Consider the following 72,089-nt stretch of genomic DNA (forward strand, 5'->3'; position numbering starts at 1 on the left):
TCGGCCCATTCGCATATCAAGTAGGTTGTGTGCTTGCTGCTGTGATACAAGATAAAGATGTAACTATGATGCATTCTTGTATCCATCATGAGGAGAAGGTGATTATGCTGCTTGTTATGATAATTCTCAACATTCACCAGTAATACGCCAAGTTTGGAAAAGGTAATTCAGAATAAGGAGGTTAAATTTGAACCTGTAATTGAGGACTACCAAACTAGCAAAGATGTGAACTGGAATTTTCCGGGTATTCTGATTTTTGGTAGAGAAGTGATAATATGCTGAAGAGAATGCAACTCGAAAAAGAAATTTTATTTACTTTTAATTTTTTAATTTTTTAAGATCATGTTAAACCTCAAAGCTGCTATCCCTTTGACTCAAAATAATAAACCCATATCATGAAAAATATCTAAAAAGACTCAACCCTGAGAAGAGAACAACTCTGGATCCTAAGAAGGGTTACTACTACTAAAAGAAAACATTCAAACCTTCACAAAGAAATTGGAATCCAACACCATCGACAATAAAATAAACCCAACACAATGTAGCAACACAGTCCAAAGACACAAGGCAAGTATATTACAACAACTCGAGACGGATACCACCAACAATACTAACACTTTGAGAAGGGGCTACACTGGTGGTTTGGAAATTTCCTAACCGAATGCCTTAACAAGAATTACTAGTTAACTAACCTAGTATTTGTCTTGTTTAAAAGTGAAAGGTCTAAGTTATTATTGAGAATAATTAGAGCCTGGCGAGAAAAATAAAGTTAATTCTGATCTTTATTTTGGTCTTATCAAACAAGCGATTGTATTTTTACAATCGGTTTAGCAAAAGAACTTAGGTGATTAGTAGATTTTTGAAGTACTAAACTATTAGGGAAAATTGCTTCGGGAAAGTGTTTACTAGATAATATGTTAAAACCAAATTACTTGTAGTTTCGGTTTTAATATTGGTTATCTAAAATGGTATGAAAAACCCTCGTGCTCAAATCTTATAGGATTGCAAATTCTCTTCGTGAGGTTTGTAAGATCCTATACTTACTGAAGCTATAAAAGCACATTGCAGTATCAGTGAGCCAAAGGAATATAGCTATAACTCAAGGTATGTACAATTACATCTTGTAATTTAATTTCCTAGATCCTATAACCTTTACATGAATTTGTGTTTGCTTCCATGATTAAATTTTCCAACATATATAGAGGAATAGACCACCGGGCACCGGGTATTCGTTACAGCCCTATTCTTGACCTTTTTCACTTACTCATTTAGGTTTAGGTCTAAGTTTTAACCATATATATAGCTCTCGTCTCCACCATTCTCTCGATTTTATTCAATTCATCCTCCACAGACGAATCAAAACCAAAATTAATACATCTAAATGGTAAACCTCAACTTCTTTGTGATTAAACCCCCAAAACTTCATTTACCCTTCACTGTATTTTTTTTTCACGTTTTAAAACCCTAGAACTAGGAATATACAAGTTGTCTCGTTCATAAGTAGCATTTTTAAGACCTCTAATCGGAGGTAAAACAATTACGTTTCTCTTAAACATGATGAAAGTTTTTTTTTTGTTATTATTTTATGTTGATGTAATACCATGTTATAGGTTTTGGTCTCTTGCGAATTCTTGTTTGTTCCATGAACTCTGAGCCATGAATTAATCAATAAGTACTGCAATATTAACTTGAGATGAACTTGCTTTTCCTTTGGATTATAGTTTGCTTTAGAGCCATATATCTGACTTTAGTTATTTCATTATCTGTTAGTGTTAGATAAATATGATTGTTACCGATTATCCAATAATATTACTCGTGTATTATCCACCGATCCATTACAACTCTTTGTAATACGGTTTTCACTTATGTATTACATCTCGTAATACCAACAACAAAACAAGAAAAGAATGATAAAAAAGAGATGATTAATCACAAAACTTAAAAACAATTACTTGGGTGTATTGAGGTGAGTAATCTCTTTGCTTAAGACATTTGATTCCCTGTATATAATGATGTTACAGGTTTAGAGGCATATGTCTACAACATATAACAATGCCTCGATGTTTTTCGCAGCACTTCGATAACACCGAACCGCGAACTCGAATAAATGTAACACAAACTCTTCTTTAACTCTTAAAGACACATGCAAACTCTTAAATTTCTAGTACTAGTTTTATGACTCTAAAAACACATATTTTTCAATGGAGAATTTGTCGGTTTATATAGGTTCATAAGTGACTCTTAGAGAAATATACTTTCATGAAGAGTCACAACCCTTAGTGGAGAGTCACATCCCTTGGGATAAGACACAACATATTGAAAAGGTTTAAGTGAGTGGACACATCCATCCACACTAACTAACTCATATTTCTATTCAAAATTCCAACAATCCCTCACATTGAATAGAAATCCATGCAAGTTTAATGCATACACTAGAAAGAGTTTGTGCGCGGAACATCACTGCATCGGGAGACATAACTTTTGGATTTGAATCTTCCGTAGTGAATACCTGCCGGGTTGACTAGTTGTTCAGTGAACACGATGAGTGCCAAACTTTATGATGTAAACTGATGCAATAGATATCACATAGTTTATTTCCTTACATATTCGGTTCTCGGTTGTGTTTATTTCGGGCCTGGACGATGTTGTTTTTTCATGAGTGCTCTAGATTAACTTAGTCTTATAGTTATCATAGACGCGGCCTCACTTCTCACTCATATAGGTGATCTCCTATTTGAAAGTATCCTTCCATAATTTTCCTAGTCAAACTAAGCCATAAGAATCATTAAGAGAAATTCTCAACCTCTCACTTGACAGGCAACACTGTTTCATCTTATAAATTGGAAAGAGAGTAAAGTCTCACAGTGTTTCCGGTGAGTATAAATTTATAACTTGGTTATCCCTTTTGAACCTAGTTATAAATACTACTCTATATAGGCTATCCCATTTCCCACGATGACACAATTATACGCTCTCTAGAATTCGTATCATTTTCCGGCTTGATAGAATTCACATACACTATTTCTTTTACATGCGCGCACTTGAGAGCGATTTCTTTATGGTGCTATGTCGTCAGTTAATTTATCGAGACGTACCATAATATCTCAAACTATGTGTTTCTTCCAAAATAATTTTTTGATCAGAACAATCTATTTCTAGCATACATACTTTGTCCATTAGTATGTACTTAAGGAATTTCCGAAGTTACTCTAACTTCTTCTCCGACTTTGCGTCCAAAGATCCGGTGTTCATAGTTGATTTCACTATCAACCTTTATTCGGATAATTCCTTGCTCGCAAACATATCTGTTTTACGACAAACACATAGTTTTTGTTTCATCATTGATAAATATATCTCAGAGTAAATTATATTATATAATTTACCTTCCTCTTTTACTTTTGGATGGGCCGGTTCAAATTTCAAATAGAAATTATCCTTTTTCAAGTGGTGATCAGATGCCTTGATCTGATTGTTCTACCCTTTCTGTTAAAATTGAAGCCCACTCGCATTTTAAAGAGTATAAATCCACCATCCAGTTCTGTTGTCTTAAACAACACATTCTATCTATCAACAGGAGATCAATCTGACATGGTTGGTTTTTCATTTACAGTCAGTTCTAATGCACTCACGTCCATTTCACTGGAGAACGTGAATTGTGCTTTCTCGTCCATTATCGACCCCCACACTTTGTTGAAATTATGGAAATGCATCATGTTTCCTTCAGGATTATTTTTCCTCGGCAGCACAACTTTATAGTTTTTTGTCCAAAACTAACGAAGTAGTGTGCACTTTTTGGATATCTTGTTATAGAGTTAGCCTGTTGGGTATGTCCGACAGTTTCCAATGTACACATTTTTGAAGCACCAAAATATCTCATCAAGACGGAAACCATTTGTCCCGATAAATCGTTTCTCTTGATGTCACATGTCACCGAAAATTCCATCTGTTGTTGGTACCTGACTCTCCAGATAACACTCTGTTAGTTAAACTTCAACATAGAAGTCACTAACAAGCTGGTTAGGACAAGATTAGGAAATTGATGTAATCCTAAGGGAATTAGAAGTCATCTAGTTCTAAGAAAAGGAAAGACATGTAATAAGGTAATAGGACTAGGAAAAGGAATTCATAGTTCTATATATATATATGATCACCAAAGTTGTGGTTGATCATATGAGCAAGATTAGAGCTTGTGTTTAGTTTTGAGAGATTTTCTAAACATCAATAAAGAGAGTTGTATTTATATAAGCTAAGTTTCATCTTGCAGTTGCCATTAATTGGTATCAGAGATTTTTTCTGAGCCATGGAAAACGAAACCACCATTGTGGGTGCAAAACAGTTCACGCCACCATCAATACAAGTTCCAATCTTCAACGCCACAAACTACACAGTATGGGCCATGAGAATGAAGGTACTGATGAAAATCTACAAAGTTTGGGAAACAATTGATCCTGGTACATTGGACCCAGACAAAAACAATGTTGCCATTGGATTACTCTTTCAAGCAATACAAGAATGTCTTGTTCTACAAGTTGGTGAACAGGAAACTTCAAAAAAAAATTGGGATGAAATAAAGGCACGTAATCTCGGAGCTGATCGAGTTAAAGAAGCCCGTCTGCAAACCTTAATGTCTGAATTTGAAAGAGTGAAGATGAAAGACACTGATACTATTGATAGCTTTGCAGGAAAGCTATCAGAGATAGCCTCAAAAGCTGCGTCACTTGGAAAATCCATTGATGAAGATAAACTGGTAAAGAAGTTTCTCAATAGTTTACCAAGATCCAAGTATATTCATATCATAGCTTCTCTCGAACAAGTCTTAGATTTAAAGAAGACTAGCTATGAAGATATAATTGGAAGATTGAAAGCATATGAAGAAAGAATCCTTGATGAAGAAAACAATGAAGAAACTCAAGGAAAACTCTTGTACACAAACTCTTACCAACAAAACTCTGCGACAAGAGGAAGAGGTCGTGGAAGAGGTGGTAGAGGAAACAGAGGCCGAGGAAGGGGAGGAAGGTTTAATTCACAAGACAGAACAACAAGTCAGAATGATCAAAACCAAGGGAAAGAAAAGAAGGATAGATCAAACATTATTTGTCACAGATGTGATAAACCAGGACACTTCTCCTCTGTATGCCCTGAAAGAATACAAAAGATGGAAGAAACAAACAAGAATGAAACAAGTGAAGCAGATACATCTCCTTTTATGCACGAAGTTGTATTCTTAAACGAAGGGAACCTAATACCAAAGAACTACGAATCAAAGTATGGAGAAGAAGGAATCTGGTATTTAGATAATGGAGCCAGCAATCACATGACTGGTAAGAGACACTACTTTTCTGAACTCAATGAGAAAATCAAAGGACAAGTGAAGTTTGGGGATGGATCTTCTGTAGAAATTGAAGGGAAAGGATCAATTCTATTTCAGAGCAAGACCGGAGAACAGAAGCTTGTCACAAACATCTACTTCATCCCAAACTTACAAAGCAAAATTCTAAGTTTAGGACAAGCTACAGAAGTTGGATGTGATGTTAGAATATGACAAGATTATCTAACAGTTCATGACCCAAGTGGAAGACTTTTAGTTAGAGTCTCACGCTCACAGAATAGACTCTACAAGATAAGTCTCATGATTGGAAGGCCATTATGTCTGAATATGAGACTGGAAGATCAGACATGGAAGTGGAACACAAGGTTAGGACACATAAGCTTTAGAACTTTAAAGACAATGTCTCAGAACAAGATGGTTCGAGGGATACCACAGATAAACGATGAATCAAGGATCTGTGAATCATGTTTAGTTGGGAAACAAACGCGTCAAGGTTTTCCAAAAGCAACAACATTCAGAGACTCAAAGCCATTAGGGCTTATTCATGCTGATTTATGTGGTCCTATTACACCACAAACCCTTGCAAATAACAAATACATATTTGTTATTATAGATGACTTCTCAAGATATATGTGGTCTATTCTTATGAAAGAAAAGAGTGAAGCATTTGACAGATTCAAAGCTTTTAGAAATCTGATAGAAAAAGAGCTAAAAGAGGAGGTCAAAATGCTTAGAACTGATAGAGGAGGAGAGTTCACTTCCGTAGAGTTCAACAAGTTCTGTGAGTCAAATGGAATCAAAAGGCAACTCACATCACCATATACACCACAACAAAACAGAGTGGTGGAGAGGATAAACAGGACTCTAATGGAGATGACAAGAAGTTCTTTAAAGGATATATGCAGGTACCTAATTATCTATGGGGAGAAGTTGTACGACACTCCACATACCTAATAAACATGATACCTACGAAATCTCTGAAAGACATGACTCCATATGAAAGCTTGCGAAAGAGAAAACCAAACATAGATCATTTAAGAGTGTTTGGATGCAAAGCATACGCAAAAGTTGATTCTGCAACTCTTAAGAAACTGGATGATCGATTTCAGACTCTTGTGCATCTAGGAATTAAGCCTGGATCCAAAGCTTACAGATTATTCAATCCAACAATGAAAAGAATAATAGTAAGTCGAGATGTGGTATTCGATGAAAAAGCAAACTGGAACTGGAAAGAAACTAATGATGGACCAAGTAGGGATCCAGGAATGTTTCACATGAGATGGGGTCAAGTAATTGATGAAGGAGAAGGACCCATAATCATCAATACCAATGGAAACAATGATGTTAATCAAGAAGAAGAAGAGAATAATGAAAACACTGAGAATAACGAAGAAGTATAAGAAGAAGAAGAAGAAGAAGATATCGATGAAATAACTCAACCCATTCCACTGCGAAAATCAACAAGACAGATACAAAAGCCACAGTATCTGGAGGATTATGTTCTTCAAGCTGCAGAAGAATGTGAGATTATGATACTTTCTGTTAAAAGATGATGGAAAAAGTACAACTGGTCATATATTTTATCTAGGATAAGCACCTATTACATGGTGTTCACAGAAGCAAGACACTGTAGCCCTCTCATCATGTGAAGCTGAGTTTATGGCTGCAACAGAAGCAGCTAAACAATCAATATGGCTTCAAGAACTGTTGGGTGAAATCAAAGGAAGAGAACCTGAAAAAGTTCTCATCAAGATTGATAATAAGTCTGCAATTGCTTAACACCATGGGAAGACGAAACACATTCACAAAAGGTATCATTTCATACGAGAATGTATCGAGAAGGAGATCATCAACGTTGAACACATACCAGGAACTGAGCAGAAAGCAGATATATTGACAAAGGTATTAGCTTAGATCAAGTTTGAAGAAATGAGACAACTGATTGGAGTACAAGATATGTCACGGGTAAGGTTGAAGCTTAACGGGGAGAATGTTGGTTAAACTTCATCATAGAAGTCATTAACAAGCTGGTTAGGACAAGATTAGGAAATTGATGTAATCCTAAGGGAATTAGAAGTCATCTAGTTCTAAGAAAAGGAAAGACATGTAATAAGGTAATAGGACTAGGAAAAGGAATTCATAGTTCTATATATATATGATCACCAAAGTTGTGGTTGATCATATGAGCAAGATTAGATCTTGTGTTTAGTTTTGAGAGATTTTCTAAACATCAATAAAAAGTGTTGTCTTTATATAAGCTAAGTTTCATCTCGCAGTTGCCATTACACTCTTTCAAATGAATTAGTTTTAATTGTATTGTCTACAGGCCATCACCTGTATTAATAACCAGTCCTTCCAAGTCAACTAATAAATGATTTATCATCATTCAAATTGGTACACTAACCAATTACTGGTTCGTTTTAATGTCTCTAATAAGACACTAATGATTTTGGATTCGAAATCATATATCCAATTTAAACTGCCATCAAGATTTCTTTTACAGTAATCTTAATCGTTTATGGATACTCCCATCAGTCATGATGAACCCGATTGACTTGGTGACAGTTTCAAACTAAATTAATTTTCCCGAAAGTAGTATCTCCCAATATTAATGGAAATTAGCCAACAGTTAAAAGATGGTGTTTGTTAAAACACCACATTTTGTATACTAATATGGTTACCATTACCAACCCAAATTAATGGTATCAATTCATACTCTGCTTTCCGTATGAAATGATTAGTTCATTGTATCAAGTCACCATGGATCATTAAAAGATCCTAATGGCTTTCTCCTGTTAGAGGCGTACCAAATACTTCATTTTATTAGAAGTTCATACCAATTAATGACATCAGGCCATCTCCTTCATTCCCCCACATTTCATGTTTATACACAATCATGAGAGCATTGTACAACACTGTGCTACCGTGATATGGGGAATGTAGAATGGTGTCAACCAAAATTAAGAGTTAACCAGCAGGCTATTAACATCTGATCTGTCTGGTTCTCCATTCGTACTCTTTTAATGCCACTTACTCATCATAATCACAAATTAGACTGAAAGGAAGACCATCATATACTTTCTAGAAATCAGTTCACGCTAAACCAAAAGTAGTAGTTCTGATTTAAAAAAAAAATGACAATAAGCCTTAAACGTCTAAGTTCACGAGGGCAGTTATCATGATCAGCCACATGAAAAGGTACATCATTTGTGTGCAATTGTTCAATCAAGTATAAATTTACGCCTTGGCAATCAAAGTCACAGAACTTTGCCTTTTCCTTTCCCACAAACAACAAAACTCTAACCATCAAATGAAGTCATTTCATGATACGTCTCTTTGACAGACAACCGCAACAATTTAGGATTTGTTTTATCTTTCTCATCTCGATTCCAAATGGAGATTAAAAAGTGTAATCAAGACAAAATCCTGGTCTACAACTTTCATTTCTTACCACAAAATCAAAAGAGCAACCAAAAATATTGGAAAATCATTCTGGGCTAGAATTGATTTCCTGCTTTATGGAAATTTGGCAGAAACGAGGCTCAGTTTTCCGAAATTTGTAAAAAAATACTTCTACTACTACAAAATTTCTAAAAATTTGGTGTGTACAATAATCAGAGTATCTTGCTTACACGGTTGAAAGGATCTATCCAAATTCCTCTCCAGTTCAGAGATCCACCAGAATCTCTAAAGCGTTGTCAAACACCAAATAAAGAAAATGGGATATTCAAAACTGGGTTTTGAGAAGAAATCCCGATACACAACTTCTGTCACAATTTTTCAAGAAAATTAGAACCGTCAATCAACACCATGACACTTAACCGTCATTCACCCTTTGATGTACAAGCCATCTCAAATCCGTATTTCCCATACTTTTGGAAATTATTCTGAAAGAGATGCCTATGCGGAGGGAATAAAGAGAGAACTTCCAGAAACATTAGGTAAGTTTATGTAGTCCTGCACAGCAGCCTCCCATGCCCTAATTCTTGCACTATGGTAAGAGTAAATGGTGGATTAACCCCGCTGACAAGCTAGGCCAACGCCCAAGCCATCCAAGCAACGTATGTCTCACACCTGATACATTTTTGAATGCATAAATTGAAATTTAACTAATTCAAAAATCAGGCACCATATCTCTAATGTCTTTCAACTAAAATCGAAATTCATGTCGTGGCTCAATGTATAAGAGATTAAACACACACATAATCAGTAACAAAGATAATCAAAAATACCTTAAGATTGTTGGATAAATATCTTTGTTACCGATTCTCCAATAATACAACTCTTGTATTATCCACCGATCCATTACAACTCTTTGTAACACGGTTTTCACTTATGTATTACATCTTGTAATACCAACAACAAAACAAGAAAAGAGATGATCAATCTGAAAACTTAAACAGACTTACTTGGGTGTATTGAGGCGAGTAATCTCTTTGCTTAAGACATTTGATTCCCTGTATATAATGTTGTTACAGGTTTAGCGGCATATGTCTACAACATTCAACAATGCCTCGATGTTTTTCGCAGCACTTCGATAACACCGAACAACGAAAACGAATAGATGTAGCACAAACTCTTCTTTAACTCTTAAAGACACATTCAAACTCTTAAATTTCTAGTAGTAGTTTTATGACTCTAAAAACTCATATTTTGCAACGGAGAATGTGTGGGTTTATATAGATTTAGAAGTGACTCTTGGAGAAATCCTTTCATGAAGAGTCACAACCTTTAGTGGAGAGTCACATCCCTTGGAATAAAACACAACATATTGAAAAGGTTTAAGTGAGTGGACACATCCATTCACACTAACTAACTAACTCATATTTCTATTCAAAATTCCAATAGTTAGTCATAGCCAACAGGAAATAACTACAAGTTCCCAGCTTTGGTACACATAGCTATGATATTGTCGTATTTTTAAAGTGTTAAATAATGGTGGTGAAAGTTGCATATATATCCCATTCCTTGAAAGATAAATGATGCCATCTAATACCTCTTACATTACATTGATGTTCTTGATATTCATACATTCAGATCTTGCAGATGTTGAAAGACCGGAATCATGCTGTAGGAGAAGCAGCTGTATCATGTATTGAGGTCAGTGTTCGTGGCAATTTTGTTTTCATTTATTATTAGTAATTGTTAGTATTCGAGGAGATGCACATACTATATATAGAGTAGTATGGAAAACCAAGATTTCAAATAACTTATTGCTTCTCTAAACTTTAAACCACAATTTTTTGGTTTTCTTGCTGTTCCATACTTTGGATCATATAAAATGACACCGCCCATTTCTCTGGATAGAGTCTCGCCAATTTTAAAACAACCCATAAGCTCCATAACAAAATATTAAATATAAATCATACATCGTGCTCTCAATTGCTATAATGATATAAAATTTAGGCAAAGACTCCAGAACTGAGAACTCATAATCTTGTAGTACTAATTAATATGCCTAAAATCTTTTTAGATATAGCGAGGAGTCAGAGGCACCCTTCCAATACTTGCATATCCATATAATATTGAGTTGGTGGTAGTGTCATTTGTATTTACAGTTCTCTCGGTTTGTTTATCTATTTAGAATATCCTTTTGGAAAACACTGTACATATTGTTCGTAGCCAATGGAGCGCTCCATTGAAATACACTCCAGCCTCCTTACAAAAATTCAACTCATAGTTGTCGGATAGAAAGCATTTCTGTGATTTTGTTTTTAGAGAGTAAACTTGGATCCAGGACTGACATGTAAGAATAGTTGCAAACTTGTAATCCCTGTCTTGCATTCATAACCAAAACCATATAAAGCACCATACAATTATTAATTACATTTGAATATGATTTGAGTAATCACTTGTATTCCCGTGTGAGTCCGTGAATGACATTCATCTAAATCATAACTATGGTACTTTATACTGTTTAGGTTTTGATTGCAAGAAAAGTGATTACAATTTTGAAATTATTCTAACTTATGATATGTCAGTCCAAGTGTACTCTTTAAAATCAAACTCATGAAAAGCTATCCACCCGACAAATATGAGTTGCATTTTTAGACGGAGGTTGAGGTGTCCCTCGGTGGATCTATTCATTAGTTACAGACAATAGGTACAATGTTCTCCAATAGGTTAGTCTCAAAGGATTTCGGCAAAAGAGATCTGAAAACCAAAAGGGAAAATTAGGCTAAGGCCCAACCCATGGATAACCCATAACATGAGGCCCTTAATTAAAAAAAGTTTAAATCTAGGCCCCGAATTATTAAAAGACACTCATACCCTTACATATATTGTCAAGCCCCAAATTAAATAAAATTTAAATTTAAGCCCAAAGTTATTAAATCTAGGCCCAAAATTATTAAAATATCGCGTGAATGTGTAAACAGAAGTTACACATGCATATGCCATGTGTATCCAGAAGTTACACATCATTATGACATGTGTAATGCAAAGTTACATATCAAAAAATAGACACCAAAAAGAATGCATACAAAAAGTACATGTATTATTTTAATATTCATTTATAATAATTTCTTAGCATGTGTAACTAGAAGTTACACACGCATCTGTCTAGTGTAATTGAGAGTTACATATGCATCTATCTTGTGTAATTGAGAGTTACATGCATCTGTCTAGGCCCAACAACCGCTGCTAGCCACCACCACTGCCTCCTCATCCTCCTCCAAAACCTGCACCTCCACCACCACAAATAAGCCACCAGCTTTTATGAAGTTATCTGCAACCTGAAGAATAACAAACAAACATATTTTATGAGATTAAAAGAAAGACATACAAAACAATGCATAATCACTTTCGAATGCATGTGACTAGTATAATTAGGAGTTAAACATACATATAAGGTTAAATGTACTTAGATTCAGAGATGCAAAAAAACAATTTTGTTATTCATTTTTAGCATGTGTAACTAGGACTTACACATGGATATGGGTAGTGTAACTGAAAGTTACACATGCCTGTTGTATGTGTAATTAGGAGTTACACATGCATAGTGGCATGTGTAACTAATAGTTACACATATATAGTGGCATGTAAACTTGAAATCTCTTTGTACATATAAAGCAAAAACACTAAATATTCAACTTACAGTGCAACAAGGAAAATTATTACATAGTAATTTACTGAATCATCTTGGTAACATCCAAAATCACCTAGCCTAATTATAGTTGAGTAATGTAAATAATAAAAATATTTTAAGATATAGGGAAAAATAGGATAGGAAAATGTAAGAAAAGAACCGAACCTGGCACAACTTCAACTGCGTGACGCATGTATTCCAGATCTTACACTAAGACTTTTCAAGGAAACTACCTTCGCATTGCGAGCACAAAAAGACACCAAATAATTCGAAAGAAATGATATTTCATCAATTACAAGTCATTACTCAAACAACATTTGGTTATAATGGAATCCCCTGATTGTTGATTCCAAAAGACCACTACAGCCATAATCTGAAAAACAAGCCAACACCTAACTTTTCTAAATGTTCTCAACTTTTATAACATAGTTTTGTAGTACAAAGTTCTAGTATAACACATCAATTCCTATTTATGCTTTTTTATAACGTCACTCCTAATAGAAAAAATATCTTGTAGGACTCTGTCAAAAAATAAAAGGTATTACATATCCAAAAAAGGTCAGTAAGGATACAAACCTGAAACTAGATACTGAAAGATGAAAGTCAAGTTATCAAGAACACTTACAAAACCCATGGATAATATCGAAGTTCATAAAAAAGAAAGTAGACAAATTGAGCTCTGAATTCCCCATTTTAGCACTGACACTGACCTGAAATGTATTGGTTTTCCATATAACCCAAAACATAAAAGTGCATCTTCAGTTTCGTCCAAGACAGTAAGCCCTCATCCTGCACTTCAAAAATAAATTACAATTAAGAGATCAGTTGCAATAAGAACTTAAGTAGATGTGTAATACGACTTGTGTAACCGGAAGTTACACATGCATATGGCATGTGTAATCGGAAGTTACACATCCAATTTGATTGTGTAACTAGTAGTTACACATTCAATTAGTATATCCTCGGACATATACTGATGATCACCAACAACAACAACATATGGCATGATTCAGTCTATTAAAAAGAGTAGTATCTTACTTCACTAATGCTAAATAAACTAGGGATACTCGAAACCCAAACCATGCATAATTCAAAATTCACAAATCTCAAAACGTTAACTCAAAATGTTAACTGCAAGATCTACTCATTGAATGAGTAGACCACATCAACTGCATGGTCTACTCAAAACGTTAACTGCAAGGTCTACTCATTGAATGATAAAACAAAGCATGTGTAATCAGCTGGTACACATGCATATGGAATGTGTAATCGAAAGTTACACATGCGTCTGACTTGTGTACCTAGGAGTTACACACGCATCTTACTTGTGTAACTTGGAGTTACACATACATATGACTTCTGTACTCACCAAAATATAGGTGATGTTGCCTTTGCTCAAGATGCAAATTATAAATTTCATTCAAATATGAATATCATGATTTAATAAGTTTCATTCAAATATGAATATCATGCATCAGTTTTTAGCTATCATTAAAGATTTGCGAGCGATAACAATTGAAACTAGCTTATATGAGTTCAATGCAAGCCTGCTAGAAATAGAAAAAAACTTGAGAATCCCTAAGAAGTGAAGCATATTAAAAAGAAACAGATCATAAGAAGAAAGAGATTGACATATATTACCTTGAGTTTCTCATTTTCATAAGTAAGCTTATTCGACATTTCAATATCGATCAAGAGGAGCTTTCTCTGCAACCATATAACAGCCTCTTTAGTAGCCTCCCATTTGCTGCGAGTCGAAAAACACAATCACCAATAACCGATGTTCTGTAGAATGAATTAACAATGAAATTAAAATTAAAATTTTGATTAGATACATAGTCTAGGTCTTAAAGTCAAATTATATATTGTGTTGTATTTTGAACAACTAAAACAAATTAGTTAACTTAATTTAACGTAATCTATCAGGAACAAATACAAGTTCACATCAGTTCAAATTAGGTCAGAAAATAAAAGCAGATCAAATTACAAACGAGTTGACAGGTAATGCATATTTAGGTACACAAATTTCAAATCCGAACCTAGAGTTCTGATTGAGATTAAAGGTAGAGAGATAGTTCAGATTTCAGAAAAGAACCCTAACATATAATTAGTATTAGATGAACCCAAAACTTGTTGTTTATAGCGATTAGATTATAACAGATCTGAACTCTAATCTTGATTTCGTCGAGAAAATTTAGTTGAAATCATAAGCAATTACAAATTAGGGTTGATTAAAAACCCTAAAAATATTTCGTAAACAAAAATCGAAACTAAACAGTTCAAATCAAAGAAAATGATACAAGGATTATAGATCGAAGCAACAATTCTAAAATTAGATCAAAATTCGAAGTAAAATCGAACTTATTAGGTATTTAAAGTTGTCACTGAACTTTCCAGAACTTGATTTTGGTAAAAAACATAATGAGAATTTAACAGGATTGCAAATATAGATGAGAAACTTATCTTTTTCTTTCGACATGATGATGAATCCTCAAGTTTTCTTCGAGCTTCATCAAGTGAATCTCCATTCATCGTTATTTGCAGAGCAGTGGAGAGAGCAGTGGAGAGAGAAAAGAAATTAGAAAATGAAACCGAAAATGAAACCTATGCCTAGTTTTATTGCATTTATATACTAAAGGGTATTCTTGGTATTATAAAAGTTATTTTAAATAAAACTTTTATTAACAGGCCCGGAATTCTAAAGTTTTGGGCCTAGAAATATCAAAATGTAAAAGAATGGAGTTGACAGTGTATGATCCATTTAATGGGGCTTCTCTATATTGAACCCATATAATAGGGGGTTCTAGTATTTTTCACAAACCAAAAACTACCAATAACACTATTACCAACTCTATATTATATGAATATGGAAATGCTGGAAGGGTACCTCCGTCTGCTTGCTAAATCTAAAGAGACTTTTACAGTTTGGGCATGGAGTTCCAATCTTGAACTAGATTAATACCATTACATTTGAAGAATTATTTGTGATTTCTATTGATGTGGAGCTTATGGTTACCTTTAAAGATGGGTGGTGACACTTTGAGTGACCTAAAGTATTGAACTAAAAGAATACCAAATATTTGTGGTTAAAAGGTTGGAAAAGCAATGAGTTACTTTGAAAACTTGGATTCATCAAAATTTACTTTTCACGTTGTTTTTGGTGAACAACTTGTTTTAGAGAATGAATGTGTCTCTTTTATACATAAACAACTTAGTTTCTAAGAAGCTATATAGTAGAAATTTGCTTGAATCGTTTTCTATGTTTTCTAAGAGCGTCCACAGTGGGCGACTAAACCCAAATATTTGGTCTTTTGAACAGACGTAGTGGAACGTACTATCGATCAAATTTTGATCGACGACTAAAACCCAGAGTATATTTGGTCTGGGACCAAGACTAAACCCAAATATAATCGAGCGTTGGTATAGTCCACTCCCCACCACCAGGCGGACGTATAGTCCATGTCCCACACCAGGCGGACGTATAGTCCACACCCCACATCAGGCGAACGTATAGTGCACGCCTGGTTTTTTTTTTTTTTTTTTTGTGTGGGGCGTGGTTTATACCTCCGCCCCACTGTTTAACTAATTGAAATTGTATGGGGCGGGCTTAATACCTTCGCCCCATTTTTTTTTTTTTTTTGAATCTCCCTACACCGGGCGAACATATAGTCCCCGTCCCACACCAGGCGTTGGTATAGTCCACGCCCCACACCAGCCGAACGTATAGTGTACGCCTGACCAAATTTAATCTTTCCACCGTAGCGTCACACACCAGACTAAACCCAAAATTTAATCTTTTTTTTTTTTTGGTCTTTGGTTATACTCGCACCACTCCGGTTGCTCTAAGGATCTATTACCCTGCATGAGCTTCAAGGTGTTGCAGCATGCCTGGAACTTGCTGTCATGAAGACGCCATTTTCATTCGGAAGTAAAGGAGTAGTATATGAACAACCTTTGTTTATCTTTTTTCCTTATCCACAATATATATATTGACTGAGGTCCATATTTTTGTGCAACCTTCGGCTTTCACATGTGAGTTCAATATATTTTGGTATAAACTTGAGATCATCTATTTTGTACTAGTCAAAGTCAATCCTAGTAGTAATTCTTTTTTTTTTAATCTGTCAAGTAAATTGATTTGTGACCTCTTGATTTATAAAGTATAGATAGACTGGTGGGACTTGGCAATAAAAATCAATCTCATCCACTTGTGAATAATTGAATACCCTGCAACTTTTCTTTTGCAATTGAAAGTTCCACCGACGAATTTTTCTTCTCCATCCAAATAAATGAAAACCAGTAGTGTGTTGAATCTAGTTTCAGTCGTCGGAATTCTCCTTGGAGTTTTATCACAAACGATTAAGTGTCAAAACTGCGGCTGTGGACCAAACGTCTGTTGTAGTCGTTTTGGTATTTGCGAAACCACAAACCAGTCGTGTGCTGTTGGATGTCAACAAGGTCCTTGCACTGCAACCCCTCCAGCTACAAATGTTTCCATTTCAGATATCGTAACACCAGTTTTTTTCAATGGGATCCTTAGTAAAGCCAGCAGTAGTTGCTCCGGGAAGGATTTCTATTCACGTGGGGGGTTTCTTGATGCTGTAAAATCATACTCTCAGTTTGGTAAAGGAGGAATCTATCAAAAACAAGAAATTGCCGCCTTCTTTGCTCATGAAACTGGCCGTAAGTTGTTCTAAGAAAACTTTTTAATGTATTTGTTTTGATTTAGAAATGATTCATGAGTTTAGTTGAATTAGGATTTTGCCAATTGTAAAGATTTGTCTTTCCTTCTGGCCACAGATTTTTGCTACATACAGGAAATAAATGGTGCAACCAGGAACTACTGTTATGACTCGAGCGTGGAATATCCATGTGCCTCCGGTAAAGGATACTACGGCCGGGGACCATTTATGTTGTCATGGAACTACAATTACGGGGCTGCTGGAAAAAGCATTGGTTTTGACGGTCTCAACAAACCTGAAACAGTTGCCAATGATCCAGTCATTTCATTCAAGACGGCCTTGTGGTTTTGGATGAATAATGTCCATTCAATAATAACTTCTGGCAAAGGTTTTGGTGAAACAATCCGTGCGATCAATGGCGCCATCGAATGTAATGGGGCTAATTCGACTACAGTTGAGGCTAGGGTCGGTTACTATATGGGTTATTGTAATCAACTTGGTGTGCCACCGGGGAGTAACCTAAGGTGCTAATGAAATTTACTAATTACTGTGACTAATTCAAAAATTTGAGCGATTTGCGGAATAAATGATGATATTTTTCCAAACAAAGATTGATAATTACAAGAATGTGCCAATGCACAAAAAGATTAAAGTTGTGCTGTGAAACACGAGTTATTGTCACCAAACCAATCAAGATGGATAAATCACAAAATCATCTAGGAATGTTCATTGAACCTGTTGTAACCGTACCGAAACTATATGTTTCAGGATCATCAGCAGCGGTGGAAGTGATAAGGCATTCATGTGTCTTTAGACTTTCTACCCCTCTCAAACTCTCAAGCTCCGTGGTTACTTGTCGCATTGTTGGCCTCTCTGCACCTTTCAACTTAAGGCATCTCCTTGCAACCTCGGCAACTGCAACAATTTGTTCTAGTGGCCCTTCATTTACTACTCGATCCTCAACAAGCTCGAACAGATTGTCTTCTTCCAGCAACAAAATGAAATGCGCAGCAAGATTTCTATGTGGTCCAGAGTCTCCAGACCCCTCTGAATAAATTGGCTTTTTTGCTGTCAGGAGTTCCACTAGAACCCCACCAAAGCTATATACATCGCTTTTCTCTGTCAGTTGGCTCGTGTTGAAGTATTCCGGATCCAAATATCCTTTTGTCCCCAGTACTACTGTGGCTAATTCTTTCTTGTCCGAAGGAATCAACCTTGATGCTCCAAAGTCGGCAATTTTTGCAGTGTAGTGTTCATCTAAAAGTATGTTGGCAGACTTGACATCTCTGTGAATGATGGGTATATCAGCTGCCGAGTGTAAATAAGCAAGTGCATTTGCAATTTCCACCGCAATCCTCAACCGGTTTCCCCAAGAAATGGAAGGCGCATCACTGTTGGAATGGATGTGTTGGAAGAGGGTGCCATTAGATATGTATTCATAACAAAGCAAGGGAACTTCAGTTTCTAAACAGCATCCTAAGAGCTTCACCACGTTTCGATGGTGAATCTTAGTGAGAATAGCAACCTCATTTATAAATTGCTTATTTTGATTAGGATCAGCTATTTTCGACTTCTTAATGGCGACTACACGGCCGTCAGATAAGGTTCCCTTGTAAACGGTTCCATAGCCACCTCGTCCAAGGACCAGACTCTCATCGTAATTGTTAGTGGCTACTCTTAGCTCTTTCTCTGTAAAGATCTTTGACGTTTCTACACCACCTTCATTTAACACTAATTGTTGTTTCAATAGCAAACCACCATTTTGCTGATAGAATTGTTCTCTTTGCCTGATTAATTTCTTTCTCTTCCAAAACAAGTAGTATAACCAACAGCTTGCAAATAAGACCAAGAGCCCCAAACTGATACCTGCAGGGATTTACAATTTGAGTGTAGGTATTATGTGCCTCATGTAGCTGTACATTTATAAAACTGGAGTTTAATTTGAAGCAAGAAACAAGGAGATTTAGCTAAGCATATAGATCGCTGATGGTATGTTGTCAAAGGCGAGTGAGGCGCCCACAAAGGCGTACTATTCATAGTGTGGTTTCCTCGCCTCGCGCCTAGGCGCCCAAGAAAAAACTAACAAAAATAATGACTCACGTTCTTGCGCCTTGGGCGTTTTATTTGGTTGGCTCCCCCAGCACGACTCGTGTGCCTTGGGCGCGCTCGCCTTTCACAACATAACATCACGCATCACAGAACATAACTCATGTCTGGTACTAATATTGTCATGCAACAAAAAGGTTTCAAATGTACCTAGAGCAACTGCTATTGTTGGAAATATTTGAGCACTAATTTTGGTGCAGCCTCCGCCTTCGATATGACTGAGATAAGGATTACCCATATAGCCATTATAGCAAATGCAGCGATACCCGACCTTATTGTTTAAATTGGTACACTTAGTGTTTACCTGGCACGCAAAATTTTCCACATCTTTTTTTGCTTCTTCGCATGTCTTATTCCCAATTGCCCAATCAAGAACAATAGGAATGTCGCTGCCTCTAGGCGTGGCCAAAAGATCCGATGAGTTGAATCTGAACTGCTCATAATCAGCCACAAAAGTGGAACTGCAAGGGTTATAGGATAAGAAGCTCGTATCACCCTTAGGATTAACATCCCATGAAAAACTAGTCTCAATCTCCTTTAACCCTTTCGCTATGCTAAATTGGCAACACCCAAGGCCGTCGCAAGACCCTTCTTTTACCTCTCCTATTTTGTTACAGATTGAATTACATGTACTGTTATATTCCTTTTTGAGCAGATCGTAACCAGAGTAAACCCCTGAATGTCCACACCCTATCCCAAACAATCTGTTCTTTGTGTCTGAGAACGTAAACGGAGTCCCAAACAAACTTGTGGAGACAGTCGGTACATTCTCTTCGAATTCACCAAGGCTATTGTAGCATATGCTAGCCGCTAGATTCTTTATGCGAATTTCTGTCTCTGATATGTCTAATACTTCAAGGTTACCTATGCCAATGAAGGGCTTTGGAGGGCTATAAGAAATATTGCAGTAAATGTTATAGCCATACCCGACTCCGTGAATCGAGCACCCTCCTGCACCTCGCCGATCATCTTTACCACCCGGAGTTATTCCGAATGGGTACGGAATGCTAACATTACCGCATTTGGCTTGGCAATCTTTCTTTGTCTGGCCGAAAGCAGTGCTGGACGACATTAATTGTAAAAAGCAGAAGAGATAAATTAGTAGTAGTAGTCTTTGCAGAACCATGATTTTAGCTAAGAAATGAATTTTCTGATTCAGTAGGAGGTGGATCAATAATCCTGTACTGTGCATCTCAGTTTTCCTCCACACATATTGAATACCTTATCTTGATTAGAACGGGCCAAGGAATAGTAATTTCAATCAACCACTCGGAAAACGACTAAACATTTTTCTTTCTTTTTTTTCCTTTCTTTCTAGTCAAACTAGGCTGCAAATCAACCACACAAGTTGAGCTTTGTGGTGGGCACTGGGCACAGCATGGTGCCATGCATACAAATGAAAAGGGTCTAAAGTAGATTGAATACAATGTTGAATTTCAATAATTCAATCAAGAGCCAATCTAGGCTTTATTAGTGAGACAAAGAAATTTACCTCCACTTGTTTTCTTCTTTAACAACTCAAGCAGTACAGTAAATGATATTTCTTTGTTTTCTACCTATTTCTGCAAATTTCTTACTATGAATCATAAAGAATATATGTTTTTAATTTTTTAGAGCTGTGGAGATTTTTTTTCTTTTTTGTTGGTTAGATTATAGTCAAGCCCAACCACTACGATTATAGTCAAGATTTAGCCAGGCTTAGCTTTATGAAACTGAGTTTTCGTAAAGTATCCTAGACGGACCTGTTTTTTACCGTCTTCAGTTTTTCATTTATTTGTCCATTATTTCCATTTATCCCTATTTTATAGAAAAACTAACTTGACATAAACTGACTTTACGATTGTTAATATTTGGACGAAAACTCAGTTTTTGTTCGTCATCGTTCCTAACCGCATAACTCCGTGGATTTTTTTCCCTTCTCTTGGCTTGGCTATAATCCAAGTTATAACCAAAAACCGCCGACTCGTCCCCTGAATCCGACTTGTCCCCTGAATCGTCTCCAGTCAGATGTCAGATTGTTTATTTTTGATTTTGATTCAGGGAATAAAATGTCCCTGATTCATGGAATCAAGTCACTGACTCACATATCTTTGAGTCAGATGAGTCGGATCTGATTAAAAGAACAAACAGATTGAGTCAGATCAAGATGAGTCAGGTGATATCAATCAGATCCAGACGAGTCAGATTCAGATAACTGAGATAACTCAGGAAAAAAAACAAGGTGTTACACTCCTTCTTTCCTGATTTATTAAGTTATTATACACTGATTCGTCATCCCATCCATTTACTCAACTTTTTTCCTACAATCCTTCTCACTAATAAACCTGGAGAAATTGTGGTATACCCATATTAATTGGGTATACCTAATGAGACAAAATTTGGATTATTTTGAATTAAAACAGGACATCTCTTAACCATGTATTTTCTAAATGGCTAATTTATCCTTGTTTAATTAACGCCAAAAAAATCTGATTAGGTTAATTAAGAACTCAAATTAGGGGATACATAAACTAATTGGGGGATATTTTACTGTAGCTGCCGACATGGTTTTTCAATGCCGACAATCCATCGACCATGCCGGCAGCATCAAAAAACCATTCCGGCATATATCACCCAATTATTCCATGTATCCCCCAATTTGTGTTCTTAATTAATTGAGTTTAGATTAATTACTAATTAGTAGATTAAAAACTTATGAATTTAAGGTATGAAATTTTGTTTTTGATTGAACTTATGTTGGAAGATTTTTGATGATTTTTTTTTGTTTTGAGAATATTTTTTTGCAACGGAAATAAAAACACACTACCCTAACACTTGTAAAAAGGGGACTGCAAAGATGTTATATGAAATCATACTCAAAATTAAAGAAGAAATCAACACTTTCAGTTCTGAAATTATGAAAAGTCGGCAAGGTCGACGAATGTAGAAGATGCCGACTAACTTTGGCTTGCATGCTTATTTCTAAAAAAAAATGCCGACTTTATTATTTTTGACACCTAGGAGACTGTTGTAAATGCTCCACTAGTCGGCATCTTATTGATTTCTTACCTTGCCGGCAAACTTATAGTCGGCAAGGTCGACAGAAAAATACCCTGCCGATTATAGGATTTTTGACATACAGAGAAAGGAGTTACAAATGCATGATTAGTTGGCAAGGTATTAATTTCATAACCTGCCGACTAAACTAAAGTTGGCAAGGCATAAGGATGAATACCGTGACGACCCTGTAACTGCTAATTTCAGAGACGAAAAGTCGTCACGATATTCAACTTAAGAAGATACGACTAATACTAGTCGGCAAGGTCGACAAAAAAATACATGTCGACTTTTGATAAAAATGTGGAGTCATACGGGATTTGAGATTGGGTATGATTTTGTACCCAATCTCAAACCGTGTATAAATTTGTACTCGGTTTGGGTACAAAATCATACCCAATTTCAAATCCCGTAGCCACAATCTTTTTTCTTTTAAGTTCATTTTTGATTTTTAGTTTGATCACATTGGGTTAAGGTTTTGAAGATAGATTCTAAAAATTATTTAGATTATCAGTCGGCAGGTATTAATAATAAGGATAATTTGATCTTTTAACATATTTTAGACACCCCTTAACACATTACATTGGATGTGAACAAAATGGATATACCCCATTTAATCTAGGGGTACCCAATCTTGCAAGTCTAATAAAATATCTCTTTGGTCTTTCTTTTTCCCACCACAGAAAAGAGTTTGGTAACCGACTATAGCTTAACTACTGCTACTTTGTTCTTTCTCCAAATTCTTCTACACATTCTTCGACTGATACAGTCAATGATTCGAGGAAACCTCTTAGTTGGTTTAATTTCCTTTCTTTTAATCGTTAATGTTTCAGGTTTGCGTTCATATCTTCTATTTGTTATTAGACTTAATTACTCTGTTTCATCCCCTGCTTCACCTTTTTGAAAAAAAAAAATTAATTTGATTTTATGATTTAGTAATAAAAACTTATCTAATGCTAAATTTTGTTGTTACGATCTTTTACAGCGGTGTCGTCGGCCACATTTACTATGACAAACAAGTGTAATCTAACAGTATGGCCAGCAATAATCTCATCAAGTGCTACTTCAACAGGAATATCTCCTCTTAATACAACGGGATTTCCATTACTTAAAGATGAATCTAGAATTTTAACCGTTCCGTCGTCATGGACTGGTCGGCTGTGGGGTAGAACCCATTGCAGTTCAGATTCAACAGGGAATTTTTCTTGCATATCAGGTGACTGTGGTTCAGGAAAAGTAGAATGTTCAGGCAGAGGTGCAACACCACCACTGGCTACACTAGCTGAATTCTCATTAAACGTTCCTTCGGGACTTGATTTTTACGACGTTAGTTTTGTAAACGGTTTTAATCTGCCGATGTTGGTGGTTCCCAAAGGTGGAAAAAGTGGGAACTGTAGTACCACTGGTTGTGTTGTGAATTTGACTGAAGTTTGCCCGAATGATTTAAAAGTAACGAGTCAAGATGGTAGCAAAGTTGCATGCAAAAGCGCGTGTCAAGCCTTCGGTGATCCTCAGTATTGCTGTACTCGAAATAGAAATTCGTGCAAACCATCTATTTACTCTGAGTTCTTCAAGAAATCTTGTCCTCGTGCTTATAGTTATGCGTTGGATGATTCAACCAGCACTTTCTCGTGTGCTTCTGCAAATTATGTTATCACATTTTGCCCTCCATTATCCACCATGTAAATTGAAATAGTTTTATATTTTTGTTAACATTTTAAAACCGTCAATTGATGATCACCTAGTGTCTATTATTTATCACAATTTGGTATTGATCAATGCATTTCCTGTGTTATTGCAGTAAAAGAGGCACGAAAACTCCAGAGACAGCAAGCGGTGGAAAAAGTCCAGAAGTAGTAGGTGTATCATCATCCTCACCCCAGCCCGTCTCATGGGTGCAATTTCTTGGCGGTGCGGTCTCTCTTTACATTTCAACATCGTCTAGTGGCAGTAGTCTTTGGAGAATCATTATTTTATTTTAGCTAGGAAATGAATTTGCTGATTCATATTTGTGCTAGCTAGATCTATATGGAGTAAATAGGTGGATCGATAATCATGTAATTTACATCCCAGTTTTCCTCCACACATGCACATACAAAACGTTTTTTGGTTATTTTAACTAGTGAAAATGCATGTGCGATGTTTATGTTTGAATTTGATTCTTTTAATAAAACCAAGTTAATATTTTTGTTTATATTCATTACGTAGGAAATTTAAAGAGCTTTTCAAATATGTAAATTTTACAAAAATCGGATGTGTATTCTGAAAGATACGAAGTTTCTAAAATTTTTGATATATTTATAAAACAATGACATTTTTGTGAATTTATAAATACTAGTTTTCCACCAGCTTTTTCTCACTTATGGAACATTGGATCCAGCCTCTTGGTGTTAAAAAATGGTGATTTCACTACAAACCAATTGATTTTTTTAGAGAATTAATAAATCTTCATTAAGGTTACGGGCCGCGAGTTATAACCCCAAAGGTGTCATTATCCATCCACAAAAAAACCATCCAAACAAAAGTGATATAAAAACCCCAAATAACATTAACAGTCTAAACTACTCCTCTCCTAATTCATCCCAATAGAAACTTAAAAAAATGGCCCACTCTTTTATTGTTTTCAACGTGCATAACGGACAAAAAGAAAATAAAACCTCTGAGTCTTCTCTAACTCCCTCAAAAACCCAGAAATTCGAGATATGTATTCATCCCGAAGCGAAAATCGTTCAAATTCAATACGTATTCATCCTCCGATTCTCGATTTTACCTTCTTCTCTTCTTCTATGGTTACGTACTTCAACCACTACTACAAATTCTGACCTAACTTGCTTCATTTTTTGTGACCTATTTTTCTAAAACAACAAAAATGGTGAAGAAACAAAATCAACAGGAGAAAAAGAAAGATGAAAAGCTAAAGAAAACTGCGAAACCACCTCCAAAAGGTAAAAAAATCGTATCAATTCTTATTCTTCATGGTTTATGTTTCATTTTTTTCAATTGAATTTGAATCAAAAGATTATTAGGTTTAGGTTTCATTTGATTTTTGGGGTTTTCTGTTTTCTTTTAGGTTTCATTTGTTAGGTTAGGTTTAGGTTCATTTGGTTACATCATTTGTTAGGTTTAGGTTTTAGTGGTTTGTTTGTTTGTTTGATGTAACCAAATGAAAACAAATTTCAGTTGTTTTTATGTTTGATATAACCAGAGTTTTTTCTTTTTTCTATTTGATGAAACCAAAATTCATTTGTTGTTTGTTTACATATGGTTTTATTTTTGATGAAACCAAACTATAATCTGGTCTTTTTGATGAAACCATTTTTGGTTTCATCACTTTTCATTTTTTTAAAATTGGATTTTGTGATGTTTGTTGTATTATGACATAACCATGAGGTTTGATGTAACTATATTTGATTACAACATTTCTACTTTGGTTTCACCATAACCATGTGTTTTGTTTGATGTATTCTTACATAACACTTTTATAGACTACTCTTGAATTTGTTTGCAAGTTCGAATTAATTTGGTTTTGTACTATCCCTTTACATCATAGATATGCTTGAATTTTTTTGTTGCTTATGGTTTACTTTTGGTTTCACATATATAGGTAAAAAAAAGAGAAATAGAGCGGTACAAATGCCCTTTTACATCATTTGTGCGAGCAGCAGCTGAAATAAATGCACTGATAAAGAACAAAAAACTGCATATCAAAGCTCTTATATCATGTCCGTTCTGGCGTTTCTTTGATCCCTTCTATAATGGTGTATTTTAAGAAGAGGAGCTCGTCAAAAAGACGAAAGCCATCATGATGGTTTTAGAGTCACTTGAACTCAGAAAAGATGGTAAGCTTCCAATTTGTTTTAGAGTAACAAGATCAAAACAAATGACATTGCAGACTATTCTAGAACATTTTTCTGTGATTTTTAGTATGCAAATGATGAAGGATGTAGACCTAGTCATAGATGAAGAGCTGGATTCAAAGGTCAAAATGTTCTCGGCTCAGTATTTTGGTGGAGCTAAGAAGATGAACAAAGGCGATATTAAACGTCGTATGTTGGAACAACTGATGAAACCAAAGCTGATGACTTTGTCAAGTTATTTGTTATGTTCCTTTTGGTTTCGGTATTCGTCCCTAACAAATGCGGGCAAACTCTAGCTTCAAAGTACATGTACTTGGTATTTGACATGAATAAGGTGTGTTGGCCGGAAGTCGTTCATGAGTACCTAATTGAGTCGCTAATAACATCTAAAGGAAATATTGAAACTGTAATTGGTTGTGTCATTTACCCGCTGGTAAGTTAAGTTTTTTTTCTTTTGATTCATAAGTTAAGTTTTATAAAAATGTTTCTGATTTGAATATTTTTTTTTTGTTTTTTGTTGTTTTTTCTTCAGTACTGGTTGGCAGAGATGACTATGATCGCAGTAAGAAAGGATGGATTCGACAAGTATCCAAGGTTTGCTAGATGGAACCTTAGCAAAGTCTGCCACCAAATATCAGATAACTTCGAGGATCCTAATACAAAAAAAAGAACTCTTCTCTAAGATAAAATACATTTACTTTTATGATGAAACCAATTTTGGTTTCATCAAAATTTTGTCTGCCAATTTATTTTATTTTTGTACAGCCAAATTCTTTTTTGGTGGAACCAGAAATGGTTTCATCCCATATTAATAACATTGTTGACTCTTTAATTGAAAATCTAGATGAAACCAATATTTCTTGTGTACTGCAGAAGAATATGAGACATCACGGGTCATTCTTGCTTGAATATGATGAACAAGAAATGCGCTTGGTCGAGCGCATAGAGGAAGAGGATATTATTTTTGAAGATTATATTGAACCTAAAGTGCCGGTTGGTGATACTGAAAATCAAGTGCCTGCGCCAGTTGAAGACAATGTTGGTGCTAGCAGTAAATTACCTGGGAAAAATGAAGACAATATATAAACTAGCAGTGAAGATAACTCTCATAAAGCCAAATACCAATGAGCGCGAACCTTGATTGAAAAGCTTAGAACCACTGCTATAAATGTTCTTTCTAGAGAAGAAGAATCATTTCTGTAAAAATATGATGCTGAAGATAGGTCACAACAATCGGTACAGAGGAATTACTTGAGACGTAAAAGAAAACAAGTGGATGTTCCAATAATACCTGAAATAGTTTCGAACCGTGAAGAAGATATTGAGGTAATATGTTAGATCTAGATTATTTGGATGCTTTGTGTGTTGGGTTTACTATATGTAGTTCCTTTTTTAATACCTAAACGAGATTGTTAAATCCTTATGTAAAACATTAAAATTAAATTCAGGAAAATTATTTTTTGATGTAACCAAAAAGGGTTTCATCCCATATTAATAAACATTGTTGACTCTTGAATTCGCGAAACTTAAATGAGTTATTCATTTGAAAAATAAAATGACTTCGATATCTTAATGTTGCAAGTGATAACAAGGGATGTGAAAATAACAGGTGCAGCGATGTTGGATCGCGTGATAGAACCATAAAAGGTTTCACTGTCTGCAGAAAGGCTACTACATGATGACAATGTTCTGATGGAAGCCGAAGGCTTTGATACAAACCAAGATATAGCGGGTAAGACGGAATCTAACGTGAAAAGTTGTGTCCATAAACATTGTTGAGTAAAAAAAATTAATAGGTTTTTTGTTTTTTTCTTGTTTTGACGATGAAAAGGTTGTGAACCAGAAAAGGTTTCACGTTTTGACGATGTTCTGATGGAACCAGAAAAGGTTTCATCGAATGATGAAATTGTACAAAATCTTGAAGATTTTATGATGCAACCAGAAAAGATTCAACCCTTGGAGAAATGCAACAGGATGTCGAACATCAACAAGAATCTGCAAAAGGTGAAGAGCCAAGTACTCTAGATAGTGACTTTTTGGATTTGGTCAAACAACTAGAAGGCGTAGCAACATAGCAGGTTGTATCTTCATCGAAGCCAGTCACCGAGGAAGAAAAGAAAGGAGAGGGTACTGAGTTGACTCCGAATACTATCGAGGATATCAAGGTGGCCGAGCGGGTCGAATTTGAAATGGAGAAAGCTACTTCATTGAAGCCAGTCACCGAGGAAGATGAAGAAGGAGATTGTACTGAGTTGACTCTGAACACTATCGAGGATATCAAGGTGGCCGACCGGGTCGAATATGAAATAGAGAAAGCTACTTCATTGAAGCCATTCACCGAGGAAGAACAAGAAGGAGATGGTACTGATTTGACCCCGAATACTTTCGAGGATATCAAGGTGGCCGAGTGGGTTGAATTTGAAATTGAGAAAGCTTCTTCGTCGAAGAAAAAATTTGAAGAAGAAGACGACGAAACTCAATTTGAAATTGATGAAGATGAAATTTGGCAAATAGAATTCGATTACACTAAGAAACATGAGGAAAAGATATGTTCTTCATCAAAGCCAAATGTTGAAAGCGTATACTACTACTCATCCGTAAAAATGTCAGGGGATTTAGTTGATTTCAAAAATGAAGAACCCTGGTTTCAGTTTAGGACTGTCGAAAATGACAGCGAAGAGAAAATATATCGAGAGGTCAGTGCTACACCTGAACAAACGCTGAGTAACATGGTTACAAGAATGAGGGATGACAGAAGAAACTTGCAACCACCTATTAGAATGCGGGATCACACACCGGGAAAAGAAGAAAGATTACAAGTAGTAATAGAAATAACAAGGTGGTGGAGGAAGTCAAGGGGGTGAAGTTGAAAGCAGTTGATAACTTGAAGATCATGAAGGTACTCAAGAAAAATGAGATACCCCTTGTGAGCAGATTTTTCAGAAATAATAATGACAGGTAATTGGAAAATCACTGATGAAACCAAAACTGGTTTCATCAAAAATGTGTTCCCATTTATGCTTTGTTACTCTCTCTTTTGACCAAGCATTCACTAGATTTTTAAAAACAAAAGTAACAGGTCCACGACGCGGGAGCATTTAAATCTTCAATTGTGGATATCGGCGAGGATGATGGATAATTTGATGAGAAAGGGAGACGTCGCAGGAGACATCATCGAGTTCTATATTTTGAAATTGCAAAAGAACATCCTAAAAAAAGAGTTGAAACAAGATGGTTCTCAAAAGCACAAGACAGTTGTGTTTCTAAGCACATTTGCCTATGTAAATTTCCTCTGATGAAGTTCTATCATGTAAGTGTTTTTGGCAGAAAAAAGTGTTGTTGGTTATATGGTTAAGTTTGATGGAACCAAGTTCGGTTTCATTCTTTAGGAAGAAACACTTGCATGTCTGTCACTCATTAAGGAGTTTTTTTCTCGTATTGTTTCAGACATGTCACTCATTAGGAAAAAATGTGCTTCTGTAATAGAGAATTTCATCGATAACATGGATTACAACGTGCAATTTTTATTCGTTCCGTTGCTGACAACACTTGGAAATGTAAACCATTGGAAGCTGCTTGCTTTTGATATGGAGACCACAAAATTTCATCACCACAACTCCTTGGATTCCACCGAAGAAGAATGCGGAAAAAGTGTTGAAAGCATGAGACAACGAATAATATTAACATTTGCACAGCACGACGCAAAGCTCCCCCGTGACGAGCAGACTAGTCAACCAACACCGTACACTCTGCACACCCCTTCATGTTGTCAAAAAATGGGGTAAGCTATGTTTTGAAGTTTATTAGTTCACATATGCTTGAAACCATTTATTGTTGGTGTGTTTACTTGATGTTTGTTTGATTTAACCAGATTTGGTTTCATCATTTCAATGTTAGAACACTTTCAGATCGTCACTCGTAACCATATTTGAGACATTATTTTGGTTTTTAAGGAATGATTGTGGCCTTCATGTTTGCTATTACATGAAGAGCCTCTTGAAGGGAAACATGTCTCGTGAAGATGATGTACGAGAAAATGTGCATAATATGAGACCAAAGTTGGCGTTGAAGATACTCCTTGACGATATAGAATAATACTCGCATGTCGTGCCCATGTTTTTGCAGATTTAGTTTTAGTCGAAGTTTAAACTACTTGTGAAATGCTTATCGAGAAATTGTAATGATGATATACAGTTCTTCTTGCATATTCAGTTTTAGTTCAAGTTTAAAGTACTTATGAAACGGTTATCTAGTAATTGTAATGGTGAAAAATTACAGTTTATATAAAAAAGATTTCGTGCAATTTCAGTTGTGTTTCCTTCAAGCTTATGTCTACGGAAATATGATGTCTCATTTTTATAAAACAGTATCCATAAATGTTGTATCATATATTTGCGGCACCAATAAATAATAGACAAAACATCATCTACTGTGTTGTCAAAAGCTTCAGAACCTATTTTGGTGAAACCAAAAAGGGTTCCATAAAAATATGATGAAACCTAATTTGGTTGCACCAAACTATAAAGGCCTTCAAAAAATCTGACAAACTTAATCAAACAAAAAATCTGGCAAACTTAATCAAACTTATTTATTCTCGCACAAATTATAAAATGAAAACACCTACAACACATTAACTTCTAAAACAAAAATCTACTGAAATATGAAACATAGTAGATGATACACATATTGTAGTCTAAAAACGAAATTAAAAGTGAAATTCGATGACTTGTAGTCGAAATGACTACAAGTTCTCATGAAACCTGACGAGAAGGGCATGTCCTTTTCTTATGCGTGGTCAAAAACTTGCAGGCACCACAAGTTCTCAACTTTTTATTAGGAACTGAACCTATATTAGGAATCCTCTTCTTCTTCAATGGACGACCTGGTTGTGGTCCATTTTTCGGACAAAAAACAATCGGTTTCGGAGATACTGTCATGGGATATTCAACTGTGGAAACAAGATTGATTGGATGTTTATATCATTCTCGATAGAACTTTATTGTAAAGTAGTGTTCAACATACTTGTAAGGATCTTCTCCTTTCATCATGATGCAACGGACAGCATGGGCACATGGAAAACCTTCAATACTCCAACGGTTGCAAGAACATGTTCTTCTTTTCAAATCGATCGTCTGTGTTACTGTAGCATGAAATAAAAACACATATTCCGATGACTAGGTGACTTTGTAGTCACAACCATGGATCTTGTTGTCGTGGAGCAGAGCTTCATATTGTGGACATAGAGTTTGACGCCAATTCAATAAGTTCACGCAGTCCTAGCGAAGTTTACACATTTGGTCCATAAGCTTCACCCTGATCTTATCAACCATGATGGCTATAGGATTCTCTCTCTCTCTTCAACGACCGAACCATTGAATCTCTCAGAAATATTGGAACACAAACTACCATATCATCGACCCTTGGAAAAAAACCCTGCCCATTTATCAAAAGGAGCTCTACTGAGATAATCTTGCAACTTCTGATTATCAACCTTCCTCAACTTATCCCAATTCTCTGTGAATTCTTTATGAGTAACAGCGTAGTGCACATTTCTTAAACAGTCCCAATACATATTTGTTATAAACCTTGCAGTTCTTTGGTAAGCATACATTGATATTGCATTCCATATGCCAGTAACACCAAACATGAAAAGCCTCGGGGAATACATCAGGAATTTGATTCACCAATCCAATACCTCGATCACTCACAAAAGTATGCTTTGGTCGCAAAGGAGAAAGGACTTCCTTCAAATTTTCCAAAAACCATTTCCAGTTCGCTTCATTCTCCGATGAAACCACATCATAAGCAAAAGGGTAGACTTCTGTAACATGAACACAAGCATAACACAAGCATAAGATGCGATGAAAACCAAAAGGAAAAAATGATAAAACAAAAAATATAAATGATGAAACCAAAAATAAAAAATGATGAAACCAACAGGGACAATGTTGTAAAAACACCAAAAAAATTGATGAAACCTTACCGCAATTCCCGGTTAGACCTGTTGCTGCCATCATATAACCAAGGTATTTGCTCTTCAACTGGGCATCATCGACGAATAATACAGGACGACAGAAATTAAATCCACGAATACAAGCTTCAAAATAGATAAACATCCTATGAAATTTTTGGGTCCTTTCTTCAACTTCCAAAACTACACGAGATCCGGGATTTGTTTCAATTAACTTGTTTTTATACCAGTTCAAGAATATAAACTATTTCTCATTCTCTCCTCATGTAGTATTCAGTGCAAGCTTCTTCCCTCCGTATGCATACACTACAAGAAATTAAGGATTTAGTGACAGTATTTTCTACCACAATTTAAATTTGCCACCAAAAGTCGTTGTTTGCGTCAAAAAAAAAGTTCACCACTATAAAAATTTATTTGCGATAAACACTTATGATTATCGCTAAGCTTGTCACTAAAATCAAAATCAGGGACTAAATAATTCTTTCTCACAGATAATTTTTTTAGTGATTATTTATGTTCACCACAAAAAATCACAATTAGCGATAACCATGATAATTCGTCATAGAATATTATTTTTTGTGAGAAACTAAATTGTTTGTCGTTAGATATTCTTTTAATGACATCACTTATTTCTCGCAAAATTAATTTTGAGTGACGAAGTCGATTTTTGCCGCTGGCTTTTTTTCGCTACACAAAATAGGTTGTCACTAGCAATACATTCTGGAACTAAAATATCTTCTGTCACCAATATCGTTTTTCTGTGATGATTCGTGTTTGCCACAAAATAATACAGTTAGTGATGACAACAAATGTATGTCATAGAAAATTATTGTTGTGAGAAACTAAGTTATTTATCGCTAAACAGCTTTTTAATGACATCGCTTATTTCTCGCAAATTTAATTTTGGATGACGAAGTCAAAATTTGTCGATGATTAAGAAATGTAGCTAAATTCCAAATATCTTTAAATTAGGATATTGGTAAATAAATTAAGAAATATGGTTAACTAGGAATATAAGAATCTATACCCGCCATCTTGTTTCTCGGATAAATTAATCGGTGTTTTATAAAGAAAGAAAATTTTAGGAATTTACCTAGCTAGCATTTCCGCACCTTTTTTCTTAATTGGATTGATAGGGGAGTGTCGATGTTTTTTGCTTGGTAGCTCAGCAACCTCTCCAAAATCTAATACTTGTGCATTTCACAAGTATTTCACCGTATTCTCATGACCATTTCTCATTTCACATTCTTTTATATAAGATAATAAGAGAGACGTCCATATTCACTCGTATGAAAATTAATCAATCGTATGAAACTTAAATTTGATAAGTACGGATATTAGTCGGTTTTACCTGTCAAAACAAATCACGTGTTGCCAGAAATGAAGTGGCACCGAAGCGATTTAAATAATCTATATGACTTTTTTCGGATTATTTAGCCATTAGGAAACACCTGGTAGCTCTTTAGATTAAGGAATAATAACCTTGGAAAACTACAACAAAACCACATACAAACACAAAACCAAACCATTAAACCTGAATTCTGAATAACGTTTTGTCATTAGCCAATGAATATTTTGCATCCGTGTACATCTATTTATACTCTTGTTTTAACATCTGAAATTATTTACACTCTTATTCTAACATCTGAGATTCTTGTTTTGATGAAAACAAAATAACCCCTATCAAGAAATAAGTGGGCCTTCGTAACTTTAAGCCAGAGATTTTATTTACCTTAAACTAAATAGCTAGGACTTTTGTGGATAAGTGAAAATCTGCACCCTAAATCGTCGTCTAATGCTAAAACCAAGAAATCAAATTTTTATAAACTTGCAATAAGTGTCGATTAAAATGAAGTCACTTTCTTGATATAGAATATCCAATGTCGGTATAATATTTTTGATGAAAATAATCACTTATGGTTAAGGTAAATATTATATAGGGAGCATGCTGTTGAAGTTAACTGAGGAAAGAAAATCTTTTGAATATTAGATTGTAATAATGGTATGATTTCTTGTGGTAATCGAATATTCAAAGGTTGGTACACAATAAATACAGCCCCATCGGTATATCTTTGGTCAATCTTTTCAAAAAAAAAATATCTTTGGTAAAAAAACTAAGCAATTATGATAAAAGAATAAATAATACATCCATTTGTTCCTCATAAATAAGTATAGAGAATACACAAACTTGGTTAAAAAGCCAAAATCAATAATTCCTGGGTGAAATGGACTGTTAGATTTTGACACTGTTTAAATGGAAAAAAATGTAAAAATAAGCAGGATGTAACCAGTTTCATCGTGCCCATTTTCAAATATTTTTTCTTATTTTTAATTTACACAGGATGTATCCAGTTTCATCCTTGCTATTTTTTAAATTTAAGCAGGATGAAGACAGTTTCATCCTTACTATTTTTTTTTTCATTTCACCCAAACTATTTTTTACTCGTCCATTTGAACCGTGATTTAAAAATATTTGGACAAGTGACCCATTTTCCGTAGAGAATAAGTATACACCAATCATGTCACACGATAGTCAGAAGAAAGAGAATGTCAATAAATAAGATTGAGATATTTTTCGATTTCATCTTCAATTCGATATATACGGATATAAGAAAAAATATTCTTTAAATAGATGGCATGATTTTATTTTGCATGCAAAAATATTCTTTAAATAGCTGGCATGATTTTATTTTGCATGCTTGCAACGCGTAGGCGATGTAATCTATATTTAGAGCCCGAGGAAAAATGATAATCTTTATTTCATTTCTCTTTCAAAATACCTCATCTTCTGCAACTATAGTATTCTCCTTCAAATTAGCAGCAGACCAAAACATCTTATACACCTAACACCTAAAACATATAAATCTGTAAGCATAGGTGAAAAATCGAGAATCATAATGCTTTTCAAAAATTTTGCAATTCAGTTATAATTATTTATCATGGGAGGAAAAATCGCTCCCACTAAGCTTTCAGTTGAAATGAAAAATCTAAAAGAATTGGCGCGAGATTTTTCCCGCTTGGTGTTGCAGTTATTCAGGCATAAGGTACTTATTTATAGATCCGAAACTGCTAGTCTCTATCAGAAAAATTCAGATTCAGAAAGAGTCATTTGCTACATATATTTCTTTTCTTATTGCAAGTCATATTCCTTGATTCTTTTCATATTAAATTGGTTTGGTTTTTAGATTTCACTCTTGTTGCTCCGTCTCGCAGAGATTATTTGCTTTCATTAAATTCTGATATTATTTGTTATTTGAATATCTGCTACACTCGTTATGGCTACTGGCATTGCTCGTCGTGTTGTTCCTGGACAATCACCTCCTGCTGGTATGAGTATGACAATCAATGTTTTCTTATCTTATTTTCTTTGAACTTTATTGGAAAAGTTATAAGATGTTTTCTTGTGACTGTATCATAGGGAGAAGAAATGTGCGTGGGTTAACCCGGGGGATTGAGGTATCAAGAACTATGGCTATGAATAATGGAAATAAGCTTCCTGTGGTTTTTTCTTAAATTGAAAAGGCACCTATTTGTCCCAATGCTCCCAAGTTGTCATCTGAATGTGGAATTATTGTACGTGGTTTAGCTCCTCTTCAACACCAATCCTGGACGAAAATTCCTGGGCATTATCGATCTGCTTTAATCGAACGAATTAAGGTTTGTTAACATGTTAATAAATTCCAAAGGGAAATTTCAAAGTTACATACTATAAAGCTTTCAATTAAACAAGTTATGTTTTCAAAATTGATGTAGGAAAAGTTCGTTGTTGATACTACTGTGCCTTTCATTAGAAAATATTTGAATGACAATATGGTTAAACATTTTAAGAGTTTCGGGACAATTGAAGAAGCGCTCCTGAATCCGCCTAGAAATGTATCCCAAGACAGCTGGAACTATTTGTGTGATTGGTTCTCTTCTGAAACGGTTCAGGTATACATGATGATTATATGTACTTCAGTTTATTATTATGTATTTTATATTGCTTACTTAATGTTCTAATTGCAGAAACGATCGCGTGCTGGATCTAATAATAGGGCAAAAGTTCCCTATAATCACTGTGGAGGGTCGCTTCCATTCATTGTCCACTGAGAATTGGTATGTATAGTTCTTTTAATTACACAAATTATACGTTCTTAATGTTTTTTTTCTTTCTTTGTTTGTTGATTTAAAGTGATGCTAAGTATTGATGCAATGGTTACTTTGGTTTTTAATTTTGATCAAGCAGAAAAAGGCCCAAGAAGTTCAACTTGTCTACATTCAAACTTTCCATGATACCCATACTCGTATGGTAAAAAATTCTGATGATGAAAACGAGGTGCAGTGGATAAGTAAGGAAGCCCAAATAAGACATGTATGTTATTATGAAATTGATTTTAATTGTGTTATTTTGGCTTGATTAATATGTGTACATATGCATACAGGAGAAGATGCTTGAGCTGTATCAACAAGTTCAACAAGGAATTGCAGAGGGATCTCAACCACATGAAGAGTTAGATATTTTTAATGAAGTGATTGGTGCTAAAAGATACAAAAGACAACGTGGTTCTTCGGCTTCATCTTCTAATGGAGTGGTGAATGAGTTTCGTGATTTGATTGAGACATTGAATGAAAAGATTAAAAGCCAGGAGGACCAGATTTTGAAATATCAAGATGAAATCAAGGAAATGAAAGATGAGAATCAGAAAATGAAGGATGACAATGCTCTGCGTTCAAGGAAGATATGTTTAGTCGACTCGGTTTTATGTTTAGTCGACTCGGTTTTGCTCCGGCTATGCTTAATAACCTTCCCATTCCACCACAGGAGCACAATTAATGAAAGGTCCAGATGAAGTTTGTTTTAGGTTGCAAGTTCATCGTATGGAATGTAGTTTGTTTTATTTAAGGTTGTTTCGTTTAGGGTTTGTTCGTATTTTATCAGGTTTGAAAGTCTATTTTATGTAAGTTTGTCTTATGCTGAATTTTGTCTAGCGTGTTAAGTTTGGTTGTCTACTGTAACTTTTATTTATAATATAAGTATCAAGTTTTTATTACTTGTCTAATTATTTTTTATTATTTTTTGAAGTATGTTTTATCATATGTTCTTAGTTATTGTATTCACTTATAAATTATGGCCAATAACTGATTCTTTTAAAAATAACCATTATGGCTTTGTAAACTATCTTTGATGAGAAGTTTTCACCACTTAATCTTATTTTTAGAAACAAGGTATTTGGCACTAAATTTGTTTTTGGTGATAAAATATTTTCTCATTAATTGTTTAGGTAAGAAAATATTTTCTTTATTAAAAATAGAATCTGTGATAATTTTTTTGGTCACTATATTTTCTCATTAAAAATTGTTTATATAAGAAAATATTTTCCTTATTAAAAATAGATTATGTGATTATTTTCTTTTTGGTCATTATATTTTCTCATTAAAGATTGTTTAGGTAACAAATTATTTTCCTTATTAAAAGTAGATTCTGTGATTATTTTTTTAGTCACAATATTTTCTCATTAAAAATTGTTTAGGTTACAAAATATTTTTCTTATTCAAAGTAGAAGTAGATTCTGTGATATTTTTCTTGGTCACTTAAAAATTCTTTTCCAGAAAAATATATTTGTTGTTGAAACCATATCTGCGATAATCTTTATACTCGTTAAAAAACTATTTTTATGATAAATTAGTTTGTCGGTAAACTATTTTTTAACGAGAATTTAATTCAATAATTAAAGTCTATTTTCGGTGATAAAAAAATATTTACCGTTAAAATTGTTTTCTGTGATGGACTGACTTTTTAGTTGGCGAATGCTTTTCCTGACAGGGATTTACCGACCATAAGGGGACAAATTTTTTTCCATCACAAAAAATTTTTAGGGACAAAAGAAAAGGCTTTCGTAACAGTATAATTTCTCACTAAACAGGGTTTTTTTTGTAGTGATAATAACGACTAATGTCAAAGTCGTATTCTCTTCTAATTTGATCCATAATAAGCCTAGTCTTCTTCTTGGGATCGTGTCTAATTTCATCAATAATCAAGCTACTAATTATTTTCTTCGATACATGTGGTCTGTTAACAAATCCACCACCACAAGTATGCTGATTATTTAATTCCTTGATAATAAAAGGACTTCCTTCAACACAATCAATAGACACAACATATAAATGCCAGTTACATTCATCCTCTTTCTTCTTAGCACAACATGCACCAATCCTCAACTTCTCATTCCTGTATTTCTTGAATTTATAACCGGCTAATGCATGATATTTCTGTAAATCACAACGAACTTGTTGAACACCTCCCGGAAATAACTGTTCAACTCCTTCAAAAAGATGTAACCAGTGCGCAGATTTCAACAGTTCCTTCACTTTATCTGGAACATCATAATCAATTTGTGGCTTATCAAAAGGTATAATTCCATAACTCAGTGGCAGGTCAAAAGCTATAATTGTTGGACTTCTTGAACCAGAACACTCAACTTTATGCCTTACATGTAACTCCATAGTTCCTTCTTTATTATATAGACTAAATAGAGCCAATGCTTGAAAATCAAAATCAGAATGAATGAACTTTTGCTGATCATCAACTATGTGAAAAAATTCCATAAAAGGAGGAGAGAACTCACACCAACTTGAAAAAATACTGGTCTTCAAATAAAAAAAGAGTCTTGGAGGCCAATACGAAAAGTTAACATATCCTTTTTGTGATAAATAACTGCGAGAATAGAATCCATAATCTACAAAACAAAATGATGAAACCAAAAACAGTTTCACTAGATGTGAATATCAACAACATTTTTTTTTTGAAAAATAGTCATTCCAAACAAATGGAATCCTTCATAAGAACATCAACACAAACATAAAAAATCATATGCTAACATCAATTCAGTTTATTCGTCAATAGTGACTAGATAATTCACAAAAACAAATCAAAAATCAACACAAAAAAGAGAATTGAATACCTGAAAAGTTGATTGATTCCTTGATGAATAATCTGAATATTACACACAGATTAATATGAATACGAAGACGATCAACACGAAGTTGATTGATTGTTCAGCTGGGTTCTTCAATTCGAGATTCAATTTCAACTTGAAAAGCGGAAATACGATTTCAGCTAAACTGAATTGCAACCAAATCTCGAATAAACATCTACGTTTCTCTTCTCTTCTTCGAATAAACAACTGAATTGGATTCTTTACGTATCTCGAATAAACATATCTCAAAACTTGTAGCTTCTCTTCTGGTTCTTCCATCAAACCTAAAATTGCTATCTGAATCTTCGAATTGAAATTGGGAGAAGACGATGACGAATATTTGAATTGAAACGAGATCTGGAATTGAAAACACGAAGAAAACTAGGAAAGAATAATCATAATTTTTCTGAATCTGATTTGTTTGGATTCAGAGAGAACAAATCTTGTTTTTTCTGTTTTCTTCAGCCAAACTTTACTTTGAAAGTGTTTTTATATACGGAAGATCAGTTTTGGAATTTAGAAATCAAATAATTACTGAATTTTCTTGTTTTTATTTGAACTGGGGTTTTGTCCTATTTTTTAATGAAACAGTTTTTATTTATTAAAATTAATATGGTCGGATTTTTTATACCAGGAGTTTGTTCATCCTGGGATTTTATCACTAGTTCTGATAAGGTTATGACCTAAAACAAACAAAACATTGATAAAAACCAACGCTAGAAATCATGTGATTGTTGGGAATCATCCACAAAGCTTACAATATATATTCAAGCATAAATTGATTAAAAGTTCTAAAATTCCACTATTTTTGCCAGTTTTGATAATTCTTTCGAATTTATGGAGCTTATGCATTATTCTTGTATATATTCTTGTCTTTTCAGGTCAACCCAATTGTTCTTTTTGTTTCGCCAGCAATAGCATTACCGAAACCGTCTTATATCATATCTTCAAAAAGTCTCCTTAAGCCGCTTGATTCTATATTAATATCTCCATCTAAATTATGGCATGTGATTATCTATTTTATTAAGGTAAAATGGACATCTCCAAACGACAATATGTTTCTTAACTCCGTTTTATATATACATGATATTCTCATTTGTTTCCATAAAACTAAATATGTCACTTGTCGCCCCACTTTTAGAAAAACTTTACTGGTATTCGCGCTTATTAGCATGTTCTTTGAGCAATGCTTGGTTTTTCAAGGGATGGAGAAAAATGACGGTGTTTTACAAATGACTATTAAGAAGATGTCCACTACAGGGGTTCCTCTACCGATATTAAGCACATTTATGTATATCATTTGACCAATGCTTGAACTGAGATCGAAACTCGTACACACTGCTACACTTCACAAGAATATAAAATCAACTATATAAAGCTCAGTACTTTAGCACCTTATGGGCAAATTGATGACATAACACACCCTGTAGTAATCATTGCCAGTGGAATCAATATTTCATTGGCGCAACCATTGGCACATCGGCCCCACTTATAAAAGGACATGAAGATGTTGTGTGTCCGTATTTGAGTACATCATGTTGTCTTTATATACGATGTACCGATGCAGAAGCTAAAGCAGTAGCCGTTAAAGCTGCAAAATCTGAGCAGGAATATCGACACTCATATAGTGGCCTTGGATATATAGTCAATGTCCTCAAGCCTTCAACAATTGGGGTCATTTGGAGTAGTATTACCCCCTGAAGTGTCTCCAGTCCCAATCGGCACAAACTTGTAAAAAGTTAGACCACTGTTTAAAGCGGGGAGCTTCATGCCAGAGGAGGAGCCTATAACCAATCTCACCCAAAACTTGTGAAACGTTACCAATAGATGAAGGTATAACACCCATACTTTGTGCCATGAATAACTGATCATGCCCAAAACTTATGGCATTACCAAGAGGGGATTACTTGTTGTCTTGCTTAGTAGATTAGCTATTTAAGTAAGAAACCCATTTATTATTCCAACAATATAATAATTAGTGTTGACTGGGGACTGAAACGAACACTACTTAACTGTAACTACGTAGTTATAGGGCATACGTACTTTTATATTTACAAAACATACATACTTACATATTGTTTATCTTGAGAAGGCAATCAGTACCCCGTTCTGAATTATCATCTTGACATAGGTGAGCTCCCCTAGCTACAACTTCATTTTGTGATTGTAGTAACACTTCGACTCAACATGGTCATGGCGAAAGATTGTGGGAAGTTAAATTTGATTACATCTCCATCAGCATAAAACAATCCTAGCTGTAATAATTACACAACCCATCTATCCTACCCGAATTTCCCTCCAGGTTACAGTTTTTATGCTTTTTTTTTTGAAACGATAAAATCATTAAATAAACCATTAAATAAATTTTACGTAATTACATTACACAACAATAAAGCATTAAATCCAACTCTTAAAACCATAATACTCAAATATCTTCGTGACTGCTCCTTAACGATAAAATGAAAGGTAGCATCATAAGCAATACCATGCAGAAGAAGCAACAAAGGTGCTCTTGGAAATCGCACTCTCCCCAAAAATGAAAGGTAGCATTATAAGCAATACCATGCAGAAGAAGCAATAGAAGGAAAAAAAATGCATTAAGAAAACGAAAAAAAAAAAGGAATATTAGGATTCATAAAAGAAAAAAAAACAGTTCAAATTATTTAAAAGGCTATATTCGAGTACGCATTGTTCCATATCATATATTTTTGGTTCATATGAGAAAACATGATGATAGAGATGTTAGTGAGGACATTCATGGTCGTTAAATAGTTTCATGTTTCCGAAACATACCTTGACGTATGAAGCTAGTTGATTCTCGATCCCAACAACATAAAAGTTAAGTTGAGAGTCTGAGACCTTTATTCTTCAAGCTAGAAATTCTAACTCTATAAATAGATAGTATCCATCACTCATTATCCCCGAAAGTATTTGACTGCATGTGGCACTAAGTGTAACTAAAAATAGTACAACTTCAAAATGTTAGTTATGACGAAAAGAATTTTGCTAGTAGTGGTTCCAGGTGTGTTGAGATAAAGAATAGCGAAGGATTAATGGTAGTTAAGCATAGAAGAAAACATTGTAAAAATCTAACCTGGCAAAGAAAAAACGGCCGCCCATGAAAAGATCTATAACAATGTAACTTGCAACAATAAAAAAAATAAAAAATAACGATCACGAAATCAAATAAATATCAGAAAGAGGGGTTGGTTAGTATGCTTACATTGATATTCGTCTAGAGGGAGCATATAGACACTTGAAACTTCATTCTTTGCCTTTAAAAATATATATCCGCCGGCACTTGTAGAGTTATTTGTATACAATCCATATTCCATCAAACATTTAGATCAATAGTCACCTACACATATATATGCTACACCAAGATTTGAAGGAGAAGGATATTTACTATTTCTTCATGACATCAGACTTCTTTCCGGGCAACAATCTATTATAAACGTTGAAAGAAACATTTGTAAATTTGGAAGGGAGAAGGAGATTTACCATTTCTTCATGTCTTCAGACATCTTTGAAGTTCTTTCCATGCGACAATATCTATTGTTGGAATTTGAAAAAACATCTGCTATGCGCCGAAAACACTTTCAAAAATATATACCAAAGAAACAAACAACAGAGCTGATCACACAGCAAAGATCATATCAAAAAAGAAAAGAAATATTTAAGGCCACCATTAGAAGAGAGATTCGACGAGGAAACTGTTGGGGGTACTTACAAAATCCGAACCGCTATGTGCAATACGAAAACCACACAAACAATGAAACATGATGTGGAAATAATACAACTATGACGATATAAGAAGCAATCAGACAACACCGGTAATTACGTGGAAAAACCCCTCCAAGGTGAAGGGTAAAAAACCACGGGCAAATCTTCCACTATAATCAATAATGGGTTACACACAATTCTCCCAATTTGGGGATAACAACAACTTCAAGGTGCATATAGCACTTGCATAACTAATTTTCCTAATTACACTTACCACTAGGGTGGATCAACAATTCATTCACCTAAATAGGTAAGAGTCACTATCAATTTGAGAATAGCAAGAGTAAGAGATACTTACTACTAAGGTTTGAAAAAATTCTAGATTTTCCCCCTTTTGAAGAGATGTGGAAATTGATCAATCAATATTCACCACACTAACCAAATAGATCCTTAGCTAACAACCCTTTCTTCTTATTTTTCAAAGATTAACTTCAAATCTCACCAAAAATAACTCTAATGGTGGCTACTCTTTCTCTGCATCTCACTCTCTCTCTACCTCCCTTTTCTTATTCACGAACTGGAGATGAAAAACTCGTGGAGAATAAAAACACCTTCTGATGCCTTGGTATAACCTAACAAGGGCACTACTATCTAACTCCCTTAATTGGTTAAGGGGATACTCTTATGTTTGACCATAAGTTGTGGACCGGACCAACAATCTCCCCCTCACGATATATGATGAGGTACCCGCCACCACCAGATCTGCCCTTCTGTAGAAATACACATGCTTGTACTTTGGTAGCGACTTTGTCATCATATCATAACCATTCTAGTCTGTATGGATCTTCTCAATATGCAAGACCTTCTTTTCGAGAACTTTTTGTATCCACTGGTACCTAATATTGATGTGCGTGGTCCTCGAGTGAAAACTAAAATTCTTACTGAGATGGATGGCACTCTGGTTGTCACAATAAACGATGAACCTTTTTTGCTTCACACCTAGTTCTCTAACAAACCTATTCATCCATATCATCTCCTTGCAACTCTCCGTAGCTGCAATGTACTCTGCCTCTGTAGTATAAATGTCACACATCTTTGTAACTTGGACTGCCAAGACACAGCTCCCCATGCATAGGTAAATAAGTATCCCAATGTAGACTTGAGACTGTCTTGAGCACCTGCCCAATCTGAATCTGTGTAACCCACTAACTCTGGCTTATCACTACCATAGCACAAACACATATTAGAAGTACCTGTTAGATACCGTAGTATCCATTTAACCTCTTCCTAATGCTTAATACAAGGATTAGCTAGAAATATGCTTACAACTCCAATAGCATAAGCAATATCCAGCCTTGTACACACCATGACATACATCAAACTACCAACTGCGGACGCATACGGAATTTTCTCCATCTTCCGTCTCAACATCATTCATAGGACATTGTTCATGAGTTAACTTAAAATGGTTTGGAAGTTGACAATTTACCAGCTCATCCTTGTCCATGTTGAATCTTTTCAACACCTTCTAAATATAGTCTTCTTGTGATATCCACAACTTCCTTGCTTTCCTATCACGAGAGATTTGCATGCAAATAATACGCTTGGTCGCACCCAAGTCTTTCATCGCAATAGACTTGCTCAGATCTGACTTCAACTTGTCAATCTTTTTCTTATCTTTGCCGACGATAAGCATGTCATCAACATATAGCAAAAGAATAAGAAAATCATCATCAATAAATTTCTGTATGAATACACAATGATCTGAAGTTGTTCTTTTGTATCCATGTTCCTCCATGAATGATTCAAACTTCTTATACCATGTAGACTCTTCTTTAGATTGCTTAAAACCATATAAACCCTTCTTTAGCTTGCACACCATGTGTTCTTTGCCTTTGACTTCAAAACCGTTGGGTTCTGCCATATACACATCTTTCTCCAACTCACCGTGAAGAAATGTTGTCTTGACATATAGTTGTTCTATCTCAATATCCAAACTAGCTGTTAATGCCAAGACAACCCGAATAGAAGGAAATCTCACCACTGGTGAGAAAATCTCGTCAAAGTCAACACCCTTTCTCTGCTCATAACCCTTCATAACTAAGCGTTCTTTGTACCTAGGTTTTGAGTTACTATCTTCAGTCTTAATTCTATACACCCACTTTTTCTTCAGGATTTTATGGTTCTCTGGCTTGTCAACCAAATCAAAAGTGTCGTTCTCATTCAAAGATCCCACCTCTTCTTTCATGGATTTCAACCACTTCTGACTTTCAGGAACACTAAGAGCTTATTCATAAGACTCTGGTTCACTGCATCTGTGAGTATCACATACTCATGTGATGTATACTTTATTGAAGGTAATCTGGTCCTGATGGATCTTCTCAACTCATCTTCTGGTTGTTGTTGTTCCACTTCTTGCTCAATATCACCCACTGGAACATCTTCATGAGATTCATCTTCATGATTGTGTTCTTGTTCTTCATTACCATTACCATCAACATCATCATCACGTTGTTCAAGAGAAGAAACAACTGGATTAGGATCCAAGAACATGTATTCTTGAAACTTTGGCTTTTCAATCTTCTCAAAGTCTTCAATAGTTTGGTCTTCAAGGAATATTGCGTCCCTACTTCTGACAACCTTCATGTCGACTGGATCCCAAAATATTTAACCAAACTTCTTTGTTCCATAGCCTAGGAACACAAACTGCTTCGCTTTGTCATCAAGATTTGACCTCTGATCTTTTGGGATATGAACAAATTCCCTACAACCAAACACTCTGGCTCATTGTATCTCCAAACCTTCTCTGCTACTTATCCATCTAGTGGTCTTAAGCGTGATCGATTGATCAAGGATACAACAGTATTCATTGCTTCACCCCAAAAATGCTTTTGCAACTTGGAATGAGATAACATGCACCTAATTCTCTCAAAAATAGTATGATTCATCCGCTCTGTAACACCATTATGTTTTGGAGTCTTCGGTACTGATTGTTCATGACGTATACCCATGTTATTGCAATACTCTTCAAGTGGCCCAATGTACTCTCCCCCGTTGTCAGAGTGAAGGCACTTCAAGGTTCTACCTGTTTCTCTTTCCACCATGTTGTGAAACATCTTGAACACATGAACAACATCATCTTTGGTATTGATTGCATAAGACAAAACCTCCCTTGAAGCATTATATATGAAAGTAACAAAGTAAAAGGCACCACCAAGTGTTTTGACCCTTAAAGGTCCACATACGTCGGAATGAACAAGATCAAGAATACCATAATTGTGCTTGGGTAAAGCTTTATGAAAAGAAAATCTAGTTTGTTCACCAACTACACAATGAGTGCACTTACACAATTGTGTACCTTTCTCCTTTGGAAAGACTTGTCTTTTGGTGAGGATTAGAATTCCCTTCTCACTAAGATGACCAAGTCTTCTATGCCACAACTCGGAGGTTGAATCTCTGTCAACATCATTCAACTCACCTTTCAACACCTTCACTTGTGTCTTGTACAATGTGCCAAATTTCTTGCCTCTTGCAATAACCATGGAGCCCTTGGTTAGCTTCCATTTTCCATCACCTAAGTGATTGTTATACCCGTCATCATATAACACTCTTGGTGACATTAGATTCAAACGAATATCTCGTACATGTCGCACATTTATGAGAACCAATGTGCAGCCAACACTAGTCTCGACCTTCACATCACCCATTCCTACAATCTTTGAAACACCACTGTTTCCCATTCTTACTGAATAAAAATCACCAGCCTTGTAAGAGATAAACACATCTTATCGAGGAGTAGCATGATAGGATGCACCTGAATCTACTATCCATTCTGAATCGGAAACTGCAGAAACCACACACACATCATTACAATCAGAGAATAAAGTAATATCACTACTTGTTACCACAAGTGTAACATTATCGACTTGTCTATCATTTAAATTCCTTTTCCTTGGTTCTTTCTCTTGCTTCCTGCATTCATTTGGATAATGATCATTCTTATCACTACACCATTTTCAGGATTTTATCACAGGTTATACATGTTAATGATTGAATTTGTAACGGTTATAACTGTACTAAATAGGCCGTTATTAATAATTGTGATGGTGTTTTGTAACGGTTTTATCTGTGACAATAGCCATATACAGTGACATATAAAAGCGTTACAATAATTAATAGCCACAAAATACCTAATTTTATGATTGCGACACGTGTCATATTTGTCACATATATCTTAACGGTTTTAATTGTTACTCTCTATTTACAACAATTAGTTGAATGACACGTCACAATATTTGTTGACGCGTGTTATTTTTAGGAGGATGACACGTTTTTTTTAATCACATTTCATGTCACAGCTAAACCCGTGACAATTTTTAACTCACAATTTAAAAAAATGGGTAGCCCAGACCAGTTTCATGGATCCGGGATTCCAATCTACAGGCCTTGGTCTCGATGATGGACCTGCACTCTCCATTTACAGGCCTGAACTACAAATAAACCGCAAACTTGATTAAACCTGGATTTTCTAGTTTACAAACATGCAGTACAATTAAACCTGAAACACAACTGCAATCTATTCTCTTTCAATCTGCAATTCATACATATCAATCTACAATCCCTAACCTCACCATAACTTTAAAAGATGGATAAAGTTCTCCAATCTATTCATACATATTCCACACATACATTTTATACTGCAACTGCTCCAAAGACCACCATAATCTATCTTCTGAGTCTTTTCCATGTGTAGGATCAAGCAAACACTCGTGAGCTGCAAAGCCCAACTTCAATAAGGACAACTGTAGATCACAATGTGACAAGAAGCTACAGTAGAACAAAAATATACAAATGAATGATAATGATTTTTTTAGTTTATTACATGTATCATACCATGTAACGAGCTTAGATAAATCTATCATTTCACATAATTCTAGACCATTAATCAAAACTATGACAACCCCAGCAAAGAGTATGAAAGGAAACAAGTAGAGCAACATTACTTAGACGAACACATAGTTAAACATGAATGGTATGCTTGAAGAAATCAGCATACAAGTATACAACTAAAAGGTGTACAGATTTGTTGGTTCAATAACCAATACCGCACATTCTACGTGCACACAACCTACCCATGGGAAACTAAATAACTACAAAAACACATAATGAACTTGCCAAGAGCAGAAATTTACCGAATAGCAAAGTTCCAAAATGGTATCAGTGCAAGTTCTTAGCACCACCAGTAGTAGGCGCATACCTACGAGCAATCTAGTTGCATCACCTTGCCTTCATGAACACAGCTAAACAGGGATTCCCTACAAAAAAGATAGTTTGTATTTCATATGAAATACACATTTAATAAGAAGTCAACATTATTGATACGTTTTATAAGTAATCAAGCAAAAAACTGTAAGTCACAGACAAAAAACTAGGAGACATTTACCTGCCAGATACACACAATCTTTCCTCATATGCATGTGTCGGATTGTATATTTATGTGGTCTCCCACATCCAAAATAACTGCTTCGTCTGTGAAGCGAATTCTCTTGTAAGTGACAATTTAAACGCTTGGACTCTACAAGTAGAAGTTAATACAACCAGTTATATCCAATTTAATACAGAATGCATACACCCAATTCAAATAGTCCTCGCTTGTAATAAACTATCCATGTAAACACAAATGTAAGTCTATAGAAACTTGAAAAGGTGTTCACATAACAGGGGAAGAGACCAACCATTTACTAAAACTATGATATTGTATTTTAGGATGACAAGAACAAAAATTAAAAAAATAGTAAAGAAAATATTCAATAAAGTCATTACCTGTCTGTCATGATTGAACACCAACTCAAAAGCATCATGATTTGTGAAGTCTTCAAAATGCGAACAAAGTTAATTTATGTCGGCAGAATTCTGAACTAATGGTATTGGAAATACGAATCAACAGGAAAAAACTAAGCCAAACAACATTAAGGAAAAAAATTTGCCCTTGTCTTTTAATACATGGACCTAACATCAACATGGCATGGAGGCACACAAAGAAATCCTTATATACATGCATGGCCCAAACAAGTCTACAAGGCTGTAATATTTAGTTTCAGCATTTATTGTACAACAGAACCAAAGATTGGGTACACAGAGGATGCGGACTATTTTCACACATTTTCATCAATCACAAACATACATGCGCATGTCCATGAAAATGACAGTGTCGTGTATTGAACTATTATCACTCATATTGTATGTATCATTCATAAGTCTGGTATACAAACAGAGGATATGGGCTCAAAATTCTTCAAACATTTTACCTATTTGTATGCCCATTTTTATAAACCACAAACATGCATTTTCAATAAATTTTCAGAGCCATGTATTAGGTTAATATCATTCACATCTATATGCAGTATTTAATGATAATTACAGAAGATATGGGATTTACACAGATCTTAAATGCAAGTAGGACGATCACTTGTGAGTGGTCAAGAGAAGTGCTTTCACACCAACCTTAAATCCCATCCTAAGGTGATCGACATACCCTCAGTTCGAAGATCATATGGATTATCGTCTATAAGAATTGCCTACAGTAAAACTACTGTTTAACAAAGAAATTACTTTTACTAATTGTAGGATAGGCGGTAGATGAAATGCTTAAACTACTGGACTATGCAAGTAAAATTTTATCACATTCTCCAGAACTGGCAGGATTTAAGAAAACTAACCTTCAAAAGAGTGCGTGCAAGGTCATCAATGTCCGACAAAGATCCTAAACCTTCACCTTGCCAATGCAAACTAAATGTCAAATTTTAACAAGGAAATACATTCCTATATAGCAAATAGTTAACATGTTTATAATATGTATTGATCTTATAGAAAAAAATACATTATACACGTGCACATTCATCATATATGATTGTAAATTCAAAAGGTAAATTCTGTAAGGAAGTAAATAATGGTGGTTTATCGCAAGAAGGCTAATAAAGAACTAGCTATATGTGCTGACTGGATCTCAAACTGGTTCAAGACTCAAATTTAGGCAACCGGTCTTACAAATTCTTATAAAGTTGGCATGTTTGAAAAGAAAATTCTTACAAAGTTGTTGAACAACTAAGCCCTGACCCTGCAACTACATTTGCCTGGTCAAAAAATCTTAATTACTAACAATCTTGTTCCTGGCTACCTTAGTTGTTTTAGTAACAGTCGCAGCTAGGGCTGTCAATGGGTACCCATTACCCGGGTCCGGAACCGGAACCGATGGATTCGGGTCCGGTTCCGGGTCCTTAAATTGGACCCATTAACCACTTTGGACCCGGCGGGTAATTACCCATATATACACGTTTATGAACGGGTCCATCCGGATCCTACCCGTCGGGTACCCGCGGGTATTCGGGTATTTCATAAAGGCTAATTGTGTAAAATCCCCAGCGAAAATTAGGTCATATATAAAGGAAAGGATGAGAAGCTCACCACCCATTCCGATCTACTTTCTTCTCCTGCCTCTGCCTGCAGAAGTAGTTATTACTAAGCTCACCACCCATTCCGATCTACTGTTAATGTTGGCGTTAATCCATCAAAGTGTGTTATTACTAAGCTCAGACTTGATAAGGATAGGAAGTCGCTCTTGGATCGTAAGGCCAAAGGTAGAGCTGCTGCTGATAAAGATAAGGGTACCAAGTTTACTACTGATGATGTTATGCAGAACGTTGATTGATTGATTGGTGGTTCATTGATCCTCTCTTCAGGTTATTATTATCTTGTTTTTAGGGTTTCTTTGTTATGAGTTATGTTTTCGTTTTAGGGTTTCATGAATTTGAGGATTTTGAAAACATGGATTATTATGATGATGATTATGGTAACATTTTGTCTATGAAATTGGATATTTTAGGTTTTAATTTATTTGTTTATGTTATTACTGAATCTGTGAATGGTGAATGGATGTTTTGAATTTACCCCTTTTGTTTCTTCTTACTCAAGAGGAAAGAATTTTTTAATTTGCAGTATTGGGTGTTACTTTAGTGATTTTGAATTACTGGTGAATGGGCAATTTTTTATGATTCTGAAAATTTGTTATGATTTTTTAAGCTTTGTTATATTGCATATGTTAATTTTTTTTCCTTGTTCTTGATGATTTCTCTTGCACAGACAAGGCAAACTTATTATGCTTGAATGGGTATCCCTGTAATCTCAATGATATGTGAACTCTATTGTTGTTTTTGTGAGAAATCAATGATAGCTCGAAGGTTGGGTGTTTTCAGTAGCTTGCAGCAAACATGCACAAGAGCAAGTTTTCTACTGCCATTTTGGCAATTAAGTCATAAACTACTAATTCCTTGTGTGTGGTTGATGCGTATGCTGTTTATGCGTATATGCTTGGAACATTTGTCTTTTTCTTACTGTATATGCTTGTTAAATTTATTATCGTTTATACTTTATGACACCTGATAGGCTGATACAGATGTTTGTTGGGTTTTCCTTGCAGAGGCAACATGAAAAGTCAAACAGGAAGTAGTGTTGGTGATCATTGTGTTCCTGTAAAGAAGACTAAAGTTACCGTTTCGAAATCCCCGTGTATTCCGCCTCCTACAGCTGCTGTTTCGAAGGCTGCAAAGAAGAGTAAAGTTGTAAACTCAGCAGAGCCGAAAGAAGTAGAAACTGTAGCCAGTGAGTCAAGTGATTCTGGTGATTCTGATTCTGATCATATAGAAGCGGAAACAACAGATGTGGTTCTGTCACCTACACGTAAACGCAAAAGAACCTCAAAGTATTGGGTTGAATTTCAAGAGGTATTGATAAAAGGGAAAACACACGGAGAATGCAAGCACTGCAAGAGGAATATTGGTGCGGAGAGCAAAAATGGGACAAGCAGTTTGAGGAAAGATCTAAATAGTTGTATGGCGTACAAAGGAGCACAACAGCAAATTAACCAAATGTTCTTGAAAGCTAGTGAAACACAAGATGGGTCAGTAGATGCTTACAACTTTAAGTTTAACCAAGAAGTAACTCGTGATTGTATTGCAAGAATGATTATCTTGCATGAACTCCCTTTCTCATTTGTAGAGTACATTGGTTTTAGAAGGGTGCTGACTTCATTACAACCCAATATTAAACTTGTGAAGCGGAACACTACGAAGTCAGACTGCATAAAGATTTATCAAATGGAAAAGAAGCATTTGTATGATATTTTTAGTAAGGTACAGAGTCGCATAAGCCTTACTACTGATATGTGGACTTGTACCACTCAGAATAGAGGTTATATGGCTTTGACAGCTCACTATGTTGATGAAGAATGGAAGATTCAGAAGAGAAATTTATCTTTTAACGCTGTGGATGTGCAACACACTGGAGTTAACATTGCAAAGGTACTGATGGAGCAGTTGTACAAGTGGAATATAGATAGGAAGATAGCTTCAATTACGCTGGATAATGCTTCAACTAACAAAGTCGTGGTAAGTGAACTTCTTGCTCAGCTAAAACCAGATAATGGATTACTTTTGGATGGGGAATTATTCCATGTTCGATGTTCTTCTCATGTAGTTGCCATTATTGTTGATCATGGGATGCTGCAAATTAAAGAAGAAATACAGAAAATTATAAATTCAGTGAAATTTATTAGAGGTTCACCACAAAGACAACAAAAATTTAAAGAAGTTTGCTTTCAAGTCAATGCTCCTGATAAAAAGTTAATTCAGGACGTTGATACAAGGTGGAATTCTACCTATCTGATGCTTGAAACAACACTTCTATTTCGGGAAGCATTTAACCGGTTCGGGAAGATTGAACCTGATTTTGTTAATGTTGCTCCAACGAGTGAAGACTGGAAGAATGCAAGTAGTCTTTAAATTTGCTTGAAGGTCTTTTATGAAGTCACCATTCTCTTTTCAGGTACGTCATACGTGACAGTTAATCGTTATTTTGATACTGCTTGTTCTTTGTATTTAGAACTTCGTGAGTGGTGTGATTCCGATGATGCATTAATCTCAAAAATGGCAGTGAATATGATGAAAAAGTTTGAAAGATATTGGCAACTTACTAGTAAAACATTTGCAATAGCTTCCATTTTAGATCCTCGGTTTAAAATCAAATTATTGGATTACTATTTCCCATTAATATATCCTGGTAACAGCGAGGAGAAGAAGTTAGAAGTTATGGAAGTCTTGAAAAGATTGTATAATGAGTATGCAACACATTATACTTCTTCAGCTCATGTATACTCAGCAAAAATTTCGAAAAATCAAGTGACCATGGAAGATTCAGTTAGTAGTAGTGGTAGTACTTCATCTTCTCAAAGTTCTTTTACTTCTAGAAGGAAAGGTTTGACGGCATTTCTGGAAGAAAGTTCACAACATGACGTTGTTCGCACAGATCTAGAGCAATACCTATCAGCTGATGTTCACCCTATTAGAAAAGGAAGTGGTATTGATCTGAATGATTCTAGTTTTGATGTTTTGGGGTGGTGGAAATTTCATGGACCAATGTATCCAATTGTAGCAGTGATAGCTCGTGATATATTAGCAATTCCCGCGTCATCGGTGGCTTCTGAATCTGTTTTCAGCACTAGTGGTAGAGTTGTAGATAAATTTCGTTCTTCAATGCTTCCCGAAACAATTGAAGCTCTGATATGCACACAAGATTGGATAAGAAGTGTGCTGAAGAGTAAGTAACATATTCAATTCATGTTTGCTATTATATCAATTTTAGTTAGTGATTCATTTACTATGGTTCTTGTACGTCAACTAACTATTTTTTTGTGTTAGATGAGGGATTTGGGTTAGGTAGTACTTCACTTCAGACTCTTTTGGAGGAAATGGAGGAGCTCGAGTCAGACGATGATGATGCAACATCGCACATTGTCTAACTGACTGACTATCAATTTAAGGTAAAATAACCAGCTAACCTTGGAATGCACATATTTGTATTTCCTTAAACTTTGTCGAAATGTGATTAGTAGTAGTACAGTATAAGGAAATACATTCGTAAGAAAGTTTGACTTGTGTCTGTCTATACAATATTTGTCCTAGCTAGTTGTATATTTGGGAATTTTAATGTTTGCTTGTGGTCCTGGCCCTAGCTAGTTGTATATTTGGTGAGTGCAATCACGGAAGCAACTCTTGCTTCATCACAGGCAAGGTCTTTGATTATGATATGGTTACTTCTTTTTGGTCAATTGGGAATATGATCAACTGTTTTTGTTTCTCTTGCAGGAACAATTGGAAATATTATGGTGAAATCTTTAGTGAACTGGTTAGAACTTCTTTTTGGTATATATATATTATATAGGCATAACCAAAGAACATGCGAAGTGCGAACTACATCCTTCTTTTTTGTATATGTACTTGTGAAGGAAACGCATTTATCTTTTGGGGCTTCTACACTTTATAGAATGATATGTCTGTCAACTTTTGTGGTTATAATACGACAGACTATATTATCCATTAGGACAGGTACATCTACTGATGGAGCAGTTATCGTCTAAAAACATGTCTGCCAACTTTTGTATTTAATATTTATCATATATAATGGAAGATTCTTACTTATAGCTAGGAAAGTAACTTTGATTTTCCTAATCTAAGGATTCTAAGCTCAAGTTTACTCTACTTTTGTATGTATGTTAAATATGGTAACTTTTCAGGTGTTGAATCATCCTTTTTCAGTACTCAGGAGCCATAAAATTGGGAAGTCATATAAGTTTGTTTTTTTACCCGATGGGTACCCGGACCCGGTGATTACCCGTGACCTTTACTGGGTCCGGTTCTGGGCCAACACATTATGGAACCGGACCCGGAACCGTTAGGACCCGAAACCGACACTAATATGTCGGGTCCGGTTCTGGGCCATGTACTACCCGGGAGGACCCGGACCCGTTGACAGCCCTACTCGCAGCCTAAGAAAAGTCAACTAGTTTTATAAGATATGCCCAGTGACTGCAGGAGGTTAAAGCATATCCCAATTAGAATAATTAAGAAAAGATAAGTCATTATGGGACGCAGTTAAGTGTATCACACAGCTGAAGCTACAATATATCATAGTAAGGCAATAATTAGTGCTTTGAATGAAACCTATGTGAATATATGCTTGCAAGCTCAAGTCTTGCTATTAGATAAGAACACCTCTTTTTTAATTTCAAACATGTGATCTCAAAATGATGCAACTACAATCAGTAGAGATACAACATTTACTTACGGAATAAAAATTATTAACTCAGGATCATCATCATTGTTTTCCAAAAGACCCTGTCATGAATCATGACAAAGAATATGTAAAAAATAATCGTACTTTGACAAGATATTGTTCATTAAGGATATCTCTCTACATTAAATTAGGGCTGTCAATGGGTACCCATTACCCAGACCCGGAACCGGAACCGGTATATTTGGGTCCGGTTCCGGGTCCTAAAGTTGGACCCATTAGCTACTTAGGACCCGGCGGGTAATTACCCGATTGGACCCGAATTTAAACGGGTCCAAACGGGTAATACCCGTTGGGTACCCGTTTATTCATTCTTTTATTCATGTTTTTAGCAAAATTACAAGTATTTTTGCTAGTTTTAGCTTTGATATTTTACTCATTTAAATTTTTTCTTTTACATTTAACCTTTATTTAGTACATTAATAAGAAATAATAATAAATTTTTATAAAAATTACTTAAATCCAAGCCAAAAAGAGAAATATATTAAGTTTTTGAGGTTTTTTAAATAGTTTTATTAAGACCCAATGGGTACCCGGGTATTTAAACGGGTCCGGTTCTGGGTCCACAAGTTTAGGAACCGGACCCGGAACCGGACCCGACCATTATAAGTAGGGTCCGGGTCCGGGTCTAGTGATACCCGGGAGGACCCGGACCCATTGACACCCCTACATTAAATCAAAGCATTCATTTCATATAATATCTAGTTATTAGTTCGCTAAGAATTTGAGTTAGTCATAATACCACATATAATCCAAGTTAATCCAACTATCCAAACAAATCTTCTCTAGTAAACTATGTTGGACACATACCGTTTAGCTAAGCCTACACATGTCTCATGAAAATCTATGGTTGAGCACAATTAACATGCCAATGTCCAAGGACATATAATAATCATTACTAGGAACAGTTCAAAACCAATTGTCCCAAGTAAAAATTTCTACGGACGGTGTCTAAAATCAGGCCGTCCCTAGAAGCCATCGGTTTTGTAATGACAGATAGTCCCACAAAAGATAGAGACAATAAAGAACACACCATTTCCATCCTACGGTTGGCATGAACTACAGAGAGTCACTGTCTACTAATCCCTAAAGACAAGCTTAAATTTGCATATGCAGTAATTGTACTTGGCATTAGGTATGACCAAAGACTTGAAAAAAACAAAAATGATAACATGTTCCGGAATGTTGAGCACCCTACTATGACCGAAACATTGAGCACCATGCATAGTACACAAAAAATACAACTTCTTTCTCAGAAAAAATTAAGCAAAATAACCTAAGCAAGTTAAAACCAACAAGTCCCAAGACTAAAGAACCGCAGCCTGCAAGATTATCATGCATTATCAACATAGCAGCCCTACCACTACTGAAGAAAGCAAAGTATACAATAAGGATTTTACCCTTTATCTATTCTTTCAGGTTTTTTCTCAAACACTTAATGTGCAGTTATGTTGGTCTTATTGTTTCTTTCTACACCTTGATTTCCTCGAGGGACGAGGCGAAACTGCAGAAGAAAAAACTAATACACAGTTAGACCAATAACCATCCTACAATCAACAAAAAAAAAAACAGATTTTCAATTAAAAACTAAAACCCAGAAAAATTAAATTCACTTAAACTAACCTCACCTCAGATCTTTCAATTGAAACAGATTACTCTTTTTTCTCATCTCCACTATCACACCATCATCACCAGAACCTTGAATGGATTACAATCATAGTTATCTGAACATGATATGGTTGCATAGATTTTGAGAAGAACTTGAGCGCTCATCTAATGAATCATATCACCTCAAATCCCTAGGCCCATTAGCTGCATTTACTGCCGACTTCTAGACCTGAATCACCCACCTAAAACAAAAACACAACAAACATTTCAGAGACTAGATATAAACAAATTAGACATACTTATGCAATCAAAGAAATAAACCTCATATTTTGATGAAAAATTGAGCGAAAAAATAATAGGAGTAAGAAATTGGGGGTTTGTTACAGACTCTTCAACTCTCTTCAGATCTAAACAAGTTAGGCTTCGAACTTCAGAAATCACTCTTCAATCGTTATCAATCGTGATGAGTATGTATAATAATGGGATTTACCAGAGAAATAAGAGTATTAGGTTGGTAAAATCGATCGTAACTGAAGCAGATCTACAGGTATTCGGTGCTGAAAAGAGATGATAAGGTAGAAAGGAATAATTTTTCCCTTCAAGTTAAACAAAAGGAAAAGAAACATGGAGATATTTGGTACAGGGATGAGGGATTACAGTGGTGGTAGTGAGTGATTGCGTGAAGATTGTTGCGGCAGTGTTGATAGCAACTTAGGGTTTTCTTTCCGCTGGAGAGAGACTGGAGAAAGTGAGAAAGATAAGGATGAGAGAAAGGGGGGAATGAAGTGAGAGAAGATATACTTTGGGTTTTGATAGAAAGTACTCGAGGTACCCGATTGGGACCGATTGGCTAGGAGTTGAACTCCCAAGTTATAGGTTTAGGCCAAGTCATATGGTCTTCTAATCTAGCTGTTAGATTAGAAGTCCACGTCAGCTAGGACAACCTCCTAAATCATATGGGAGGGATAATCTAGAAGCTAGATTAGCAGTCCACGTTATCTGGGACCACTGTCCAGCGCTGTTTGGTTCAGCGCTTTAAATCTCAGTCGTTAGATCAAATTTGCTGATTTTTGTGGTTCGTGTGATTTTTGTGAGCGCTTAACCATTCAGCGTTAAGGTCACTTTTTGAGCGTTGAACCATTCAGCGCTTCAATCACTGTCGTTAGACCAAATTTTGCGATTTTTGTGCTCCGTGTAATTTTTGTGAACGTCGAACCATTCAGCGTTAAGGTAACTTTTTCAGAGCTGAATCATTCAGTGTTTCAATCTCGCTACTAGTTGAACTGCGAGCAAATGCTAGGAGAGAGAACTAGCAAATGCTAGTGTTATCTTTTAGACCAGACTTTTTTTTTGAATTGCAACATTTAACTACCAATCTAGCAGCTCAATTTCCGCAACTGTATGATAAAAAAAGTACTCGACGATCCATATAAATCTAAAGTTTTATTATACTGAAGATGAAATTTATCAATTTGAACATCCCAGATCCAAAGATTACTAGAGTTAGACCTGAGTTTCTAATTCGGATGAACTGAAGATGAAATATATCAGATTCGAACATCCCGAGTTCAAAGATTATTAGAGTTAGACTTGAGTTTCTCGTTCGGATGAACTGAAGACGAAATAAATCAGAATTAATCACACGGGTTCAAATACTACTAGAGTTAGACTTGAGTTCCTCGTTCGGATGAACTGAAGACAAAATATATCAGAATTGATCAACAAAGGTTCAATAACTACTAGAGTTAGACTTGAGTTTCTCGTTCAGATAAACTGAAGACGACATATATCAGAATTGATCAACACAGGTTCAAAAACTACTAGACATAGACTTGAGTTTCTCGTTCGGATGAACTGAAGACGAAATATATCAGAATTGAACAACAAAGGTTCAAATACTACTAGAGTTAGACTTGATTTTCTCGTTCAGATGAACTGAAGACACAATATATCAGATTATTAGAGTTAGACCTGAGTTTCTAGTTCGGATGAACTGAGGACGAAATATATCAGATTTGAAAATCACAGGTTCAAAGATTGCTAGAGATAGGCATGAGTTTCTCGTTCGGATGAACTGAAGACAAAATATATCAGATTACTAGAGTTAGACCTGAGTTTCTCGTTGGGATGAAATGAAAACGAAATATATCAGATTCGAACATCACATGTTCAAAGATTGCTGGAGTTAGACCTGAGTTTCTCGTTCGGATGAATTGAACACGAAATATATCAGATTCGAACATCACAGGTTCAAAGATTGCTAAAGTTAGACTTGATTTTCTCGTTCGGATGAACTGAAGACGAAATATATCAGAATTGATTAACACAAGTTCAAATACTACTAGAGTTAGACTTGAGTTTCCCGTTCAGATAAACTGAAGAGAAATATATCAGAATTGATCAACACAAGTTAAAAAACTATTAGAGTTAGACTTGAGTTTCTCGTTCGGATGAACTGAAGACGAAATATATCAGAATTGATCAATAAAGGTTCAAAACTACTAGTGTTAGACTTGAGTTTCTCGTTAAGATAACTGAAGACGAAATATATCAGAATTGATCAATACAGGTTCAAAAACTACTAGAGTTAGACTTGAGTTTCTCGTTCGGATGAACTGAAGACAAAATATATCAGAATTGATCAACACAAGTTCAAATACTACTAGAGTTAGACTTGAGTTTCTCGTTCAGATGAACTAAAGACACAATATATCAGATTACTAGAGTTAGACCTTAGTTTCTCGTTCAGATGAACTGAAGGCAAAATATATCAGATTACTACAGTTAGACCTAAGTTTCTCGTTGGGATGAAATGAAGACGAAATATATCAGATTCGAACATCACAGGTTCAAAGATTGCGGGATTTAAACCCGAGTTTCTCGTTCGGATGAACTGAATACGAAATATATCAGATTCGGACATCACAGGTTCAAAGATTAGAGTTAGACTTGAGTTTCTCGTTCGGATGAACTGAAGACGAAATATATATCAGAATTGATTAACATAGGTTCAAATACTACTAGAGTTAGACTTGAGTTTCTCGTTAAGATAACTGAAGACGAAATATATCAGAATTGATCAACACAGGTTCAAAAACTACTAGAGTTAGACTTGAGTTTCTCGTTAAGATAACTGAAGACGAAATATATCAGAATTGATCAACACAGGTTCAAAACCTACTAGAGTTAGACTCGAGTTTCTCGTTCGGAACTGAAGACGAAATATATCAGAATTGATCAACACAGATTCAAATACTACTTGAGTGAAAATGACCAGACCACCCTTATCGGAAATAACTAAAGTAAATATTACATATTAAGAAAATGACCATATTACCCTTATAGGAAATAAGTAAAGTAAATAGTACAAACAGTGAAAATGACCATATTACCCTTACTAGGATTAGTGCAATAAATATCATGGAGACAGCTAAAATGACCATACTACCCTTATCAGAAATAAGTAAAGTAAATATTACAGATTGTGAAAATGACCATATTACCCCTTACTAGAAATAAGTCAATGAATATCATAGAGACAGTGAAAATGACCAAACTACCCTTATAGGAGATAAGTGCAATAAATATCACACATACGGTAACAATGACCATACTACCTAGGGGTGTCAACGGGTCCGGGTCCTTCCGGGTATCATTAGACCCCGATCCGGACCCTACTTATAAATGTCGGATCCGGGTCCTAACGGTTCCGGGTCCGGTTCCTACACTTGTGGACCCAAAACCGGACCCGTTTAAATACCCGGGTACCCGCCGGTCCCGGATACCCATTGGGTCTTAAGAAAACTATTAAAAAAACCTCAAAAACTTAATATTTGTCTCTTTTTGTCTTGGATTTAAATTTTTATAAAATTTATTATTAATTTCTTATTAATGTACTAAATAAAGATTAAATGTAAGAGAAAAATTTAAAACGAGTAAAATATCAAAGCTAAAACTAGAAAAAACATGAATAAAAGTATGAATAAACGGGTAACCGATACCCGCGGGTACCCAACGGGTATTACCCGTTTGGAACCGTTTAGATTCGGGTCCAATCGGGTCCTAAGTTGCTAATGGGTCCAATCGGGTCCTAAGTTGCTAATGGGTACCCATTGACAGCCCTAATACTACCCTTACTAGAAATTAGTGAAATAAATATTATGGAGACTGTAAAAATGACCAGACTACCCTTATCAAAAATAAGTAAAGTAAATATTACAGACTGTGAAAATGACTATTTTACCCTTAATGGAAATAAGTGCAATAAATATTGAGACTGTCAAAATGACCAGACTATCCTTATCGGAAATAAGTAAAGTGAATATTACAGACAGTAAAAATGACCATACTACCCTTACTGGAAATAAGTGCAATAAATATTATGGAGACTGTGAAAATGACCAGACCACCCTTATCAGATATGAGTAATGTAAATAATACAGTCTGCTAAAATGACCATTTTACCCTTAGGGGAAATAAGTGCAATAAATGTTATGGAGACTGTCAAAATGACCAAACTACCCTTATTGGAAATAAGTTCAATAAATATCATGGTGACAAAGAAAATGCCCAGACTACCCTTATCGGAAATAAGTTAAGTAAATACTATAGACTGTGAAGATGACCATATTACCCTTACTAAAAAATGACCATCTTACCCTTACGACCGTAAGGGTAAAATGGTCATTTTCATAGTCTCCATAATATTTACTGCACTTATTTCCAATAAGGGTAATATGGGAATTTTCACAATATGTAATATTTACTTTACTGATTTACGATAAGGATAGTCTAGTCATTTTCACAGTCTCCATAATATTTAGTGCACTAATTTCCATTAAGGGTAATATGGTCATTTTCACAGTTTGTAATATTTACTTTACTTATTTCCGATAAGGGTAGTCTAGTCATTTTCACTGTCTCCATAACATTTATTGCACTTACTTCCACTAAGGTAAAATGGTTATTTTCACGGACTATAATATTTACTTTACTTATTTTTGATAAGGGCAGTTCAGTCATTTTCATAGTCTCCATGATATTTGTTGCAATAATTTATAGTAAGGGTAATATGGTCATTTTCACTGTCTGAAATATTAACTTTACCTATTTTTAATAAGGGTAGCCTGGTCATTTTCACAGTATTGCACTAATTTTCATTAAGGGTAATATGGTCATTTTCACAGTTTATAATATTTACTTTACTTATTTCCGATAAGGATAGTCTGGTCATTTTCACAGTCTCCATAATATTTATTGCACTAATTTCCATTAAGGGTAATATGGTCATTTTCATAGTTTGTAATATTTACTTTACTTTACTTATTTCTGATAAGGGTAGTTTGGTCATTTTCACAGTCTGCATAACATTTATTAACCTTATTTCCAGTAAGGGTAAAATGGTCCTTTTCAAAGACTGTAAAATTTACTTGACTTATTTTTGATAAGGGTCGTTTGGTCATTTTATAGTCTCCATGATGTTTATTGCATTAATTTCTAATAAGGGTAATAAGGTCATTTTCACAGTCTGTAATATTTACTTTACTTATTTCCAATAAGGGTAGTCTGGTCATTTTCACAGTCTATATAATATTTATTGCATATGTTTCCAATAAGGGTAAAGTGTTCATTTTCATAGTCTGTAATATTTACTTTACTTATTTTTGATAAGGGTAGCTTGGTAATTTTCACAGTCTCCATGATATTTAATACACTTATTTGCAGTAAGGGTAATATGGTCATTTTCAGTCTGTAATATTTACTTTACTTATTTTTGATAAGGGTAGTTTGGTCATTTTCATAGTCTCCATGATATTTATTCCATTTATTTCTAGTAAGGGTAAGATGGTCATTTTCACAGTCTGTAATATTTACTTTACTTATTTCTGATAAGGTTGTCTAGTCATTTTCATAGTCTCCAGAATATTTATTACACTTATTTCCAGTAAGGGTAAAATAGTCATTTTCATAGTATGTAATATTTACTTTATTTATTTCTGATAAGGGTAATTTGGTCATTTTCATAGTCTCCATGATATCTATTGCACTTATTTCTAGTAAGGGTAATATAGTCATTTTTATAGTCTCCATGATATTTATTGCGCTTATTTCTAGTAAGGGTGATATGGTCATTTTCATAGTAAGGATAATATGGTCGTTTTCAAAATGTGTAATATTTCCTTTACTTATTTCCAATAAGGGTAGTCTTGTCATTTTCACAATCTCCATTATATTTGTTGCACTTATTTCCAGTTAGGGTAAAATTGTCATTTTCACAGTCTGTAATATTTTCTTTACTTATTTTCGATAAGGGTAGTCTGGTCATTTTAACAGTTTCCATAATATTTATTGCACTAATTTCCATTAAGGGTATTATGGTAATTTTCACAGTCTGTAATATTTACTTCACTTATTTCTGATAAGGGTAGTCTGGTAATTTTCATAGTCTGCGTAATATTTTGTTGCACTTTTATCCATTAAGGGTAATATGGTAAAATAATAAGGGTAAAATAGTCATTTTCATAGTCTGTAATATTTACTTTACATATTTCGGATAAGGGTGGCCTGGTCATTTTCACAATCTTCGAAATTTTTATTGCACTTATTCCGATAAGGGTAGTCTGGTAATTTTCACCGTCTTCGGGAGAAGCAGATATGTCAAAGTCAAATTTCTATAAAGTCATGACTTGTTGACTTGGTCTTGATCCTGTTTTCTAATATTAAGAAAATTAAAATGAAAAAGAAAAATGTATTTTGATTTATAGAAATGAAATATAATTGTTAGTTTGTACAAATGTGGGAAAATTAGTGACAAGTAAAATTCAAAGTATTATAATTTTGGGGTTGTTTTAGATGTGGTGAAATATTTAGGTGGAATCATCACTTTGAATTATAATTGTGATTGTCTGTAAAATTGTCAACAAATATTATTGTGACTAATAAAAGAATTTAATATTCCTAACTATTATCACCGTTACAAAATTTAATAACAGTTATAACTGTTGCAGGACTTATCACAGGAGTATCTGTGATTGAAAAATAAACTGTGACAGGTTGCACTGTTACAAAATGCTGATTTTGGTGTAATGTATGACAATCCTCGTCTTCTCTAGACTTCAATTTACTTCTTGACTTATCATGGTTAAAATCTTTGCCCCAAGCAGATTTCTGATCATATAACTCCTCTAACTTTGTCCATAAAGAATATGCTAGTTTCTCACTAGACGCATGTGGAATAATATAATCATCAACCCATTGTAAAATGAAACTAACAACTTTACGATTAGCAACACTCCACACTTCATCTTCTATCTTCTTAGGATTTAATCCCTTGCTCTCTATTGGACCATAGAGATCTTCACAATATAACCAATCTTCTATCTTTGCCTTCCATATCTCATAGTTCTCACCGGTCAAAATAACCATTCTCTTACTAGTGCTAACTTCCGTCATTGCACAGAATTATCTCAACCCAAAAGCGCAGATACCACTTGTTTGGGGGAGACTTACAAAATCCGAGCCGCTATGTGCAGTACGAAAACCACACAAGCAATGAAACACAATGCGGGAATAATACAACTATGACTATATAAGAAGCAATCGCACAATACCGAAAATTACGTGGAAAAACCCCTCCAAGATGAAGGGTAAAAAACCACGGGCAAATCTTCCGCTATAATCAATAACGGGTTACACACAATTCTCTCAATTTGGAGATAACAACAACTTCAAGGTGCATATAGCACTTGGATAACCAATTTACCTAATTACACTCATCACTAGGGTGGACCAACAATTCATTCACCTAAATATAGGTAAGATTCACTATCAATTTGAGAATAGCAAGAGTAAGAGATACTTACTACTAAGGTTTGAACAAACCCTAGATTTTCCCCCTTTTGAAGAGATGTGGAAATTGATCAATCAATCTTCACCACATTAACCAAATAGATCCTTAGCTAAGAACCATTTCTTCTTCTTCAAAGATTAACTTCCAATCTCACCGGAAAGAACTCTAATGGTGGCTACTCTTTCTCCCCCACTCTCTCTCTCTACCTCCCTTTTCTTATTCACGAGCTCTAGATGAAAAAATCGTGGAGAAGAAAAACACCTCCTGATGCCTTGTTATAACCTAACAAGGGCACTACTATCTAACTCCCTTTATTGGTTAAGGGGATACTCTCATGTTAGACCATAAGTTGTGGACCGGCCCAACAGAAACATGGGCCTTGGCTTTTGGTGGAATGCTCAATTCTCCATTAAATATTTGATTAAAAACCTAGAATTTCCATATATCCATAATTTACACATGTAAAATATCTTCCGCTAATTAAGAAAAAATAAAAAACTTGAGCAACACATACATACCCTAAAGATTTATGAGAGACAAAGAGATTTACCAAATGCTCATGCTATCAGATTTCTTTCCTTGCAACAATCTATTTGGAATTCGAATATCTATAAAACATATATAAACGCTTCTTTCCTTGCGACAATCTATTTGGAATTTCATGGAACACTTTTGAATATCTATAAGAATATCTATAAAACATAAATGCAAATCAGTTAGCTAAGAATACCTGTAAATTATAAATGAAAACCATTTAGCCAATCCTCAAACTATTAAAAAAAGGAAACAAAGAAAACCATAAGGAAAAAGGAAAAAACGAAAAGAAAAAAGAAGGATCCCGTTACCTTATACGGAGGCCACCAAAACCAGCAAAACAAATACTCACAAAAAAAATCCTAAAATAACTCAAACAGCTCGATTACACCATTAAGACGTTAACCATAAATGAGGTATACGCGAGGCGAGTTTAGAATTAATACCATGAAGCTTTAGATGAACTAATATTATCCTCTTGCTCCCTCATGACTCAGTACTCAAGCTCTCATTGTCGCATCCATTAGAGCCAATTGATTACACCTGCGTGCATGCATAACAAAAAAACCAAAACAAATATTAAATCGCAAGAAAATAGAAGAAACAAAAACACAAAAAACAATACTAAAACTCGTAAGACAAAAGATGATTGTTGAGGGCTTTATATAAAGTGTCACCAAACTTGGAAATTCCATAAAAATGAAAATAATATCCAGTAATATCTAAAACATACGCTTTGAGGAAGAAAAAAATTGCTAAAAAATACTGGGAAAAACTCTCCACGATTAGAATTTTCAAAAATGAAAAGCCATTTGATATCTTTCCCGTAAAAGAATCGTGTTTTTATTTTTGGGATACTTTTAAAAGATATCTAAATTTTATTATTTTTGGTCACCTAATTTTGTTTATGGAATGAATGAAATTAAGATAAATAATATTGAAATTCATTCATGATTGTCGATTGCAGTTTTCCATTGATACTGTTTTGCTTAATATCATGTTCAAACACTCTATAAATTTGTATTAACGATTTTATTTGTATTCTTTTATTACTGGAAAGGAATACCAATCAATTATTGTGTCGAGCTGGAAGCATGTTTTATATGAGGTAACTATCTACAATTTTATATATTTTGATTTTAAATTTTAATCATTAATTTAAATTAGACCAAAAGTATTTTTTATTTAACCGGAATTGTAATTGTATATTGGAATTAGGGTTAGTTTAATTATAATAGAATTGTAATTGGTTCTTTTTTAAGAAATTTAACTAGACACTGAACAATGGATTTTTTCTTTTGATTGTTTTTTTATGATTGATTTAATTTCATGATAATATCGTGATGGACTCGATTTATACTCCAATTTACTTTTTAATTTTATTTCATATATACTACGTAATATTTGGATGATTAAGGTAGAAAAATCTTGCATGTGATTTTATTTTATTTATTTTATTTGGTAATTTTATATTTTTTCTATTTTGTTTTTAGTAGTTTTAGGTAATTACTTTCTAGAATGTGACCGGTTAAATAATATATATTTTTTTTCTATTTTGTTTCTTAATCAAAGCAAAAAAATACTCCGGTTTATTAATTATTACTAAAACTAGGGTTTTATTTTATATTAAATTACAATTATTAAAAATATATCTAATATATTAGGTAATTACAATTATATAAGATTTAGTAATTTTAGGTAATTATTTTATAGAATGTGATTGACTAAATAATATATTATAGAGTTAAAAGATTCTCTCAAATTTTATTGGATAAAATTCAAAATGGTGGGGCCAAAATCAATCAGAAGCTCCGGTTAATGAGAGCGCTCGAAAAAAATTACTTTTATATAGAGAATTTAAGGTTGAAATGTAAGTATTAATTTAATATACTACACTTAAATATACGTGAAGAGTGGTAGTTGATATTGAAGGTTATATTACTAATATCAGGTTTACACCAAGTTATTTTTTTTGTGACCAACCAAAATACCACTAAAATATATGCGAAGAATAGTAAAATATTCTGTTAAATTAACTAACGCCATTTTGTTTCGAATTTTCTATGAAAAACTCATCTTTTGGCTAGTTTCTCTACCCATGTTCGGAAAAATATGAGTTCACGAATTACTAAAATAGAAATATACATAACCGAACCAATTGAGGTCTGGTCAGCTTGCAATGGATATACATAACCAACAACATGCAGTCGAGGCGAGAGCCAAGAGAAAGCTTGCAATGGATACGCAAAATGAATAAGCTACAGTCGAAGTGCGCAAGAGCTAAAAGGAAAAAAAATCATTCAATCATTCGTCTGTGCAGGAAAGGTATTTCCAGTCCAAAATGAAAGGAAAATTGGGCAACTATGGGGATTACCCAGGAGTCACGTTCCATTGTCCATACCGACGGATCGGCAGAAAATACTACAAACACAATTGTGTGCCTAATCTATTAGAGAACAGTTGGTATCACAACGTTCCATTCCATAAGAACAAAGTGACAATTACCTTGGGAATCATTTTGGAAAACAAGGATTTAAGCTCAAAGATTCTACACTTTATACAAAGATTAGTGAAAGGACATTTGGTACTCAAAAATAACATTGTTCGATTTGTTAGGGAAGTCCACACAACCTGCCTTTTATGCCAAACTTCTGGAGAGCCAGCTATCTACCTATTCTTTCAGTGCGACGATGCAAAAAAGGTTTGGTTACAAACCCCTCAGGGGTTTCGGCCAAGACCCAACAGTTCTATGATATAATTTGGTGGTCAGAAAATCATTTTGGAAAGAGATTGTTTACTGCTATGTATCTTTATATTAAAGGTGACTTCAAGTGTTTTCCATGAAACATTTGAGATCTTTTGCATACATGCAAAACCAATTTTGAAGATGTTAAGGACATAAATAGCAGACACACAAAAAGCTTCTCACAACTTACCGATCATTAAAAAAAAAAAAAAACTGCTGATGAATTAGTTAAGTTTTCTTGGTCTTAATAACACATCAAGTGTATGGGTTACCGGTAACCTACCATTTTGTATTACCAGTGCTTTGCAGTTTGCACTCGGACTTGGTTCGCAGTTGATTCTTCTTTTCACCTTTAAAAATTAGTTCTTGTACTTCTGGTGGTACAAGACTTTTTCTTGTAGGCTGTGGGACTTCCGTTTATGATGCATAAGATTGTACCCAACTGATGCCACTTAGTTTGAAAATATGCAATCTCATGTTAACAAATAATGCACCACTCAACTGCTACTTCAAAGGTCGCCAAAATGCCGCGACATTCTAGTTCTCGGTCACCATCCCTTTCCCTGTATTAAGATGTGGTGTTTTTTTATCTTAAAATACCTCCATATTATTTTAGCGTGTTCCATAAGTTATTAGTTTCCACCTAAATCCGAAGTCCGATTTTGTGCTCATTCTTTAACAAGTGTGCAGTGACATTTTAATTTCTACCAAGGATTTAATTTTAGGAGTTATATAGCAAGGGTCGAGATTCTAAACATGACTGACTATGAAATCATTCGTTAATCAAATTGACATGTTAAATATATATTCTCAAGAGGAATATGCATAAAAATGGACTCCCAAATCCCTAACAAAAATTAATTAGTCGTTATGCTTGACCATGAAGAACTTGTGCATTAATTCTGCTTAACAATGTCACACTTGATAAATCCAAGGAATTAGGTGGCTTGGGAATTAGAAATCTCAGACTCACCAACAAGGCATTACTAGTAAAATGGTCATGGAGATTTTCTAAAAAAGAAAAGCAATATTGTAGAGGAGAGTTATTCAAGAGAAGATGCAAACTCATCCCCAAGCAATCTGGGTGAAAGATTCAACTAAAACTCAAGGAAGAGGTCTGTGGAACAATATTCAAAAATAAAAGTAGGTGGTACAACATATTTCAACCTCACATTTAAACAATGGGAAGGCAGTAAGTTTCTGGTTGGATGTATGGGCTGGAACTCAATCTTTAAAGACTAGATTTCCATCCATTTTTAAGCTAGCTACTCAGAAGAATGCATCAGTTGCTGAGACGATAGCTTCAGCAACATGGGATCTGAAACATAAAAGAAACTTGACTTCAGCTGAAATCCCAGAAATGATTGAGCTTTTTGCGGTGCTTGGCACTCCTCCAGTGTTAGATGATGAAGTGGAAGATACTTTGGCTTGCATTGACCCAAAGGAATTCAGTACAAAAGTTTGCTACAAATGGCTTGTAGAACAACTTCCTGACACATCAAATGGAATTCCTTACTCATGCATATGGATAAAGCATGTTCCACCCAAAGTGCAATTTTTCATGTGGACTGCAGCTCAGAACTCAATTGCCACAACAGATAATCTAATCAAGAGAGGATGTCCAATACAAAATGTTATGTGTTCTTTTTGCCATTCTACTCCAGAAGAAACAGTGGATTATCTCATGCTACACTGTACATTCTCTCATAGCATATGGAACTACTTCATTAATGGTTACAACATCAGATGGGTTCAGACTGGAACTATCTATTCAACAACTTCAAGCTTGGAAGCTCAGAAGAGGTAGGAATAGAGGAAGAAAGTTATAGCCTATGATCATCTTTGCAGTGTGCTGGGCAATATGGAATAAGAGAAATAGAAGGGTAATGACTAGGAAAAGACCTCAGGTTGAGAATGAAGCAATATGGAATCAGAAACTTATTGTATTTACGGGGGGAAAGATAATATTTTCATAACTACCTTTTTCAGAGAGCTTGTAACTCACTAGAAGGTAGTTATAGACAGTATATAATCTGTAAGTACACAAATTGGGGTCTATTTGTTGGGATCTTTTACTTTTTTTTCCTTCAATAACTCTCAACCTTTTCAGTCGAAAAGAATAAAAAAATGTCACACTTGATAGACTCATCGATTACAAATATTGTTATGTACTGCTCTGCGTAAATTACAAGTTAGAGATTTCATGTGGTCCATATTACTCAATCTTACTGTTTTAAAATATCCGTTATTGGTATGCATTGCACTAATTTCCAAAGACTTCTCACAGGATATTTTCCATTTTAATTAGGAAAAAAAATACAATCCTTCGGATGCGAATTTACTTGTTGTTGGTAGTCCAATTCAGCAGAATTCAAACTTTGAATTCAACTCGAAGTTTTCACATAAAAAAATCCAACAAACCTGGATCTGACTGGGATCGAATACATAAAAATCTATGTATGTACGTAATACACGGCATCTTCTGCGAAGCTCAATTATTTTCTTACGATACGAAGGCAGTTGAGTTTCTTACTAAGACCCATCCCAATTTGCTCTATTTTAATTTACTCATCCCTATCTTATCCTCGGACGAGACATGGCTAGTCGTTATCATTGAACTCCCATTGACTGAAACAGCGCCGCCAAATATAGAACGATGTTTTGGGGACTACTCAAAATAGGGGTGGGGGACTACTCTTTTATTTTTGTTTGGACATTTGAAGTAGTTTTGGATCACCCCTTATCTAAAAAAAAATTTAATACCAAATTTACCTTGGTAATTAAATTAGTTAGTTTATTAATTAGTTAGCGTTAGTCTAATGATTAATTAGTGATTAGTTAGTGATTAATGAGTTATTAATATGATAGTTTTGTTAGAATTAGAAGAAAAGATGAAGAGAAAGAAGGAAGAACCCAAAACAACTTATTTTGAGTTTAGTAAATATGATATGAGTGATTCATGTGATAATACCTCCTCCTCAGAATCAGAACCTCCTTCATCTCCTAAAATATTTGTCAATATTTCTAATGATCCGGTTATGAGTTATTTGTTAGATTATGAAAGCTATTTACCCCAAACTCAACCTAACGACCAAAATGATGAATTTTATCAGCCACAACCAGAAGATGAAGTTATGGGTACTCAGGTATGTCTCAAATTTAGTTAATGTAACTTGAATTGTGCAAAAAATTGGCCAAATCGAAAATTTCAGGAAAAGAAATTTCAGCTATGTCAAAGTAGTTCGGTTAGCAATTCTGCAGAACAGGTAGCCGAACTCTCCTTTATGTGCAGTTCGGTTACTCATTTCAGCATAAGCAGGTAACCAAACTCTGTTTTAATGGAGGTTTTTGAGAGTTCGGTTATCTTTTTCCAGAAAACGTTGCCGAACTAATTTTATAGAGTATACAGTTAATAATTCGATTTAGTCGAGTTTATTCCTTTTGTTACCGAACTTTATGTTCGGCAGGCTCGCAAATCACCTTTATTGAATAGATAACCGAACTCTATAGTTCGGTTTAGTCGATTGTATTAATTATGTTGCCGAACTTTACTATTGAAATTTTCAAAGAACAAGTTCGGCAAGATCGCATTTTTCTTTTCATAACCGAACTTGTTGTTCGGCAGGATCGTATATTATGTTTACATTGCCGAAAATATAAGTATTTCTTATTTTTAGTTGGTATTGATGTTGTGCTATTACTCGTAGGTTACATCTGATCCAATAGAACCAATGGAAAGTCAACCTACCCCTGTTGATATTTTTTGTACGATGACACGTCCCAACACTACATGAATGATTTGGTATTCAAAAGTCCTTTAAAGGCTAATAGTTGGGCTAGACAACATGTACTAAAAGACATGTGCGTATTAGTTTTGAATGGGATAAAGAAAAACCCGTTTTGAAATGGTTTATGAGAGAAGCGGTGATCCCGATAAAATCCACAAGAGGAAGGGTTTTGTTTATAATGGAAATACAAATAGGAAGAACAAAAATTTCTCAAAGAAGATTAAATGCCCATTCAAGCTTGCATTTAATTACAACGAAGAATTGGGTGGATGGGTTCTCTACAAGGTTATGGAAGGTTGTCATAACCACCCTCGTCCGGAGCATCTTGAAGGACATTTCATGGCGGCCAAGCTAACTCCTGAAGAGATGGACAAGGTAGCTAAAATGAGGAAAATGGGTCTTTCACCGATTCAAATGCTCCAAATACTAAAGGAGGATAACAAGGATAACCACTCATCTTTGTCCACCATTTATAATGCAATAGTGACAATTAGAAAGAAGGAATGGAGAGATAGACAAGTGATGCAACAATTATTTTTTTGGGCCAAAGAGAAAGACTACGCGGTTCAAAAGGATTTGGATTCGGTCGGAGAGATAACACAACTCTTCATTGCGCATCCAACGAGTGTTAAAT

General features: G+C 34.8%; 4 protein-coding genes and 1 long non-coding RNA gene across 6 annotated transcripts; 3 read left to right on the top strand and 2 right to left on the bottom strand.

Moving 5' to 3' along the window:
* Positions 1–11,928: 11,928 nt before the first annotated feature.
* Positions 11,929–14,505, bottom strand: LOC113326006. 2 transcript variants are annotated; one of them, XR_003348224.1, is made up of 4 exons: positions 14,058–14,505; positions 13,127–13,210; positions 12,582–12,649; positions 11,929–12,063 (listed from the first exon to the last, which is right to left on the bottom strand). It is a non-coding gene; the product is annotated as an uncharacterized LOC113326006 (long non-coding RNA). The 2 variants fall into 2 exon arrangements; XR_003348223.1 differs by having other exon boundaries at positions 13,127–13,205; positions 14,058–14,098.
* Positions 14,506–16,621: 2,116 nt separating this feature from the next.
* LOC113326005 (endochitinase EP3-like) lies at positions 16,622–17,703 on the top strand. The gene is made up of 2 exons (XM_026573823.1): positions 16,622–17,099; positions 17,217–17,703. The coding sequence occupies exons 1-2, from the start codon at positions 16,706–16,708 to the stop codon at positions 17,627–17,629; spliced, it is 807 nt and encodes a 268-aa protein (XP_026429608.1). The 5' UTR covers positions 16,622–16,705; the 3' UTR covers positions 17,630–17,703.
* Positions 17,674–20,389, bottom strand: LOC113326003 (wall-associated receptor kinase 3-like). The gene is made up of 2 exons (XM_026573821.1): positions 19,355–20,389; positions 17,674–18,964 (listed from the first exon to the last, which is right to left on the bottom strand). Exons 1-2 carry the CDS (start codon positions 20,328–20,330, stop codon positions 17,811–17,813), a joined length of 2,130 nt encoding a protein of 709 aa, XP_026429606.1. The 5' UTR covers positions 20,331–20,389; the 3' UTR covers positions 17,674–17,810.
* A 2,550-nt stretch (positions 20,390–22,939) lies between these two features.
* Positions 22,940–24,412, top strand: LOC113326004 (thaumatin-like protein 1b). Its single transcript, XM_026573822.1, has 3 exons — positions 22,940–23,073; positions 23,226–23,922; positions 24,042–24,412. Exons 1-3 carry the CDS (start codon positions 23,013–23,015, stop codon positions 24,220–24,222), a joined length of 939 nt encoding a protein of 312 aa, XP_026429607.1. The 5' UTR covers positions 22,940–23,012; the 3' UTR covers positions 24,223–24,412.
* Positions 24,413–36,084: 11,672 nt separating this feature from the next.
* Positions 36,085–37,004, top strand: LOC113326632. Its single transcript, XM_026574333.1, has 3 exons — positions 36,085–36,163; positions 36,294–36,419; positions 36,490–37,004. Exons 2-3 carry the CDS (start codon positions 36,354–36,356, stop codon positions 36,895–36,897), a joined length of 474 nt encoding a protein of 157 aa, XP_026430118.1. The 5' UTR covers positions 36,085–36,163; positions 36,294–36,353; the 3' UTR covers positions 36,898–37,004.
* The last annotated feature ends 35,085 nt before the right edge of the window (positions 37,005–72,089 follow it).

This window comes from Papaver somniferum, unplaced genomic scaffold (genome assembly GCF_003573695.1).
Source record: "Papaver somniferum cultivar HN1 unplaced genomic scaffold, ASM357369v1 unplaced-scaffold_10, whole genome shotgun sequence".
NCBI classification, from domain to species: Eukaryota; Viridiplantae; Streptophyta; class Magnoliopsida; order Ranunculales; family Papaveraceae; genus Papaver; species Papaver somniferum.

Bases quoted from the DNA above. Each gene is read 5' to 3' on its own strand.
- LOC113326005 (XM_026573823.1), top strand. From the start codon at position 16,706: ATGAAAACCAGTAGTGTGTTGAATCTAGTTTCAGTCGTCGGAATTCTC. The intron at 17,100-17,216 runs GTAAGTTGTTCT...TTCTGGCCACAG, and splicing joins CTTTGCTCATGAAACTGGCC to ATTTTTGCTACATACAGGAA.
- LOC113326632 (XM_026574333.1), top strand. From the start codon at position 36,354: ATGGTAAAAAATTCTGATGATGAAAACGAGGTGCAGTGGATAAGTAAG. The intron at 36,420-36,489 runs GTATGTTATTAT...ATATGCATACAG, and splicing joins AGGAAGCCCAAATAAGACAT to GAGAAGATGCTTGAGCTGTA.
- LOC113326004 (XM_026573822.1), top strand. From the start codon at position 23,013: ATGATTCGAGGAAACCTCTTAGTTGGTTTAATTTCCTTTCTTTTAATC. The intron at 23,074-23,225 runs GTTTGCGTTCAT...GATCTTTTACAG, and splicing joins TTTAATCGTTAATGTTTCAG to CGGTGTCGTCGGCCACATTT. The intron at 23,923-24,041 runs GTAAATTGAAAT...GTGTTATTGCAG, and splicing joins TGCCCTCCATTATCCACCAT to TAAAAGAGGCACGAAAACTC.
- LOC113326003 (XM_026573821.1), bottom strand. From the start codon at position 20,330: ATGGTTCTGCAAAGACTACTACTACTAATTTATCTCTTCTGCTTTTTA. The intron at 18,965-19,354 runs GTACATTTGAAA...AAATCCCTGCAG, and splicing joins AACAATAGCAGTTGCTCTAG to GTATCAGTTTGGGGCTCTTG.